Source organism: Coregonus clupeaformis, chromosome 24 (genome assembly GCF_020615455.1).
Source record: "Coregonus clupeaformis isolate EN_2021a chromosome 24, ASM2061545v1, whole genome shotgun sequence".
NCBI classification, from domain to species: Eukaryota; Metazoa; Chordata; class Actinopteri; order Salmoniformes; family Salmonidae; genus Coregonus; species Coregonus clupeaformis.
The window spans coordinates 31,325,907-31,385,104 of record NC_059215.1 but is presented as its reverse complement, the minus strand read 5'-3'; the positions used below and the strand labels follow the sequence as shown (position 1 = coordinate 31,385,104).

General features: G+C 44.3%; 1 protein-coding gene across 3 annotated transcripts; it reads right to left on the bottom strand.

The window, feature by feature from the left end:
- Positions 1–1,609: 1,609 nt before the first annotated feature.
- LOC121538306 (flocculation protein FLO11-like) lies at positions 1,610–52,237 on the bottom strand. 3 transcript variants are annotated; one of them, XM_041846184.2, is made up of 15 exons: positions 52,175–52,237; positions 21,335–21,483; positions 17,563–17,605; positions 17,383–17,478; positions 16,985–17,097; positions 16,777–16,852; positions 8,170–8,357; positions 7,990–8,042; positions 7,786–7,877; positions 6,892–7,663; positions 6,687–6,795; positions 4,058–4,116; positions 3,831–3,960; positions 3,497–3,596; positions 1,610–2,046 (listed from the first exon to the last, which is right to left on the bottom strand). In XM_041846184.2, exons 2-14 carry the CDS (start codon positions 21,399–21,401, stop codon positions 3,532–3,534), a joined length of 1,863 nt encoding a protein of 620 aa, XP_041702118.1. In that variant the 5' UTR covers positions 21,402–21,483; positions 52,175–52,237; the 3' UTR covers positions 1,610–2,046; positions 3,497–3,531. The 3 variants fall into 3 exon arrangements, with proteins under 3 accessions (XP_041702118.1, XP_041702117.1, XP_041702119.1); XM_041846183.2 differs by lacking the exon at positions 52,175–52,237 and adding an exon at positions 29,907–30,057; XM_041846185.2 differs by lacking the exons at positions 4,058–4,116; positions 52,175–52,237 and adding an exon at positions 29,907–30,057.
- Between the last annotated feature and the right edge of the window lie 6,961 nt (positions 52,238–59,198).

The following is a 59,198-nucleotide window of genomic DNA, read 5'->3' as shown; positions in this document are numbered from 1 at the left end:
AAATTGTAGACCTGCACCAGGCTGGGAAGACTGAATCTGCAATAGGTAAGCAGCTTGGTTTGAAGAAATCAACTGTGGGAGCAATTATTAGGAAATGGAAGACATACAAGACCACTGATAATCTCCCTCGATCTGGGGCTCCACGCAAGATCTCACCCCGTGGGGTCAAAATGATCACAAGAACGGTGAGCAAAAATCCCAGAACCACACAGGGGGACCTAGTGAATGACCTGCAGAGAGCTGGGACCAAAGTAACAAAGCCTACCATCAGTAGCACACTACGCCGCCAGGGACTCAAATCCTGCAGTGCAAGACGTGTCCCCCTGCTTAAGCCAGTACATGTCCAGGCCCGTCTGAAGTGCATTTGGATGATCCAGAAGAGGATTGGGAGAATGTCATATGGTCAGATGAAACCAAAATATAACTTTTTGGTAAAAACTCAACTCGTCATGTTTGGAGGACAAAGAATGCTGAGTTGCATCCAAAGAACACCATACCTACTGTGAAGCATGGGGTTGGAAACATCATGCTTTGGGGCTGTTTTTCTGCAAAGGGACCAGGACGACTAATCCGTGTAAAGGAAAGAATGAAGGGGGCCATGTATCGTGAGATTTTGAGTGAAATCCTCCTTCCATCAGCAAGGGCATTGAAGATGAAACGTGGCTGGGTCTTTCAGCATGACAATGATCCCAAACACACCGCCCGGGCAACGAAGGAGTGGCTTCGTAAGAAGCATTTCAAGGTCCTGGAGTGGCCTAGCCAGTCTCCAGATCTCAACCCCATAGAAAATCTTTGGAGGGAGTTGAAAGTCTGTGTTGCCCAGCGACAGCCCCAAAACATCACTGCTCTAGAGGAGATCTGCATGGAGGAATGGGCCAAAATACCAGCAACAGTGTGTGAAAACCTTGTGAAGACTTACAGAAAACGTTTGACCTGTGTCATTGCCAACAAAGGGTATATAACAAAGTATTGAGAAACTTTTGTTATTGACCAAATACTTATTTTCCACCATCATATGCCAATAAATTCATAAAAAATTCTACAATGTGATTTTCTGGAAAAAAAAATCTCATTTTGTCTGTCATAGTTGACGTGTACCTATGATGAAAATTACAGGCCTCTCTCATCTTTTTAAGTGGGAGAACTTGCACAATTGGTGGCTGACTAAATACTTTTTTTCCCCACTGTATTGGACTCTGATGACATTAGCAAAAAAGCAGAGATCAACGAGAGTCCATAATGGCTTCAGAACTATTGTGTTGTTCCCCCCTCCACACTCTTACCCCCCACATCATCCCACCACATTAACACAAACTTTGTTGCAGCTGCAAGTGGAAAGTTAAGACTTGAAAAATATGTGCTATCTGAAAACCAAAAAGAGGAAGAAGAACAATTTGTGACAAAAATAGCCAGGCAGAGGTGACAGTTCTGCCAGGAAGCAGACATGCATGAATATGTTACATGAGAGCACAATATTAGTGTGAGAGAGAAGTAGAGATAGGGGTTACAGAGACTGAGAGAGAGAGAGTGGGAGAGAGAGAGTGGGAGAGAGAGAGTGGGAGAGAGAGAGTGGGAGAGAGAGAGTGGGAGAGAGAGAGTGGGAGAGAGAGAGTGGGAGAGAGAGAGAGAGAGAGAGAGAGAGAGAGAGAGAGAGAGAGAGAGTGACAGAGTGAAAGAGAAATAAAGTAGGTACTGTAGTAGAGTGGCGACTCCCCCTGTTTGGCCTTCTGAGACAACAGCAATGCTGGGAAGTCAGCGTGAAAGACATTCTTTATCAGTTGGAGGATAATTCAATATTAATCACGAGGTTATTATCTAGTTAGCCATTATCAAGATTATTCCATTGAAATGCATAAAGCCCACTAGCAAGAACCCTCTACTGAAAGGACAACAGTCAGATGGAAGAAGTTCTGTTAAAGTCGTTGACACTGGCTGTCCCTCTGTTCCAATTCCAGTGAGACAGACATCTCCATTGCAGAGAGGGGTGATTAGGAGGGTGGAATACAGCTGATAGATTGATCCTTTTTTACATCGAACATCACATGGCTGAGGGAAGAGGGACAACAAAAAGAGGTTGAGGTGTAAGTGTAGTTTTTCTTTTACTCGCTTACTAAATGTAATTAAACCCATGTTTCAGGAACACAGAGCTACAGGCCAAGGGGTTTACATGAAGTCAATATACAGTGGGGAAAAAAAGTATTTAGTCAGCCACCAATTGTGCAAGTTCTCCCACTTAAAAAGATGAGAGAGGCCTGTAATTTTCATCATAGGTACACGTCAACTATGACAGACAAATTGAGAAAAAGAAATCCAGAAAATCACATTGTAGGATTTTTTATGAATTTATTTGCAAATTATGGTGGAAAATAAGTATTTGGTCACCTACAAACAAGCAAGACCTGTAACTTCTTCTTTAAGAGGCTCCTCTGTCCTCCACCCGTTACCTGTATTAATGGCACCTGTTTGAACTTGTTATCAGTATAAAAGACACCTGTCCACAACCTCAACAGTCACACTCCAAACTCCACTATGGCCAAGACCAAAGAGCTGTCAAAGGACACCAGAAACAAAATTGAAGACCTGCACCAGGCTGGGAAGACTGAATCTGCAATAGGTAAGCAGCTTGGTTTGAAGAAATCAACTGTGGGAGCAATTATTAGGAAATGGAAGACATACAAGACCACTGATAATCTCCCTCGATCTGGGGCTCCACGCAAGATCTCACCCCGTGGGGTCAAAATGATCACAAGAATGGTGAGCAAAAATCACAGAACCACACGGGGGGACCTAGTGAATGACCTGCAGAGAGCTGGGACCAAAGTAACAAAGCCTACCATCAGTAACACACGAAGGAGTGGCTTCGTAAGAAGCATTTCAAGGTCCTGGAGTGGCCTAGCCAGTCTCCAGATCTCAACCCCATAGAAAATCTTTGGAGGGAGTTGAAAGTCCGTGTTGCCCAGCGACAGCCCCAAAACATCACTGCTCTAGAGGAGTACTGCATGGAGGAATGGGCCAAAATACCAGCAACAGTGTGTGAAAACCTTGTGAAGACTTACAGAAAACGTTTGACCTGTGTCATTGCCAACAAAGGGTATATAACAAAGTATTGAGAAACTTTTGTTATTGACCAAATACTTATTTTCCACCATAATTTGCAAATAAATTCATTAAAAATCCTACAATGTGATTTTCTGATTTTTTTTCCCTAATTTTGTCTGTCATAGTTGACGTGTACCTATGATGAAAATTACAGGCCTCTCTCATCTTTTTAAGTGGGAGAACTTGCACAATTGGTGGCTGACTAAATACTTTTTTCCCCCACTGTATTTATGCACAGTTTGTCTCACCCTCATTTTACTCTCTATTCTTAGGTGAGGTACATTTCCTTCGAAAATAACACATTCCACTTACAATTATGTGTTCGCATCTCAGTTTGACATACAGGCCAACTCTCAGACATTCAGTAGGCACAGTATAGTGTGTGTGAGCTACAGACCTCAGTGTGATTTTATCCTTGACTGGTCATCTGTGTCACTTGGGCTCTTTCCCAGTTACTGTACGAAGAAGGTTGATCCTCCTCTCCTTCCGATGAGAAACTAGAGGAGAGCAAGAGAAAAGAAACCCACAGCTTGATACAAGACACACATTTGACTTCATATGTGAGCTTTCTATTTCTCTTTCTCTTTCTCTTTCACTCTCTCTCTCTCTCTCTCTCTCTCTCTCTCTCTCTCTCTCTCTCTCTCTCTCTCTCTCTCTCTCTCTCTCTCTCTCTCTCTCTCTCTCTCTCTCCCTTTTACTTCCCCTCCCTCTCTCTATCCATCCGTCCTTACCCTCTGTGTCTGTGTCTGTGTCCAGCCCAGTCCTCTTCCTTTTGGAGCTCTGGCTGCTCTCTGACCCAGACAGACTGCTCTCCACTTCCTGGTCGTCTGAGTTGCTCCCTGGAGCAGTGCTTTGGGCTGACTGTAAATATCAAACAATGACAAGACACTAACTGTAAATAACCTCAGATCAGTTTCAGTTTACAGACTGTGAACATATAGGGATTGTAGACACTTGCCTTGCCATTGGAGTAAAGTTTATTCTGCAATCCAGAATTCAGAGCCTCAAGGAGCACCACTGTAATTACAGAGATACATAAAAAAAAATATTTTTTTTTTCTCCCAGTCTTCACCCTGGTACACACCGAACTACGTACCATGAAGGCTGCCGGCCACCATCTGGAATGGCTGGATAAGAAAACAGGGCTCACAGTACATGCATATAAGGAACATTTCTCAAACTACAAAGATGCGCTCCACAAGACCAAGTCTACCCACTACTCAATCATTATCAGTAAAGGTCATAATAACCTGAGAGCTTTCATCTCCACGATCAAAAAGCTACTACAGCCACATAATGACTCCCCCCTCAATGCTTCAGCTGACCTCTGTGATCAGTAGCTGGACAAACAAAACAGACACTAAAATAGATACAGCTCAAACAAAGTCCACAGAGCGAGCCCCCTCCATAGCTCGACTCAGCAACCCTTTCCTCCCTCTCCACCTTCTCCCCTGTTGATGCTGAGTTCATCTCTGGTCTAGTCACCAAATCCAAAGCTTCAACCTGCTCACTTGACCCTATGCCCACTTCCCTAGTCAAGACATGTCTTCCTGCAATCTCTCCCCTCACGGTTGTCAATGTGTCCTTTGCTTTGGCACTGTTCCTCCTGATGTCAAACTGGCTGCTATCCCACCCATTGTGAAAAAAAACAAGGACAAAACCCAGCTAACCTCAACAACTACAAGCTAATATCCAACATTCCCTTCCTGGCATAAGTTATTGAGCATGATGTACCTTCCCAACTCAATCAGCACATGGCTTCCAATGACCTCTTTGAGCCTCTTCAATCGGGGTTTAGGGCCAATTACAGCACGGAAACGGCTCTGGTTCAAGTGGTAAATGATCTACTACTAGTAGATTACTCTGGCAATCTAAACATCCTCATCCTAATGGACTTATCAGCTGCCTTTGACACAGTTTGCCATTCCATCCTCTTTGAAAGAATGGAGCGGACCCTGGTAATTATCGGAACAGCTCTGGCCTGGTTCAGGTCCTACCTGTCGGACAGGCAGCAGTTTTTGACCCTGGGACACTTCAAATCCGCCCATTATGCTGTCCGCCAGGGAGTCCCCCAAGGCTCAGTCCTAGGGCCTCTCCTTTTCATCATCTACATCCTACCCCTTGGCCAAATCATCCGTCAATACGGTCTGCAATCCCACTGTTACGCTGATGACATGCAAATCTACGTTCACTCCAAACCCACCTCTGACCTCCCCCATCATCACTCATCAACTGTCTTCAAGAAATAAAATAATGGATGAGCTCAAACTTCCTGAAGCTCAACAGCGATAAGACAGAGGCCATGTTGGTGGCCCCCAGATCTCTCCTGAAGAAGGTGGAGGAGGTCGACCTTAACATCGACAGCTGCTCTATTCGTCCTGCCTCCGAGGTGAAGAATCTGGGGGTCGTCCTCGATTCTACGCTCTCCTTTGATGCCCACATTAAAAACACCACAAAATCTGCCTTCCATCATCTCAAGAACATCGTCAGACTCCGCCCCTTCCTTACAGACTCAGTTGCTGAAACCATTAAACAGGCATAGGATGTTCATCTGATCACCCTATTGCAGGAGAACTTTGCTGCAATGCAGGATTTTTAAAACGTTAAGTGTATTTGAGGTTTAAAAAGGCTTCTGCATTTTGTAATTTCCACTCCGAAATGTCAGACTTGATTTTCCCTTAAAAAATATATAAACCCCTACAAAAATGGCCATTAATTATCATCCACATAATAATTCATATTTCCTGTTGCTGCAGGATTATTCCCTTGCTTTAGCAAACTGGCTCAAATTAAGATCCTACATCTGTACATGCCTATTTTACCTCACACCTGGACTGTTGCAATGCTCTCCTGTATGGACCATACCAGCTCCCTCAACAAAATTCAGTACATCCAGAACTCAGCCGAGAGATTCCTCACCTGCCCCCAGTGGCAGACTGTGCAGAAGAGGCAATTGCCTCAGGCCTCACATCATTAAGGGGCCTCGTGAGCTGGGCATAAAAAATTAAAAAAGACTAGTAATACATTTTTACAAAATAATTTCTCTTCTTGAGGCCTCCCCATGCTCTACTCGAGGTCCTGATGTCAATATTAATATAATCTCATAATAGTAGAAACAAGTGATATTAATCACCAAAGGACTGGTTCATGAAAATGGACTAGTCCAACCTGAGTTCCTGCGCATTGTTTCACATGATATGATTGAAACCGTGACTTTCCATGAAATTAAGTTGCAGCAATGAGGCAGTTCCAGAGTGGGGCAGAGAAAAGAAAAAGAAAGAAGATTTCATTTTAAAAGTGTTAATAGTGTTTTTTAGAAATTCAAGGGTTTGACAATTCAATGAGTTGGTCTGATGGTGCACTCTGATGTCATTGGCCTTCCCCTTGATTGCGGCAACAATAGAGGAGCAATTGAGGACAAAAGAGGACATTTATTGGGAGCCATGTTCCTTTTTGTAATGTACTTTTGCTCTTATTAATGTAATGTCCTTATGTATCTTGAAAGGTGCAAATACAATGTATTATTATTATTATTATTATATGTACTTGTACTTCTACACATACAGCCTTGTCATGGTGTCCTGTACCTGGACACAGTGAGATGGTCAGAACAGGGTCTTTCCTGTCCTCAGAGTCCTTTCCTGTTCTTTGATCTGCTTTCCCGTCAGCTTCCTCCATCTCTGATTGCCCTTCCTCCTGTGGATGGGGTTAGACATATCACATTACTAAATCACACGCGTGTTGGTATGTCTATTTCACATGCTCATTGAGAGGAAGGCTTCAGTAAAGTACCTTGAGGTTGTGATCGCTGGGGCTTTGCCTCTGTTGGCTGGGGGGAGGTATAGAAGAGGAGGATGAGGGAGGAGCAGGTGGAGAAGAAGAGGAGGAGGAGGAAGAGGGAGGATGGGCCTGGATCTGTGAGGAGGAGTCTGTCCTCGTGGCCCTGTTAGATGTCTCTCCCTCTATGTACAAGTCCTGCAGTGTAGGGCTGGGCTTGCTGTCCTGTGGTGATTTACTGCTTTTGAACCTCCCAGGATCAGACAGGTCCAGAGGAGAGTCAGCCTCTTTCAGACCCTCCCCAAACACCCTCTCTGGCTGCACCTCCACATCCCTCCATGGGGGCCGCACCCCCCGCCTGTCCTGGTCCTGGACCCGTGCGGCTGGGGTCTTCCCAGGCTTGTGCCAGGCCTCCCCAGTGCTCTGCATCCTGCTCTGGGTGTTGCTGCTGCTCTGCTGGTGGAAGGTCTGGAGGTAGGGGATGCTTCGAAGGTTGGGGTTAGGGTCAGGGTGGACCACCAGGCCATCGCCCACAGAGGTGGCTAGAGTGACCCAGTCGGAGTGCTCGGGCAGGGGCCAGGGGACGGAGAGATGGGCACTCTTGATAGAAAATGGCCGGTAGGGGATCGGGGCATGGACCAGGTGACGGCTTTGCTTCTCATCTCCAGGTATAGAGGAGGAGGAGGATAAAGCGGAGGAAGAAGGGAGATGGTTGTTCTTCAGGACAAGACGGTGGGGGTGAATGGAGGGAGCGACAGGGTAGCGCTGCTGGACAATTGTTTCCACACTATGGACTCGAAGAGAAGGGTGGGGGGGAAGAGGAGAAATAGAGGGAAGAGAGGAAAAGGTTATAAGGTAAATGTGCTTCTGTTTTCTCTATCTTTTGCTGTTATTGCCTCACTTGCTCACCTCTTCTCTTCAGTGTTGCTTTTGGCTGTACTTTGCTCTGGCCTCAATGCTGGTGGGATGGGAGTGGACATGGAGAGAGGCTTATGGGATTTCTGTGTGAGATAAGTAGGGAGATGATGGCTGAGATGAGACATTTTGACCTGTGCTATATTGATCCATATTTTCAGCTAATGATTTGTTTTTAAGACATACAAAATCACTTACATAGGATTGTTTTCCATTCCATCCCTTCACATGTCTATGTTCAAGTATTGTCTCTATTTTAACAAAAAGCCAAAACAAGAAAATACATCCTGATGATTATACTGGTGATAATGATGAGTTATCATTAATTGACTCTAAATACTTTAGATTCATGATGAGAAGTGTATTCTTTCCTCTCACCGTCAGCTCCAAAGGAACGTCTGTGGTCCGTCTGAGTATTGACTATGGACAGCCCTGCAGTGGCGACCTCTGGTGGCTGGCTGAGAGACCTGATGGCTGTGGTGTGTGGCATAGCAGAAAATGAAAGGTCAGCAGACTGTCTGACCTCCGGGGTTGCATCCTGGGAGGAGGAATGTCCACTCTGACCTCTGAAATGACAAGAATGTTACGCTCCAACTAACAAGACAAAATCACATTCATTCACGCAAAGTCACACACAACAATAGGCTCACTTGTAATAAAACATAGGCTGAGTGTACAAAACATTAAGAAAACCTTCCTAATATTGAGATGCACCCCCCACCCCCACACCCCCGTTTGCACTCAGAATAGCCTCAATTCTTTGAGGCATGGACTATATAAGGTGTCGAAAGTGTTCCACAGGGATGCTGGCCTATGTTCAATCCAATGCTTCCCACAGTTGTGTCAAGTTGGCTGGATGTCCTTTGGGTGTTGGACCATTCTTGATACAAATGGGAAACTGTTGAGCGTGAAAAACCCAGAAGCATTGCAGCTCTTGACACAAACCGGTGCGCCTGGCACCTACTACCATACCCTGTTCAAAGGCACTTAAATATTTTATCTTGCCCATTCACCCTCTGAATGACACACATATAGGGCCTTTGAACCCCTTAACTTTTAAGTATTCACACCCCTTAACTTTTTCCACATTTTGTTGTGTTACAGCCTGAATTTAAAATGGATTAAATTGAGATTGTGTGTCACTGGTCTTTATACAATACTCCATAATATCAAAGTGGAATTATGTTTTTAGAATTTTTTACAAATTAATACAAAATGAAAAGCTGAAATGTCTTGAGTGAATAAGTATTCAACCCCTTTGTTATTGCAAGCCTAAAAAAGTTCAGGTGTACACATTTGCTGAACAAGTCACCTAATAAGTTGCATGGACTCACTCTGTGTGCAATAATAGTGATTAACATGATTTTTGAATGACTACTTTATGTATGTACCACACACATACAATTATCTGTAAGCTCTCTCAGTCAAGCAGTGAAATTCAAACACAGATTCAACCACAAAGACCAGGGAGGTTTTGCAATGCCTTGCAAAGAAGGGCACCTATTGGTAGATGGGTAAAACATTTAAAAGCAGACATCGAATATCCCTTTGAGCATAGTGATTGGAGAAAACTGAAGATGGATCAACAACATTGTAGTTACTCAACAATACTAACATAATTGACAGAGTGAAAAGAAGGAAGCCTGTACAGAATACAAATATTCCAAAACATGGATCCAGTTTGTAATAAGGCACTAAATTAATACTGCAAATAAAAAGGCAAATAAAATAACTTTATGTCCTGAACACGAAGTGTTATGTTTGTGGCAAATCCAACACCACAAATCACTGAGTACCACTCTTCATATTTTCAAGCATGATGGTGGTTGCATCATGTTATGGGTATGCTTGTCATCGGCAAGGACTAGGGAGTTTTTTAGGATAAAAATAACTGGAATAGAGCTAAGGACAGGCAAAATCCTAGAGGAAAACCTGGTTCAGTCTGCTTTCCAACAGACACTGGGAGACAAATTCACCTTTCAGCAGGACAATAGCCTAAAACACAACACCAAATATACACTGGAGTTGCTTACCAAGACAACATTGCATCTTCCTGAGTGGCTTAGTTACAGTTTTGACTTAAATCAGCTTGAAAATCTACGGCAAGACTTGAAAATGGCTGTCTAACAATGATCAACCACCAACTAGACAGAGCTTGAAGAATTAAAATAATAATAATGTGCAAATATTGTACAATCCAGGTGTGTAAAGCTCTTACAGACTTACCCAGAATAACTCACAGCTGTAATTGCTGCCAAAGGTGATTCTAACATGGGTGTGAATACGCATGTAAATGAGACATTTCTGTATTTCATTTTCAATACATGTTTTAACTTTGTCATTATGTGGTATTGTGTGTAGATGGATGAGATTTTTTATTTATTTATTTATTTTGAATTCAGGCTGTAACACAACAAAATGTGGAATAAGTCAAGGGATATTATCACGTTTCAGGAGAAGACCCAGATGCAGACAGTGTCGAAGTAACAAAAGTTTATTACAGAAACAGGGGGCAGGCAAACAACAGGTCAAGGGCAGGCAGAGGTCAATAATAGAACGGCAGGCATGATCAGGGTCAGGGCAGGCAGAATTGTCAAAACCGGGGAAAACCAGAAAACAGGAACTTGAGAAAGACAGGAGCAAGAAGAAAAACACTGGTAAGCTTGATGAAACAAAACGAACTGGCAACAGACAAACAGAGAAAACGGGTATAAATACACTGGGGATAATGGGGAAGATGGGTGACACCTGGAGGGGGGGTGGAGACAATCACCTGGTGTCTTACCTGGGCACATACAGTGGGGAAAAAAGTATTTAGTCAGCCACCAATTGTGCAAGTTCTCCCACTTAAAAAGATGAGAGAGGCCTGTAATTTTCATCATAGGTACACGTCAACTATGACAGACAAAATTAGATTTTTTTTTCTCCAGAAAATCACATTGTAGGATTTTGAATGAATTTATTTGCAAATTATGGTGGAAAATAAGTATTTGGTCAATAACAAAAGTTTCTCAATACTTTGTTATATACCCTTTGTTGGCAATGACACAGGTCAAACGTTTTCTGTAAGTCTTCACAAGGTTTTCACACACTGTTGCTGGTATTTTGGCCCATTCCTCCATGCAGATCTCCTCTAGAGCAGTGATGTTTTGGGGCTGTCGCTGGGCAACACAGACTTTCAACTCCCTCCAAAGATTTTCTATGGGGTTGAGATCTGGAGACTGGCTAGGCCACTCCAGGACCTTGAAATGCTTCTTACGAAGCCACTCCATCGTTGCCCGGGCAGTGTGTTTGGGATCATTGTCATGCTGAAAGACCCAGCCACGTTTCATCTTCAATGCCCTTGCTGATGGAAGGAGGTTTTCACTCAAAATCTCACGATACATGGCCCCCATTCATTCTTTCCTTTACACGGATCAGTCGTCCTGGTCCCTTTGCAGAAAAACAGCCCCAAAGCATGATGTTTCCACCCCCATGCTTCACAGTAGGTATGGTGTTCTTTGGATGCAACTCAGCATTCTTTGTCCTCCAAACACGACGAGTTGAGTTTTTACCAAAAAGTTATATTTTGGTTTCATCTGACCATATGACATTCTCCCAATCCTCTTCTGGATCATCCAAATGCACTCTAGCAAACTTCAGACGGGCCTGGACATGTACTGGCTTAAGCAGGGGGACACGTCTGGCACTGCAGGATTTGAGTCCCTGGCGGCGTAGTGTGTTACTGATGGTAGGCTTTGTTACTTTGGTCCCAGCTCTCTGCAGGTCATTCACTAGGTCCCCCCGTGTGGTTCTGGGATTTTTGCTCACCGTTCTTGTGATCATTTTGACCCCACAGGGTGAGATCTTGCATGGAGCCCCAGATCGAGGGAGATTATCAGTGGTCTTGTATGCCTGGAAACAGGAGACAAAGGGCTGTGAGAAATGGGTTTGATCCTAGGCACATGAAAAGTGGGATGTATACAGAGGGTACGGGGCAACAGAAGATGAACAGCAGAGGGGCTAATGATCTTGGAGATGGGGAAAGGGCCGATAAACCGGGGGTGATAGTTTGCGGGACTCCACCCGGAGGTTGCAGATCTCGGATGGACAGCCATACCTTCTGCCCGAGACGATACCAGGGAGCTGGGGTCCGGTGGCGGTCCGCTTGTCATCGATACCTGGAGGTGGTCTTGAGAAGAGCCGACCGGGCTCTCCTCCAGGTACGACGACAGCGGCAGACAAACATCTGGGCCGAAGATATGCCGACCTCTTCCTCTTGCTCCAGGAAGAGCGGGGGCTGATAACGCAGGAAACGTATTCGACCCTCACTAGTTGCTGGCTCCAGGTGGTGGGGTTGGTGGAGACCAGGCAGCGCAGAGTCGTCTCCAGGTCTTGGTTGGCTCGCTCCGACTGGCCGTTGGACTGAGGGTGGAAACCGGAGGACAGGCTGGCCGAAGACCCAATGAGTGTGCAGAATGCCTTCCAGAACTGGGACAAGAACTGAGGACCCCGGTCGGAGACCATGTCCACTGGGAGTCCATGGATCCGGAAGATGTGCTGCACCAAGAGCTGGGCCCTCTCTTTGGAGGAGGGTAGCTTGGGGAGAGGAATGAAGTGGGCAGCTTTGGAAAACCGGTTCACAACCGGGAGCCCGGGTGGCAGGCAAGCCTGGAGGAGTGGGCCCACTCCAGGACTGAGGAGCGGACAGCGTCAGGAACAAACACTGCGCCTCCCAGACCTTCTTCCCTATTCTCCAACTGAGTGCCGTCACCAAGCATGAGATGGGAAGAATGGTCTCGGATTCCGGGGGTGTAGCCGCGGGGCTATAGCGGCGTGACAGCGCATCTGGCTTGACATTCTTGGATCCCGGTCGGTATGAGAGGGAGAAGTTGAACCGGGTGAAATGTAGCTTGCCTGGAATTGAGATGCTTGGCGGTGCGGAGATATTCCAAGTTCTTGTAGTCTGTCCGCACAATGAACGGATGTTCCGCCCCCTCCAGCCAGTGCCTCCACTCCTCCAACGCCATCTTCACCGTGAGAAGCTCACGATTCCCCACATCGTATTTCCTCTCCGTGGTGTTGAGGCGATGGGAGAAGAAGGCGCAGGGATGTAACTTGAAGTCCAGGGCCGAACGCTGGGACAGGACCGCCCCCACTCTAACATCCAAAGCATCGGGACGGGTCAGGATGAACCAAGATGGGAGCAGTGGTGATCGGTGATTGAGATCCCGGAACGCCCGGTCAGCAGCTGGGGACCATGTGAACGGAACCTTGGGAGAGGTGAGTGCAGACAGGGGGGAAGCCAGGGTGCTGTAACCCCGGATAAAGCAGCGATAAAAGTTGGTGAATCCCAGGAAACGTTGTAGCTGCACTCTGGACGTAGGCTGGGGCCAATAACCACCGCGCTCACCTTCCCGGGATCCATCTGTACACTCCCTGCAGCGATGATGTATCCCAGGAAGGGAATGGTGGAGCGATGGAATTCACATTACTCCGCTTTCACAAAAAGCTGGTTCTCCAGGAGGCGTTGGAGGACCTGTCAGACGTGGAGCACTTGTTCTTGGGCGGAGCGGGAGAAGACGAGGATGTCGTCGAGGTAGACGAAGACAAACTGGTTGAACATGTCGCGGAGAACATTAACCAGGGCCTGAAACACAGCTGGAGCATTGTTAAGGCCAAATGGCATGACCAGATGCTCGTAGTGACCGCTGGCCATGTATTTCTTATATTTTTTTAATAGTTATTTAGCAGACGCTCTTATCCAGAGCGACTTACACGTAATGAGTGCATACATTTTAGATTTTTATATATTCTTTCAATATTTTTTTTCATACTGCCCCCCCCATGGGAAACAAATCCACAACCCTGGCGTTGCAAACACCATGCTCTACCAACTGAGCTACATCCCTGCCGGCCATTCCCTCCCCTACCCTGGGCCAATTGTGCGCCTGCCGACAGGGCGAGATTGTGGACTAGGAGAGAAGGCCACCAGGTTACGGGGGCCATTGGTCATTAGAGGGAAGGAGAGTGTAGAGGCACGGCGAGAGGTACTGGGGTGTGTTACCAGTCCGGTCCGGCCCGTTCCTGATCCCCGCACAAGGCCAGTGGTGTGTGTTCCCAGTACGGTCCGGCCTGTTCCTGTCCCTCGCACCAAGCCTGTGATGCGCGTCGCCAGCCCGGCCTGGCCTGTTCCTGCCCCTCGCACCAAGCCTGTGGTGCGCGTCGCCAGCCCGGCCCGGCCTGTTCCTGCCCCTCGCACCAAGGCTGTGGTGCGCGTCGCCAGCCCGGCCCGTTCCTGCCCCTCGCACCAAGCTTGGGGTGCGCGTCGCCAGCCCGGTCCGGCCTGTTCCTGCTCCCCGCACCAAGCCAGTGGTGCGCGTCGCCAGCCCGGTCCGGCCTGTTCCTGCTCCCCGCACCAAGCCAGTGGTGCGTGTCGTCAGCCCGGTCCGGCCCGTTCCTGCTCCCCGCACCAAGCCTGTGGTGCGCGTTGCCAGCCCGGTCCGGCCAGTTCCTGCTCCCCGCACCAAGCCAGTGGTGCGCGTCGTCAGCCCGGTCCGGCTCGTTCCTGCTCCCCGCACCAAGCCAGTGGTGCGCGTCGTCAGCCCGGTCCGGCCCGTTCCTGCTCCCCGCACCAAGCCTGTGGTGCGCGTCGTCAGTCCGGCACAGCCCGTGCCTGTTTCACCGGTGCCTGGTCAGGTACCGGTCAGCTGCTCCACACCGGAGCCTAAGCAATCCGCTCCACCGATGTCCAGTCCAGCTCCAGCCAGCGGGACCAGACCAGGGGCGCTACAGGTGGTTAGTTAGAGGGTGGTGGTCACGCCCGGAGCCGGATCCGCCTCCGAGGCGGAATTGCCCACCCGGCCCCTCCCCTGTTGGGTTTAGTTCCCGCACCAAGCCTGTGGTGCGCGTCGCCAGCCCGGTCCGGCCTGTTCCTGCCCCTCGCACCAAGCCTGTGGTGCGCGTCGCCTGCCCGGCCCGGCCTGTTCCTGCCCCTCGCACCAAGCCTGTGGTGCGCGTCGCCAGCCCAGCCCGGCCTGTTCCTGTCCCTCGCACCAAGCCTGTGGTGCGCGTCGCCAGCCCGGTCCGGCCTGTTCCTGCTCCCCGCACCAAGCCAATGGTGCGCGTCGCCAGCCCGGTCCGGCCTGTTCCTGCTCCCCGCACCAAGCCTGTGGTGCGCGTCGTCAGTCCGGCACAGCCCGTGCCTGTTTCACCGGTGCCTGGTCAGGTACCGGTCAGCTGCTCCACACCGGAGCCTAAGCAATCCGCTCCACCGATGTCCAGTCCAGCTCCAGCCAGCGGGGCCAGACCAGACCAGGGGCGCTACAGGGGGTTAGTTAGAGGGTGGTGGTCACGCCCGGAGCCGGATCCGCCTCCGAGGCGGAATGCCCACCCGGCCCCTCCCCTGTTGGGTTTAGTTGGCGCCGGTCGCAGTCCGCGCCTTTGAGGGGGGTAATGTCACGCCCTGGCTCTGGGGACTTTTATATGTTGAGCCAGGGTGTTAGTTTCTATGTGTTCGTTTCTGGGTGTTAGGTTCTATGTTTCGTTTTCTATGTTCTTGTTCTAGTTTATGTGTTTCTATGTTGGCCGGGGTGGTTCCCAATTAGAGACAGCTGTGGCTCGTTGTCTCTGATTGGGAACCATACTTAGGCAGCCTGTTGTGCACTTGTCTTTTGTGGGATCTTGTTCCGTGTAGGTTTGTGTTTATGACCGAGGACTTCACGTTTCGTTTTGTTGATTTGTTATTGTTATAGTACTCAATAAAAGATGTACGCTTTTCACGCTGCGCCTTGGTCCACTCATTACGACGATCGTGACAGCGCCGCCCCATGGGTCTCCCGGTCGCGGCCAGCTATGACAGAGCTTGGATTCGAACCAGGATCTCTAGTGGCACAGCTAGCACTGCGATGCAGTGCCTTAGACCACTCTTCCACTTGTCCCCCTCCCGTGTCCGCACCAGGTGGTAGGCGTTCCATAGGTCCACCTTGGAGAACACGTTGGCCCCCTGGAGCCTCTCGAAGGCCGAGGAGATGAGTGGTAGTGGGTAGCGGTTCTTCACCATGATGTCGTTGAGGCCCCTGTAGTCGATGCATGGACGAAGGGTTTTGTCCTTCTTCTCCACAAAGCGGAACCCTGCGCCGGCGGCGGAGGCAGAAGGACGGATGAACCTGGCAGCTAGGGAGTCCTCAATGTAGGTCTCAATAGCCTTGGTCTCCGGACCCAACAGCAAGTACAGTCGTCCCCGGGAGGGAGTGGTGCCTGGGAGAAGGTCGATTCCACAGTGGTAGGGTCGGTGGGGCGGAAGAGAAGTGGCCCAGGCCTTACTGAACACCTTCCGGAAGTCCTGGTAATCCGCAGGAATGGCGAAGAGGTCCGAGGCAACTTCCGAGCTCCCAGGAAGACGTCCCGGGGCAGGCTGCGCTGACTTCAGGCAATGAGCGTGGCAGAACGGGTTCCAGCCAATGATGGCACCAGTAGACCAGTCAATAAAGGGGTTGTGTCGCTGGAGCCAATAGAAACCCAATACCACGGGAACTTTGGATCATCTCGCTGTGGTTCCCTGATACTCGTAGGTTGATGGGGGTGGTATTGTGGGTGACCCGGCCTATAGAGCGCCCGTCCAGCGCTCTAACATCCATGGGAATGGAGAGGGGCTGAGTGGGGATGCCCAGCTCGGACGCCAGGGTAGCGTCCATAAAGCTCTCATCGGCCCCAGAGTCGATGAGTACCCGGAGAGATTTCGACTGGTTCCCCCACAGCAACATGCTGTGTGACAGGTATGAATAATTTCTGAAGGCAATGTACACAAACCATGTCTCAATTGTCTCAAGGCTTATAAATCCTTCTTTAACCTGTCTCATCCCCTTCATCTACACTGATTGAAGTGGATTTAACAAGTGACAACAATAATGGATCATAGCTTTCACCTGGATTCACCTGGTCAATCTATGTCATGGAAAGAGCAGGTGTTCATAATATTTTGTACACTCAGTGCATATAACTCACTCTTGTGCTCCTCTCAGATGACTGATTTCTTCTTGCAATCTCTGGTTATCCTTTTTCATTTTGTTAATCTCTCCCACTACAAAAGAAATCACAGTCCATGGCTAATGTTTAAGTACTATACTGTAGCTATAAAATAAGCATTATAGTTGGATCTTTCCGCAATGCTTGAGATGCATGTGAAGGAGACGTTGATGTGTTAGCTAGCTACCCAGGATAGAAATGTGATGGAGGCTCTGGATCTGGGAGGTCTCATACTCCTGCTGCCTGCGCTTGGCCACGTCCTGAGTGACAGTACACCTGTCACACAGCCCCGCCCTCAACCTGCAGCACAGAGGTCACCAGGGGGTCAAACACTGACACACATTCAGCTACAGATGTTGTTAAGACAGCACACACACACACACAATGTTTGTATTTCTCGTGTTTAAAAAATATATTTTCTTATTAGTTAGTATACTTTTTTGATATTGAATACAGCACTGTTGGGTAGGGCTTGCAAGTTAAGAATTTCACTGTACATGTGCATGTGACAAATATAACTTAAAACTTTAAGCTAAAAATACTAATATAGAATACCCAAACACAGAGACATACAGAGGGACCCACCTGTTTTCCAGCTGTTTTATGTTTTCTGTGAGTAACCGCTGGTGCTCTTTCAGCTGTTGGTTCTTGATAAACAGCACCTCCATTTGCTTTGTATCACTACTCAGAGTAAAACACCAAGAACTGCCATCACTACATCTCCCATATATCAACATATCACCTTTAATAAAGTGCTTTACTCACCAGCCCATTTTATTGGTCAGCTCCTGAAATGTCTCTTGCCATCCTAGAGCGAGAGAGAGAGACAGACAGAGAGAGAGAGAGAGAGAGAGAGAGAGAGAGAGAGAGAGAGAGAGAGAGAGAGAGAGAGAGAGAGAGAGAGAGCGAGCGAGAGAGAGAGAGAAAGAAAGAGCACGAGAGAGAGAGAGAGAGAAGAGAAACATGTCAAATACCTGTTTTCACATTTTGAGCTTAGATTTTACATGTGAAACCATATTTTCACATGTATTACATTTAGAGTTCACATGTTAACACCACCTTTTCACATGTGAGGAGAATCACATGTTTTCACCCCACATGTGAATTGCAGTTTCACATTTGAAAGTTGTGTTTTAACATGAAATATTTTCACATGAAATATAAAAAAATATATCCCATATACAGTATCATATACAGTACCAGTCAAGGGTTTTTATTTATTTTTTACTATTTTCTACATTGTAGAATAATAGTGAAGACATCAAAACCATGAAATAAAACATATGGAATCATCTAGTAACTAAATAATTGTTAAACAAATCAAAATATATTTTATATTGGAGATTCTTCAAAGTAGCCTTGATGACAGCTTTGCACACTCTTGGCATTCTCTCAACCAGCTTCACCTGGAACGCTTTTCCAACAGTCTTGAAGGAGTTCCCACATATGCTGAGCACTTGTTGGTTGCTTTTCTTTCACTCTGCAGTCCAACTCATCCCAAACCATCTCAAATAGGTTGAGGTCGGGTGATTGTGGAGGCCAGGTCATCTGATGCAGCACTCCATCACTCTCCTTCTTGGTCAAATAGCCCTTACGCAGCCTGGAGGTTTGTTGGGTCATTGTCCTGTTGAAAAACAAATTATAGTCCCACTAAGCGCAAACCAGATGGGATGGCGTATCGCTGCAGAATGCTGTGGTAGCCATGCTGGTTAAATGTGCCTTGAATTCTAAATAAATCACCGACAGTGTCACCAGCAAAGCACTCCCACACCATCACATCTCCTCCTCCACGCTTCACGGTGGGAACCACACATGCAAAGATAATCTGTTCACCTACTCTGCGTCTCACAAAGACAGCGGTTGGAACCAAAAATCTCAAGGACAGATTTCCACCGGTCTAATGTCCATTGCTCATGTTTCTTGGCCCAAGCAAGTCTGTTCTTCTTATTGGTGTCCTTTAGTAATTGTTTCTTTGCAGCAATTCGACCATGAAGGCCTGATTCACGCAGTCTCCTCTGAACAGTTGATGTTGAGATGTGTCTGTTACTTGAACTCTGTGAAGCATTTATTTGGGCTGCAATTTCTGAGGCTGGTAACTCTGATGAACTTATCCTCTGCAGCAGAGGTAACTCTGGGTCTTCCTTTCCTGTGGCAGTCCTCATGAGAGCCAGTTTCATCATAGCGCTTGATGGTTTTTGCGACTGCACTTGAAGAAACTTTCAGATTTTCCGTATTGACTGACCTTCATGTCTTAAATTAATGATGGGCTGTCGTTTCTCTTTGCTTATTTGAGCTGTTCTTGCCATAATATGGACTTGTTTTTTTTTATCAAATAGGGCTATCTTCTGTATACCCCCCCTACCTTGTCACAACACAACTGCCTGGCTCAAGAAGGAAAGAAATTCCACAAATTAACTTTTAACAAGGCACACCTGTTACTTTAAATGCATTCCAGGTGACTACCTCATGGAGCTGGTTGAGAGAATGCCAAAAGTGTGCAAAGCTGTCATCAAGGCAAAGGGTGGCTACTTTGAAGAATCTCAAATATAAAATATATTTTGATTTGTTTAACACTTTTTTGGTTACAACATGTGCTATTTCATAGTATTGATGTCTTCACTATTATCCTACAATGTAGAAAATAGTAAAAATAAAGAAAAACCCTTGAATGTGTAGGTGTGTCCAAACTTTTGACTGGTACTGTATATAGAAATCTCACTTTCACATGTGGAATTGCAAGTTTACATGTGAAAAACAATCACATGTAAAAATCTAATTTGCAGTTTCATTAATGAAAAACTTTCACGTGATTGTTTTTCACATGTGAACTTGCAATTCCAGATGTGAAAGTGAAGATCTAACTGAAAGTTTCACATGTAAGAAAACTCCACATTTATTCCAATGTCTGTAAACTAAGTATATGTAAACCAACACTGTATAGCCTAAAAACATGGATAAACAAGATTTTTGATATCATGGATGGTCAGTCCGTTAATCGTAGTCTATGGATTTGAGAGTAGTTGCATTTTTCCAGCCCCATCCCGTTTTACCGAAACTGTTGCGGGGAGGGCACTTTGTTAATGTTTCCACTAAGGATTGCCACTTTAAACACCTATAATAGTGTAGAGACTCCTGAGTGGCGCAGTGGTCTAAGGCACTGCATCGTAGTGCTAACTGTGCCACTAGATCCTGGTTCGAATCCAGGCTCTGTCGCGACCGGGAGACTCATGGGCGGCGCACAAGTCGTCTAGGGGAGGGAATGGCCGGCAGGGATGTAGCTCAGTTGATAGAGCATGGCGTTTGCAATGCCAGGGTTGTGGGTTCGTTTCCCACGGGGGGCCAGCATAAAAAATATATGTATTCACTAACTGTAAGTCGCTCTGGATAAGAGCGTCTGCTAAATGACTAAAATGTAATAGTGTTATTATATAGTGCAATCCTCTGGTGAATGAGTTACTTTTGTGTCATTAATATCTAGTGTTGTGGAGTAATGAACTATATGTAGTTCAACTAGTAATTTAACAACATTTCGCAGTAGCTTGTTGGTAGTTGAACTCAATTCAAATCTTGGTAGTATTTTCAGTAGGTAATAAAAAACATTTGCCATGTGGTGGTGTAGCTAACTACTGGAACTTCACACAACTTTTTTCTTTGCAAAATAATATAAAATATGGGTGAAGATGGCAAGAAAAAAAAAAATAATCACATCAGATCTGCCTAATTCTCACTTGTTTTTGTGTTTAATAGGCTAAATTACACACTCTGTTAACATCTGACTCCAGAGTGAGCAAATGACTTTTTTGCAAAAAATGCAAATGACTTTTTTGCAAAAAATGTTTTCAATGATAATGCTATTAAATTAAACGCCTCCCTCTTTCCTGCATAATTCCCTATCTTTGGTTATGTTACCTAGGCCTTTGCGTTCACTGCCTTTTTTCCAGTTGCAAGGTTTGGCTCATTCATTCTATCAACATACCACCCTGTATCCCACTGCTGTTTTGCCTCTGAAGCTAAGCAGGGTTGGTCCTGGTCGGTCCCTGGATGGGAGACCAGATGTTGCTGGAAGTGGTGAAAAATAAATGTGTGTTTTTTTTTTTTCATGTGACAAATGTACATATGAAACTTCACGTGTCAAAAAACACATCTGACTCGTGAACATTTCCGAAAACCACATGGCTATACAGTGCATTCGGAAAGTATTCAGACCCCTTGACTTTTTACACAATTTGTTATGTTACAACCTTATTCTAAAATAAATAAATAAAAAAACTAATCAAACTACACACAGAAAAACAACAACAATTTAATCAATTTTAGAATAAGGCTGTAATGTAACAAAATGTGGAAAAAGTCAAGGGGTCTGAATACTTTCTGAATGCACTGTACTTGCATGATTAAGTGCTTTGCATTCCAAAACAAAATACATTATTTGCTGTTACAAAGACATAATAAAGTTGTTAGTCCATTCACTCTTTTGTTTTGACTCATGTCTCAGAGTATCAGCAACACTGATACTGTAGGAGGATTGCTCACTCACCTTCGACCTCTCGCTCATGGGCCTCCCTCAGTTTGTGGAAGAGCTTGTTGAAACTCTCCAGAGCCATGGTAACACTAGGCTGTCACAGCTGATCTGGACACAGAACCCCTCTTTCTCTCAGCTGTCATCCACTACAGCAATGTCATCAACTGGGGAAGATATCCAACCAAAATAGGTAACTGTTTTTTTAAATGTTATTTCACCTTATTTCACTGTATGTTCAGGTCTACAGAAGAGAATGCTAGGGTGCATTCTGCACTGCAGCCCTTATGGCCTTGCCCTGCACATAACACAAACATGAGGGCAAACTTATACAGAGATATTGGAAACTATAACGTTTTTTTTATGTCTGTGCCCAAGGCCTCAATTTGTGTGTGTGTGTGTGTATGTGATAGAGAGAGAGAGGGAGAGAGGGGAGAGAGAGAGAGAGAGAGAGAGAGAGAGAGAGAGAGAGAGAGAGAGAGAGAGAGAGAGAGAGAGAGGGAAACACTTGAGTGCTGTATACTTTTAGAATCTAGACTAGTGGTCAATATATAAATCATAGAATATGAAACATTCTTGGTGAAATCTCAATGTTGCTGTAAAGTGACAATGCAATCCTGTCATGTAATATCCTTACAATTGGGCCATGAAACACAACATGTCTGAGAGAAGCAGTATTCCAAGGACATTCAGAGGGCATGAGGAGCTGTTGTTGAGATATTGAAGAGGGCAAAACTCTAAAGTGATATACATTATTATAATATCAAATATTTGTATTGACTACTGCATGTTTCCTTTTGTGTGAGGGTGTGTCTACACATTCGAAACACTCCTTTGCATTTCGATCAGAGCCGTTCTCTCGGCATGTTGGGATACGTTGACTAACTGTCCCAAACATTGCAGCAAAGCAAGAGAAGACCTGTCTGTCTTCCACAGCTGGCTGGCTCTCATGGCTTCTCTACTGTACCTCACAAGCTCTCAGTTCAATTATAACATACACACTTACAGTGAGGGAAAAAAGTATTTGATCCACTGCTGATTTTGTACGTTTGCCCACTGACAAAGACATGATCAGTCTATAATTTTAATGGTAGGTTTATTTGAACAGTGAGAGACAGAATGACAACAACAAAACAATCCAGAAAAACGCATGTCAAAAATGTTATAAATTGATTTGCATTTTAATGAGGGAAATAAGTATTTGACCCCTCTGCAAAACATGAATTAGTACTTGGTGGCAAAACCCTTGTTGGCAATCACAGAGGTCAGATGTTTCTTGTAGTTGGCCACCAGGTTTGCACACATCTCAGGAGGGATTTTGCCCCACTCCTCTTTGCAGATCTCCTCCAAGTCATTAAGATTTCGAGCCTGACGTTTGACAACTCGAACCTTCAGCTCCCTCCACAGAATTTCTATGGGATTAAGGTCTGGAGACTGGCTAGGCCACTCCAGGACCTTAATGTGCTTCTTCTTGAGCCACTCCTTTGTTGCCTTGGCTGTGTGTTTTGGGTCATTGTCATGCTGGAATACCCATCCACGACCCATTTCCAATGCCCTGGCTGAGGGAAGGAGATTCTCACCCAAGATTTGATGGTACATCGTCCCTTTGATGCGGTGAAGTTGTCCTGTCCACTTAGCAGAACAACACCCCCAAAGCATAATGTTTCCACTTCCATGTTTGACGGTGGGGATGGTGTTCTTGGGGTCATAGGCAGCATTCCTCCTCCTCCAAACACGGCGAGTTGAGTTGATGCCAAAGAGCTCGATTTTGGTCTCATCTGACCACAACACTTTCACCCAGTTCCCCTCTGAATCATTCAGATGTTCATTGGCAAACTTCAGACGGGCATGTATATGTGCTTTCTTGAGCAGGGGGACCTTGCGGGCGCAGCAGGATTTCAGTCCTTCACGGCGTAATGTGTTACCAATTGTTTTCTTGGTGACTATAGTCCCAGCTGCCTTGAGATCATTGACAAGATCCTCCCGTGTAGTTCTGGGCTGATTCCTCACCGTTCTCATGATCATTGCAACTCCACGAGGTGAGATCTTACATGGAGCCCCATGCCGAGGGAGATTGACAATATTTTGTGTTTCTTCCATTTGCGAATAATCGTCTTGTAGCCCATTCCAGTCTTGTGTATGTCTACAATCTTGTCCCTGACATCCTTGGAGAGCTCTTTGGTCTTGGCCATGGTGGAGAGTTTGGAATCTGATTGATTGATTGCTTCTGTGGACAGGTGTCTTTTATACAGGTGACAAACTGAGATTAGGAGCACTCCCTTTAAGAGTGTGCTCCTAATCTCAGCTCGTTACCTGTATAAAAGACACCTGGGAGCCAGAAATCTTATTTCCCTCATTAAAATGCAATTCCATTTCTAACATTTCTGACATGCGTTTTTCTAGATTTTTTTGTTGTTATTCTGTCTCTCACTGTTCAAATAAACCTACCATTAAAATTATAGACTGATCATTACTTTGTCAGTGGGCAAACGTACAAAATCAGCAGGGGATCAAATACTTTTTTCCCTGACTGTATACATCACTGTATCTACAAGAACATTACACACACTGTATATTACACACACCTGTATTAGGATTTTGACTAAAACCGCTTATTTGATCTAAGTAAAGGTCAATTTTCTCTTATTGATAATTCGGGGAGTTCACAGAACAATATGCCTGATTTACTCTTACCTGTATCTAATACAATGCCCTATAAATATCTATTTGTTTGCTGTAAATGGATACTGACTAGCTGTATTGCTGCATAATTGTGCACTGCATGATGGTGTTTGCACAACAAAGTAGGAATTGAAGAGCTCAAGACACTTAGAGAAGAGAATGTTAGTGTATATAAGGATACAGCGAGGTGGCTCAAGAATCTGTGACACATTAAGAAATGCAGTCTCAAAGTGTGAACGAAGCCTGAACAATCAAAGATTTAGGATGCATTTACCGAAATGAGACACACAATGACACTCACACGTAGACACATATAAATTACATGCATGCAAACACAGCAGGTGGCAGTAACAAGGCTACATTTTCTATATCAATAGAAATATAGATTCAGCTATATGGTACCTACTAGTGATCCGCGGGTTGACTCATAACCCGCAGTCCATGCAGCTATATCCGCAGGGTGGACGGGATTAGGGTCATGAAATATTATGTGGCTGAAGGGCAGGTGGGTTCATTGAATATAAAGAAACAATAAATCCATAAATGTATAATTCTTGTGCAATTTATATAGGCTACATTGAGGATTTTCTTTCATTATTTTAGGCTATCTGTTATTAGTGCATAAGCCTAAACTTTAGGGCTTAACTGTACGTGCCAAATAGCCTACATAGCCAATCGCCAAATAATGCCTTTGGGAAAGGGCAGAAAAAGCTCATGTCAAACCACAGAGGCAAAAAGGACATTGTCAAAGTTTAATTCAATAAGACAAAAGCTGCAAAAGGAGAGTTTAAAATAAAGAGAAGGGAGGGCCAGAAAAGTAATGTTTGGAAAAGTTTTGGTGAAGTGGTAAAAGAGGATGATAGCAGTGCCAGCTATGTTATGTGTGATGATTGTGAGGCGCTATACAAATTCGACAGTCACAAGACAGGACTTCAAATAGGCCTATGACATGTCAAGGGAACTGTAGCCTACTGTTTTGATGAGTTACAGTTTTTTACGATTGCTTACACACTAAAATTAAACTTTTCCCACAATTAGCAAAACCTTACACTCAAGGAGCAAAACACAAGGCTAGATTTGCACAACTGTAAGCACATTGTCAGCTTCACACTATTTGCAAAACATTACACACAGGGATTTGCAAAACACTTAACACACTTGTATACATCAGACACAGAAGTATATCATGATGTCACTTCCTTGCAATTCCAAAGCACTGACTGTCAAATTACCACACCTATGAGCAAATCTGTTAAACACAGCCATCAGGTGCACAAACACATGATTGCTAAATTGTAGACACACCAATCAGGTTTAAGCACTATAAAAATGCAGCAGGTAGGTTCACCTGCCTTCAACCAAAATGGAAGGAGTCAGAAGAAGAGTGAGGGTGAGAGGAGGAGTACACAGAGGAGGAGGAGAAGGAGGTAGAGGAAGAGGCAGAGGCCGAGCCAGAGCCAGAGGTCGAGGAAGACCTGAAGCAGGAGGAGAACGTGCACAAAGAAAAAGAGGACCAAACTTATCAAATGACATTTGTGCAACACTAGTGGACCATGTTGTGAACCACGGATTGACGCTGAGGGAGGCTGGACTGAGAGTTCAGCCAAATCTTAGCAGATATACAGTGGCATCTGTCATAAGGACTTTTCGACAGGAAAACAGGTAAAATAATATCTGTCTACAGTTACAGTAATCAGCCGCTTATTGTATGCACCATATCAGCACTTGTGATACCCCTTCCTGTGACATTGTACAGTAAGTTACATGTATTATTTTCTACATAGGATTGAGGGTCGGGAACAACAAGGAGGAAGGGGGCCCATATTCACGCAAGAACAAGAGAGAGATAATAAACATGGTTTTGGCCAATAATGCTATCAGGCTCAGAGAACTACAAGCCAACATTATCGGTGACCATGCCATTTTCAATAATGTCCATCAGGTCTCTCAGTCAACACTGGCACGCATCCTGAAAAGACATCAGGTTCAAATGAAACAACTTTATCGAGTGCCTTTTGAGCGGAATTCAGAGAGGGTCAAAAGGCTGCGGCACGAGTATGTGGAGGTTTGTATTGTTCACTTTAGCACTGTGATGTTGCATACTGCACACATTACTTTTTTACATTGACTGTATACTAGACCTATCCTGAACTACACAATCTTGTCTTTCACTGTATTTCAGAGAGTTTTGCAGATGGATGCTGAGGAAATCCTGCATGAATTCATATATATTGATGAGGCAGGGTTCAACCTCACAAAAGCAAGAAGGAGAGGCAGAAATATCATTGGCCACAGGGCTATAATCAATGTCCCAGGGCAACGTGGGGGTAACATCACCCTTTGCGCTGCCATTTCACAGCATGGGGTTCTCCTCCGTCTTGCCAAAATGGGCCCTTACAACACACCTCAAATTCTCGCATTTTTTAACCGATTGCACCACATCGTCACAGCAGGTAATGAAATGCACCAGATGCAATACACTGTCATCTGGGACAATGTGTCATTGTGTCTGCTTGTGTCTGCTTTGGTCCAGAACTGGTTTCAACACCATCCACAGTTGACAGTACTATACCTTCCACCATACTCTCCATTTCTAAACCCTATCGAATAGTTTTTCTCTGCATGGCGGTGGAAGATTTACGATCTCCAGCCCCAGGCTCAGGTACCCCTCATTCAGGCCATGGAGGATGCCTGTGACCAAGTCGACACCACAGCTGTGCAAGGATGGATTCGACATTCAAGACGGTTCTTCCCGCGTTGTCTTGCTAATGAGGATATTGCTTGTGATGTTGATGAAATTCTCTGGCCAGATCCAGCTAGGCGAAGAGGTAATGTATAGTATGTTTACTGTAGTATTTTCTGTACAATATTGTCAGTTTTTTTCAGATTATTTTTTATGTTTGTTGTTGTTGTTATTTACTGTAATTGTAACCTGTACTGGATACAGTATTTTACGTTTGTCTGTTGTTTGCTGAGCTAACAGTGTTATGCACACTACTGTAGTAGCATGAAAACTGGGACATGTTTTGTTGTGATTCTCCATGTTGACTGATTTGGGTATATGGAGAGAAATAAATGATATTTTCCTCAGTCTGCAGCATTGGTCTTGTGTAGTGTTTGTATAGTTGCACTTTCTCTGTGTACTTCATTTACAGTACTCTAATCACTGAGAATTAGACTTGCTAAAAGTGTTTTAGGTTAGCAACAGCAGTGTGTAAGTAGTTCAAAAAGATTGAAGTCATATGAAATGTGTGTGTTTCGTATGGTAATAAAATATTGTTTTTATGAAGACGTGTATAGTTTTGACAAAAGTGTTCCATTTTGCAAATGATCTGAAGTGTTGTGCTACTTTGGTGTAGTGTTGTGCTAATTGTGTGTAGTGTTTTGACAAACCGGGCCCTGTTTTCAAAATTGTGCTTAAACAATTGAAAAAAACTGTAAATGGAAACTGAAATCTGGACACTGACTGACTGTAGGTCTATAACCTCTCACATAGCCTTAATAATAACTCAGAATTAAGGATTTCTTGCAGTAAAATAATAATAATAATAATAATAATATGCCATTTAGAAGACGCTTTTATCCAAAGCGACTTACAGTCATGTACGCATACATTTTTACGTATGGGTGGTCCCGGGGATCAAACCCACCAACCTGGCGTTACAAGCGCCATGCTCTACCAATTGAGCTACAGAGGACCACATTGAGCTACAGAGGACCACCAAATGTAGGCAAAATGTGGACTTGGGAACAGGAGTGGAGAAATACTGTATGATTTATTTCTTTCTGCATCTTGAGGGAATGCAATGCTTAGTTAGATACCATCTGTAGAGGTGCTGTCTTCATCATAAAAGCTGATAGTATTTAAACCACATAGGCTTAAAATATGCATCCAAGCTGAACTGAAATCTTATCAGAAACACATTGGGTCGTTTTAACAGGTTTCTTTTTCCTCCCAGCCTGTCAAACTGATGTAATTTGGACATTTTGCACAGAAAATTGTTCCTTTTTTTTTTCCCGCTATTGTATTTTCTCGCCAGTCCCTAAACCTCTTTGCTCCATGACAGAGAAACTTTACAGATGTCAACGAGATTGAAGCATTCATTCTATCGATCTAAAAACGGTAACCCCCCCATTTGTATTGGTAAACAGCTGGGGATGGGGACAGAGAAATGTGATCACTCCTATTTACATTTACGTCATTTAGCAGACACTCTTATCCAGAGCGACTTACAAATTGGTCAACAGACTATGGATGCAAGGACTGATCATCCATAACATTAAAATGATAGTTAACCAAGTTTTAACCAGTCCAGAAATGTATGAACCGATCCCGGTTAGTGCAATCATGTACAACACAGTGTTGGGAAACAGACATAGTCACAACAGTAGGTTATGTTCACACCATGTTAATATCTGTGCTCTAGGGTGGCAGGTAGCCTAGCGATTCTGTTGGGCCAGTAACTGAAAGGTCGCTGGTTTGAATACCCAAGCAGACAAGGTAAAATATCTGTCGATGTGCCTTTGAGCAAGGCACTTAATCCTGATTTGCTCCAGGGGTGCCATACTACTATGGCTGACCCTGTAAAACAACACATTTTACTGCACGTATCCAGTGTATGTTGCCTTCATGCTCTGTCGCCTACTCTGCCCCAATCAACACACGGATCACTAGCGCACTGTCAATCCACAAACCATTATTCCATCACCTGACAAATTCAATGTGAACCTGGCACACTTCACTACACTGTGTTTTATTCATTAAAACACATATTGTGTTTTCATACAAGATGCAATTAGAGAGAAGTGTATTTTAACCATGAATATACAGTACTAGCATTTTGTCCTGTAAATAATGTAATTTAATATGGAGAACATCTTCCTCTCCTTCATCTTACAGATAATTCCTCTTTTACACCTTCTTTGTCTATTTATTATATTTTTCTATTTCTAATGAGAATTCAATGAGGGCATGTAAGGAAACAGTTATTTCCTGCACAGTAAAATCGCAAGAGTTAATTCAACTCATATGGAGTCAATTGTAACACTATTTTGGGGTTTATATAGTCCACCCCCATTTTGTGTTAAAACTACTCTGGTCACGGTGTTGATATTTTTGGAGTTAAAATGACACTAAAAGGAGTAAGTATCCAACTCTCAGAGAGTTGCTTAAATTTAACTCCAAATGCCACTTACTTTTTTCCTTTGAGTTAAAAGGGTGTTATGCCTTATTTGATTATTTATGGTGGTTTGCAATGTGATATCCAATCTCTGTTGGAAGCCAACTTCCAAGGAGATATCCAGCACTTATACATCACTCACAACTTGCATTTAGAATGCCTGTCAGAGTAGGGAAGAACATACAATACATGAAGACTACCTACACCATGTAATCTGGAACAACTATCTCACTAACGGTTGCTATGAATCTAACTACTTACAGATTGGATTAGTTTAGAAAAATGTATGTTTCTTATCTTTCAGTAGCATAAAATCAATGTACATGCGAAAACACAGATATTGAAACAAAAAATGTTAAACTCAACCTGCAACAGAGAATGCTGACTATGAGGCCCCTCCTATATCTGTGGATAATGCTATAGATTTAAGTCCCTGTCTCTGGTTACTCTTAATGGAGTTGAAAGTACTCCGTCCCAATGAACTACAGTTATCAACACTAACTTCAGGGAGCATATCACTCTCTTGAGGGTTAAGATAAATCCCAGTAGAGTCAATTTAACCCTAATTTATTTAACACTGTGATTTCAAACATCCTTGATTTACTGTGTGTATGCTAATGAATGGACTCTCCTGCCCAGCCTTACTTCTGCCAACTGCCAACCTGCCAACCCGCCCCAACCTTACAGGCCCCTGCTCCCCACCACACACTGTCAGCAGGCACACTCACCTCCTCCCAGTACCATCAACAACCCGTCTGTCCCTTCTGCTCCAATCAGAATCCCTCTCCTCCTTAGCCCTGGAGAGTTGGTTGATCAGTGCCAGAGATGGACAGAGCAACAGAGAGAGAAAGCAAAAGAGGAAAAAGAGGCAAGGAGAGCGTCGTCGTCCACCCCCCCCCCCCCCACCCCCCATCTCCACCCCAGGAACAGGACGGACCAGTCCTCCTCTAGAGTACACAAACACAAACACACGGGCCACTTCTCCCTGGATATTCCGGTTCTGCAGAAATCCCAAAAAACTGGCCCAACCGGATTTATGAACCTTGAGAGGCAATAGAGAAACTCAAACACACAACAGAGAAACGCAAACACACAATGCCATGCAATAAACGTTTCATTCTTACTATTCTGAAGTAAGAGAGGAGATCTTGAAAAAAATACATACATCTTGGTCTATAAACATTGAGTTATGATTGAGTGAATAGAGAATAGTGAATACATATTACTACTGAATAAACAATTATTTTGCTTACTTTTTCTACTTGAGTGGAGTACCCGTATCAAGTAATCTAAAAAGTTAAGAGTGACTTTAAGAGACACTTGCTCAAATTGTGCAAACTGTCTTTTGAGGTTTTAGATAGGAACATTCAACTCTCAGGTATTACTTGTATATTTACAAATGGGGTGGACACAATTGTCATGTTGCCCTTCTACCTCTATATCCAGCCTGGTCTCATAGACTAGACGTAACATAGTAAATGTAAATCCGGGTCATTCAAATTATTATGATACAGTATGTTACTTAAGGCAAAAACAAAAAGAGGGTGGTTGGTCAGGGTGGATGGGTAGGTGTATAAAGCAAATGTCTAGCAACCCAAAGGTTGGGTTTTTGTATCTCATTACGAACAACTTTAGAATTTTAGCTGATTAGTAACTTCTCACCTATTTACTACTTTTTAGCTACTTAGCAACTACTTAGCATGTTAGCTAACCCTTCCCCTAACTCTAACCTTAACCTTAAACCTTTTAGCTAACCCTTCCCCTAACCCTAACCTTAACCCTTTAACCTAGCTCCTAACCTTAACCCTAACCTTAACCCTAACCCCAAACCCTAACCCCACAGCCTAGCTAACGTTAGCCAGCTAGCTAACGTAAACGTTAACCACCTAGCTACCTAGCTAACATTAGCCACAACACATTTAGCAAATGCGTAACATATTGTTTGTTTTTTATAATACGAATTGTAATTCGTAACATACACTACATTACCAAAAGTATATGGACACCTGCTCGTCGAACATCTCATTCCAAAATCAGGGGCATTATTATGGAGTTGGTCTGCCATTTGCTGCTGTAACAGCCTCCACTCTTCTGAGAAGGCTTTCCACTAGGTTGGAACATAGCTGCGGGGACTCGCTTCCAATCAGCCACAAGAGCATTAGTGAGGTCTGGCACTGATGTTGGGTGATTAGGCCTGGCTCGCAGTCGGCATTCCAATTCATCCCAAAGGTGTTTGATGGGGTTGAGGTCAAAGCTCTGCACAGGCCAGTCAAGTTCTTCCACACCGATCTCGACAAAACATTTCTGTATGGACCTCGCTTTGTGCACGGGGACATTGTATGAAAATGTATGCACTCACTAACTGTAAGTCGCTCTGGATAAGAGTGTCTGCTAAATGACTAAAATGTAAAATGTAAATTGTCATGCTGAAATAGGAATGGGCCTTCCCCAAACTGTTGCCACAAAATTGGAAGAACAGAATCGTCTAGAATGTCATTGTATGCTGATTTATCTTCACTGGAACTAAGGGGCCTAGCCCAAACCATGAAAAACAGCCCCAGACCATTATTCCTCCTCCACCAAACTTTACAGTTGGCACTGTGCATTGGGGCAGGTAGCGTTCTCCTGGCATCCAACAAACCCATGATTCGTTGGTCGGACTGCTAGATGGTGAAGCGTGATTCATCACTCCAGAGAACACGTTTCCACTGCTCTAGAGTCCAAAGGCGGCGAGCTTTACACCACTCCAGCCAACGCTTGGCATTGCGCATGGTGATCTTAGGCTTGTGTGCAGCTGCTTGGCCATGAAAACCCATTTCATGAAGCTCCCCGACAAACAGTTATTGTGCTGACATTGCTTCCAGAGGCAGTTTGGAACTCGGTAGTGAGTGTTGCAACCGCTTCATCACTCCGCGGTCCCGTTCTGTGAGCTTGTGTGGCCTACCACACAGTTGTTGCTCCTATATGTTTCCACTTCACAATAACAGCACTTACAGTTGCCTGGAGCAGCTCTAGCAGGTTGTACTGTAGGACAGCAGCAGCAGCTATGGTTATGACGTAAATATGATAGCTAACACAATGACATGACTGTCACCTAACCCAACAATGCTGCTGGGCCACAAAACCTAGAGAGTTTCCTGAACACTGGACAGACCGGGTTGAACAACAACAAAAAACTTCAGTCGGTATGTCTCCACCCTGATGGACGCTGCAGACACACAGAAATGCAATGAGAGAATGATAGGAATGATTAAAATGCTGAATGTTGTCAGTGCATAATGTACTCCTCCTCTTACAAAGGAGAAAAAGAAGCCTTAAGGCTTTATTGTGCTTTTTTCCTCAATAATTGTTTATGTATTTTTTCCTCTGGCTGGAGCAGCCTATCTACTACTTTTAATTATCCAATAAATTATATCAATCACCCGAGAGTATGTAGGTCCTCATATCTACTTGAATGTGCACTGAGAATTAGTTATTGATAATTCATCTGTTAATTGGTTATTGATGCCTTGATCATAAAGAAAAGGAACCTGATCTCAGATTTGCAGCTAATCTCTGATAATGGACACAATGCTGTCAGAGTCCATTCTAGTAACAATTGATGCAAAATAAGTGAGGCACTTCAACTCTTCACTAGAGGTCCCTGTCTGGCCTCTTTACACAGATGAGAGAGAGAGAGAGAGAGAGAGAGAGAGAGAGAGAGAGAGAGAGAGAGAGAGAGAGAGGAGAGAAAGAATACAGGAGAGAGAGAGAGAGAGAGAGAGAGAGAGAATGAATACAGGAGAGAGAGAGAGAGAGAGAGAGAGAGAGAGAGAGAGAGAGAGAGAGAGAGAGAGAGAGAGAGAGAGAGATAGAGAATGAATACAGGAGAGAGAGAGAGAGAGAGAGAGAGAGAGAGATAGAGAATGAATACAGGAGAGAGAGAGAGAGAGAGAGAGAGAGAGAGAGAGAGAGAGAGAGAGAGAGAGAGAGAGAGAGAGAGAGAGAGAGAGAGAGAGAGAGAGAGAGAGAGAGAGAGAGAGAGAGAGAGAGAATGAATACAGGAGAGAGAGAGAGAGAGAGAGAGAGAGAGAGAGAGAGAGAGAGAGAGAGAGAGAGAGAGAGAGAGAGAGAGAGAGAGAGAGAGAGAATGGGCCTACTCTTTTGACCAGGACTAGAACAACAACCCAGTTTCCTCTTGTCCTGCTCAGGCTAATCCAAACGCCATAGGAAAAGCATGCAATCTACTGCTGCCTCTCTCTTTCTTTCTGGGCTCGTTTGAGTGGTAAGGCGAAAGCAACTGACTCAAGATGAAAGTCAAGGATTGAAGTCGAGGGAGGTGCAACTGCGACAGCCGAAAGTCAGACACTGATGTGGTTTTCCAACAGCAAGTCTCAGTGCAACATGGCAGTGCTGCAATTGTTTATAAAAGTTGTTCTTTATAATGTCGAAATAAACATGTCTCCATCCCCCATATCACACACTCACAAACTGGAAATATATGTGTGTACATTGTACAAGCAACTGGTGAGAGAGAGACTCAAATATCACATTCATTTGTAAATATCCACTATATACATGAATTGCGGCAAAGTTGGTTCCTGTTTCAGTCTCGTCTTTGGTCAAGTTTGCGTGGGTCAAACAAAACCACCCTAATGATTGGTTGACAATAGAGCCTCCCACAATACAGGCGATGGCTGCAGGAGGAAGTTGGTGAAGAGCAACTGCCGAAACTTGCAGTTGACTGCAGTCAAAACTTCATGACCTTTGAACACATGATTTTTGTAAAGTTTATGCAGTCGACATGTAGGCACAAGTCATAAAAAGGCGGTGACAATAGACTTGATAAAAGTGATCCGCTCGAATGTGCCTCTCTATTTTCTCTCTGAAACTTCCCCTCTCTAGCGCACACATCCAACTGTGAGATTTTTCTAAATGTATATGAGGTTCTGATAACGTTCTTCCTCATGATAATACACAGAATATGATATGCATAGTATGGAGAATATGAAATGGCTCTCCAAATGAAGTGCCTTGGGTATTGCATTGATACCGTTAACTTGACAGAATATTTTCCTATTATTTATAGTAATAGGGATGTGGATTCAATGAGGGATATGAGTAACATGACTAAACAGAGAGGTACAACGTCTTCACAATCATATCAGAATAAGTGTGCTTTATAGGGTGAGTCTGTCTCAAGGACTTCTTATTCTAAAACAACAAAGAGCAGAAACTTAAGCCTACCTTTCAGTAACTGCCATGTAGCACTCTGTCTGCCTCCCTTTGTCTGAATCAGGTCTTAGAATCAATTTCCTCCGATTTTGAGAAGAGTTACAACATTTGTGACCTCTAGGAATTTTAAAACCCATGCGGTCTTCAAAATCTGTTATGATGTTAAGCTAAAATGAATGTCCTCTCCCTCACACATTATTTATGATCATTACCTTGACCTACGTATGTGTCAATAAAACATTCACACAACTGTCTCTTTTACAAGGTGTTCACATCGTAATAAAGCCAGGACCAGATCTCAGATCAGTTGGTTTAGACATACAGTACACAGAGCAGTAAAAAGGGAAGTGAGGGAGTAACATTAATCATATGGGCGTGGTCATTTTCACTTATCTAACTCCTTAGTGAGATTCAAGAGAATTTAAAGATGATACAGCCTAACAACAGTCTCTCACATGAAAAGACATAACTTTTCCATAACTCTTCTATCTGCAGGTTGGCTGGTGATTCAGACACAAACCCTGGTTTGTTCTCTTCAGGCCGGGGTACAAATCACAGTGCTAAGTATGCCCAGTCTGACAGCCACCCCCGGAGACCAGCTCACCTCTGGAGCCTAAATCACTGGTAGTAGTGACACCACTCCATACACTCCTCTCTCCTCTACCCACTCACCTCTGAGCTGCAGCTATGGCTACAGCAGTGGACAGAGTGATGGTCTTTTACAATGTCCATTATTATCCTTTTCATGCAACATTAGTGTGCTTGAAGATACACAGGGTAAGGGCTGCACTTCTCAAATGATCTATGCTGTAAAGATGACGTAATATTTTCCACCCTGGACAGGTTAGAGCGCACACGAACGCTCGTACACATGCATGCATGGACGCACACATGAACGAACACATGAATATATGCATGAACACACACACACACACACAATCCAGAGTCTCCTGGCAAAGATAAGACATCAAAGAAGCAGGCAGATTTACAAGACACCACAGACGGCCTGTAAAAAATACTGCTGTTTAAATGTTTATGGAACATCATCTATGTCAGACACAAGGCGGGGAAAATATGGCCTCTCAGTGTAGAGCTGGACACTCTGGAGATTAATTGATACCTATGAATCTATGAGACCTCTAGAAGAACTTTCATGGGGAAGCATGTTTAAATCAGTTCTGGTTAGTCTGTCTCTGAGTTGCCAGGTGCACTTTGGAAATCCTAAGCATTCAACTCCACTGAGGCTTACACTGACACTGTAAGTCATTCAAAGGTGATTTCAACCCGGAACTGAACACCCTATTTAGAACAATGTTAGTAAACAAATCTGATCGGCCAATATAGACAAAAGGGGTGGGATGTAGGGACACAGCCTGTACAGTATGAACAACATAAACCAGATATTCCCCAGACTCTAGTTCCCCAGTACCCCAGTGGGTATTTTGACCTTTCTGATTGGGGTGAATGGAGCCTGCCTTCCACCCAGAGTGAAAGATCTCCTCTCCTCTGAGAGTGTGTTGATCTACTGATAAGGTGGTTGGACACAGACATGACATGGGTGTGAAACACAAAGGAGAGAGAAGGCGGTGCTCTGATACTGTACTCTGTCTGTCTGTCTGTCTGTCTGTCTGTCTGTCTGTCTGTCTGTCTGTCTGTCTGTCTGTCTGTCTGTCTGTCTGTCTGTCTGTCTGTCGGACTTGTGCCCATGTGTACCCACAGAGAGTAGCCCAGGAATCCACTGCCTTTTACTGTACCTTTCACCTCCTATTCTACCTCCTATTCTACCTCCTATTCTACCTCCTATTCTACCTCCTATTCTACCTCCTATTCTACCTCCTATTCTACCTCCTATGCTACCTCCTATTCTACCTCCTATTCTACCTCCTATTCTCTCTTACATGTTGGCAATTCCTTGAAACAACCACAGAGGGGTGCTGGAGAATACTAGAACAATTGCTATTACTACAAACCTTTCACATGACATCAGCAAAAAAGGTATAATGCCAAAACCAACAACTCACTATCATTATATGCATTTACTAGCACATATTTTCATTTGCAAGATACTGCTAAGCAATGTGTAAGATACTGGTGTCACAGAAGAGACCATAGATATAGAACCTCATATATTGTCTGTGGGAGGGACCCACCAGCCTGTGTCTGTAGTATGTTACCCCACTGTACTGATCCAGGTCACGGCAGTGTGAACACAGCTCCTCTCCTCAGCTGAGCCTGAAAACACCATGACAAAGCTGAGCTCCACGTCCCGTCCAAGGCCACCCAGCACGATGAATAAACCTGGGACGTCAAACAACCAGAGAGCCTGGATTTATCCCCCCTAACACAGCACAGAGAGGGAGAGAGAGAGAGACAGAGAGAAAGAGCAAGAGAGAGAGAGAGAGAGAGAGAGAGAGAGAGAGAGAGAGAGAGAGGGAGGGAGAGAGAGAGACAGAGAGCGAGAGAGAGAGAGAGAGAGAACGTCCAATGCCCAGGAAAGTCCCGGCGATTTGGAAACTATTGTCACATTATTAGCAGTCCTTTGAGTTGTTCCTGTCTGGCCTTTCCACTAAGTAGCTGTATAGCTGTACTTGTGTAGGAGCTTCAGATATCTCCTTGAGGCGTGATCGTAGTGTTTACCTATGCCGAAGCGGGCTAGTCACACTCTCATCTCCGGTACCATTAACACACTGGAGTGGCCTCTGTTAACCAGGAAAGACACGCCCTACAGTACAGATACACTCACACGGACAAGCACGTATAGACTCACGTACACACAAGCATATGCATGTCCATGCACACACTCATTAACACATATACACACACACACAAATATACACGCACACAAACACACTGTACTGGGGAGATAGATTCAAGGGTTTTGTCAAGGTCATGCTAGCAGCAGTGAGAAACAACAATGCTAGTGGCTTTATATAATGTAGATGCACTTTTGAGTTCTGCATCCAAGATCACATCATGTGAACCCTATGCTGCAATGGTTAAGAGGTGCAGCTTGGCATATTCCTATGCCTGTTGAGTTGTTTAGTTTGTTTGTCTGATGCTGACGGTTAGTGTATTCAGGGGACTTCCTGCCAGTGCCATGCTGTTTCCTGTGTCTTCTCCTTGCCCCAACAGGACGCCCTGGCTTCCCCTCGGAGTGAGGCTGTGCCTGAACTGATAAAAGGTGCACTGGCTCTCTCTCTCTCTCTCTCTCTCTCTCTCTCTCTCTCTCTCTCTCTCTCTCTCTCTCTCTCTCTCTCTCTCTCACTCTCTCTCTCGCTCTCTCTCTCTCTCTCTCTCTCTCTCTCTCGCTCTCTCTTTCTCTGTGTGTGTGTGTGTGTGTGTGTGTGTGTGTGTGTGTTTTGTGTGTGTGTGCGTGCATGTGTGTGTGGGGAAAAAACAGATATCTGTCCATCCTATATCATGAGGTTACTATACAGTGGGGAAAAAAAGTATTTAGTCAGCCACCAATTGTGCAAGTTCTCCCACTTAAAAAGATGAGAGAGGCCTGTAATTTTCATCATAGGTACACGTCAACTATGACAGACAAATTGAGAAAAGAAATTCCAGAAAACAACATTGTAGGATTTTTAATGAATTTATTTGCAAATTATGGTGGAAAATAAGTATTTGGTCACCTACAAACAAGCAAGATTTCTGGCTCTCACAGACCTGTAACTTCTTCTTTAAGAGGCTCCTCTGTCCTCCACTCGTTACCTGTATTAATGGCACCTGTTTGAACTTGTTATCAGTATAAAAGACACCTGTCCACAACCTCAAACAGTCACACTCCAAACTCCACTATGGCCAAGACCAAAGAGCTGTCAAAGGACACCAGAAACAAAATTGTAGACCTGCACCAGGCTGGGAAGACTGAATCTGCAATAGGTAAGCAGCTTGGTTTGAAGAAATCAACTGTGGGAGCAATTATTAGGAAATGGAAGACATACAAAACCACTGATAATCTCCCTCGATCTGGGGCTCCACGCAAGATCTCACCCTGTGGGGTCAAAATGATCACAAGAACGGTGAGCAAAAATCCCAGAACCACACGGGGGGACCTAGTGAATGACCTGCAGAGAGCTGGGACCAAAGTAACAAAGCCTACCATCAGTAACACACTACGCCGCCAGGGACTCAAATCCTGCAGTGAAAGACGTGTCCCCCCTGCTTAAGCCAGTACATGTCCAGGCCCGTCTGAAGTTTGCTAGAGTGCATTTGGATGATCCAGAAGAGGATTGGGAGAATGTCATATGGTCAGATGAAACCAAAATATAACTTTTTGGTAAAAACTCAACTCGTCGTGTTTGGAGGACAAAGAATGCTGAGTTGCATCCAAAGAACACCATACCTACTGTGAAGCATGGGGGTGGAAACATCATGCTTTGGGGCTGTTTTTCTGCAAAGGGACCAGGACGACTGATCCGTGTAAAGGAAAGAATGAATGGGGCCATGTATCGTGAGATTTTGAGTGAAAACCTCCTTCCATCAGCAAGGGCATTGAAGATGAAACGTGGCTGGGTCTTTCAGCATGACAATGATCCCAAACACACCGCCCGGGCAACGAAGGAGTGGCTTCGTAAGAAGCATTTCAAGGTCCTGGAGTGGCCTAGCCAGTCTCCAGATCTCAACCCCATAGAAAATATTTGGAGGGAGTTGAAAGTCCGTGTTGCCCAGCAACAGCCCCAAAACATCACTGCTCTAGAGGAGATCTGCATGGAGGAATGGGCCAAAATACCAGCAACAGTGTGTGAAAACCTTGTGAAGAGTTACAGAAAACGTTTGACCTGTGTCATTGCCAACAAAGGGTATATAACAAAGTATTGAGAAACTTTTGTTATTGACCAAATACTTATTTTCCACCATAATTTGCAAATAAATTCATTAAAAATCCTATAATGTGATTTTCTGGATTTTTTTTCTCATTTTGTCTGTCATAGTTCATGTGTACCTATGATGAAAATTACAGGCCTCTCTCATCTTTTTAAGTGGGAGAACTTGCACAATTAGTGGCTGACTAAATACTTTTTTTCCCCACTGTATATGAGAAAGCCACTCAGCAGAAACACACATTATCAGTTGAGATACAAGAACATCCACTCCAGTGACCATAATCACATTTCTGTGACTGACAAGCAGGCTGAAGTCACACATTATGATAATAACCATCAGATAAACAGCTGAGAAGTGGGTTATCAGTAACAGCTACCAGTGAGCCTCTAACTGCACTGGAAAGATTAATTGATAACAGCCAGGCTGATCATAAATCAGTCAGGGATTGGTCAGGCTGGCTGACTCAGGGTATGAGTATGGATTTATGATTGAATGGTTCTGCCTAGTGGAGTAAAAATGACCTCCTCTTCCCCCCACGTACCCCCTTGTTTCTCAATAAATAATGCGCCCCCTCCCCTCCCCTCCCACCCACACACACACCCACACACACACACACCCACACACACACACACCCACACAAAGGCGGGGCTAAATAAATTACCAGTGAACATGTGCAATGACCAAATACATCTTCATTGCCAGTAATAGAGATAGAGTGAGGTGGTCTGGGGGTTTAGAGCATGACTCAGGTTTGCATCCATCACATGGGTTTTTAGGTATAACTTATAAGCTGAGGAGAGACAGAGGGCAGAGAGTAAAGAGTAAAGGATGGCTTGGAGGAGGCCACTATTTAACAGTTGTGAAAAAAAACTGTCCAAACATAGAAATTACATTATAGCAGCTATCTGACATCATTAGACTGCTAAAATATAGGATATGGATTTAAAATAATGTCTCGTCAAAACTGCCCTCATAACTAGGGCCTGTACTTTTTCTCTTTCTTTCCATCTCTCTGTGACTTTATGTAAATCAATACTAGAGGAATTTCCAAAGAAATAATTACACCTATCTTCTCTCTGCCTCCTGTTCAACTTTTTCTTCCTCAAACACTCTCTCATCATAGTGTTGCAACAGTGTATACAGATAGTCTTGGTCTAAGGAGGAGGAGAGGAGTGAGGCAGCATGGTATATCCCTCCTTCAGACCATGTGCTCACACTGAGAGAGATTTGCCTGATTTACATCCTGTTTGAAGGCCAAGGCCCCTATCACATTTTAGTCATTTAGCAGACCCTCTTATCCAGAGCAACATACAGTTAGTGAGTGCATACGTTTTTCATACTGGCCCCCGTGGGAATCGAACCCACAACCCTGCCGTTGCAAGCGCCATGCTCTACCAACTGAGCTACAGGAGGCCTATCTCCCCTTCCATGATTCCTGCCTGGATGGGCACAGGATAACACACACACCCTCTTACTTTAGTCTCTGACTCTCTTTCATACGCATTCCAAACCTAGAGTAGAGATATGTACAGAATGCACTGGTATCACACTCTTGTCATCAGTGTTTTAAACCTTCATAACTGAAAAGATAACTTCCATCAGATCCTCCTCTCCACCCATCAGATCCTCCTCTCCACCCTCTCAGGGCTGGGTGTCTCAGGCTCTGCACACTCTTGGATTGCATCCTACCTGGCAGGCCGCTTATACCAAGTGATGTGGAGAGGATCTGTGTCTGCACCACGTACTCCCACTACTGGTGTACCCCAGGGCTCAGTTGTAGGCCCTCTCCTCTTCTCTCTATGCACCAAGTCACTCGGCTCCGTCATATCCTCCCATGGTCTCTCCTGTCATTGCTATGCGGATGATGCTCAACTACTTTTCTCCTTCCCCCTTCTGACACCCATGTGGCGACATGCATCTCTGCATGCCCTGGCAGATATCTCAGCTTGGATGTCGACCCACCACCTAAAGCTCAAACTTGACAAGACGGAGCTGCTCTTCCTCCCGGGAAAGGCCTGCCCACTCCAAGACTTCTCCATCACAGTTGACAACTCCACGGTGTCTCCCTCACAGAGTGCAAAGGAATTGGCGCAACCCTGGACAACACCCTGTCGTTCTCTGCAAACGTTCGGGCTAGGCCCCTTTCAAGCTTCCCAAATTCTCCCATGTCACACCACTTCTCTGCACACTCCACTGGCTTCCAGTCAAAGCTTGCATCCACTACAAGACCATGGTACATGCCTATGGAGCAGCAATAGGAACTGCCCCTTCCTACCTTCAGGCTCTGCTCAAACAACACACCCCAACCCGAGTACTCCGTTCTGCCACCTCTCCCGCTCAGCCTAGTCCAAGCTCTTCTCTGTCCTGGTACCCCTATGGTGCAACGAGACAAGGTTAGTTATCAAACAGCCTGGCCTCAGAGCCATACTAAACATACTTTATGAATTTCTGAGCACCTCTAAGATGTACAATCTTAGAAAAAAAGGGTTCTTTGGGGTTCTATATTGAAACTTTTGGTTCTTTGGACGAGATTAAATAACCCTTTTATCACGTTTCAGGAGAAGACCCAGATGCAGACAGTGTCGAAGTAACAAAAGTTTATACAAAAACAGTGGGCAGGCAAAGGTCAAGGGCAGGCTGAGGTCAGAAAATCCAGATCAGAGTCCAAAAGGTAAAGAACGGCAGGCAGTCTCAGGGTCAGGGCAGGCAGAGGTTAATAATCCAGGGTGGTGTGACAAGGTACAGAATGTCCGGCAGGCTCAGGGTCAGGGTAGGCAGAATAGTCAAAACCGGGAAAACTAGAAAACAGGAACTTGAGAAAGACAGGAGCAAGAGGAAAACTGCTGGTAGGCTTGACGAAACAAAATGAACTGGCAACAGACAAACAGAGAACACAGGGATAAACACACTGGGATAATGGGGAAGATGGGCGACACCTGGAGGGGGGTGGAGACAATCACAAAGACAGGTGAAACAGATTAGGGTGTGACACCTTCACTACATATATATATATATATATATATAGTGTCTTCGGAAAGTATTCAGACCCATTGACTTTTTCACATTTTGTTACGTTACATCCTTATTCTAAAATTCATTAAATACATTTAAATCCTCAGCAATCTACTCACAATACCCCTTAATGACAAAGTGAAAACAGGTTTTCAGAATGTTTGCAAATTTATAAAAAATTAAAAACAGAAAGAGCTTATTTACATAAGTATTCATACCCTTTGCTATGAGACTCGAAATTGAGCTCAGGTCCATCCTGTTTCCATTGATCATCCTTGAGATTTTTTTACAACTTGATTGGAGTCCATCTGTGCGAAATTCAATTGATTGGACATGATTTGGAAAGGCACACACCTGTCTATATAAGGTCCCACAGTTGGCAGTGCAAGTCAGAGCAAAAACCAAGCCATGAGGTCGAAGGAATTGTCCGTAGAGCTCAGAGACAGGATTGTGTCGAGGCACAGATCTGGGGAAGGGTACCAAAAAATGTCTGCAGCTTTGAAGGTCCCCAAGAATACAGTGGCCTCCATCATTCTTAAATGGAAGAAGTTTGGAACCACCAAGACACTTCCTGGATATGGCCAAAAGGCACCTAAAGACTCTCTGACCATGAGAAACAAGATTCTCTGGTCTGATGAAACCAAGATTGAACTCTTTGGCCTGAATGTCAAGCATCACTTCTGGAGGAAACCTGGCACCATCCCTACGGTGAAGCATGGTGCTGGCAGCATCATGCTGTGGGGATGTTTTTCAGCGGCAGGGACTGGGAGACTAGTCAGGATAGAGGCAAAGATGAACGGAGCAAAGAACAGAGAGATCCTTCATGAAAACCTGCTCCCGAGCGCTCAGGACCTCAGACTGAGGCGAAGGTTCACCTTCCAACAGGACACTAAGCACACAGCCAAGACAACGCAGGAGTGGCTTCGGGACAAGTCCCTGAATGTCCTTGAGTGGCCCAGCCAGAGCCCGGACTTGATCCCGATCGAACATCTCTAGAGAGACCTGAAAATAGCTGTGCAGCGTCGCTCCCCATCCAACCTGACAGAGCTTGAGAGGATCTGCAGAGAAGAATGGGAGAAACTCTCCAAATACAGGTGTGCCAAGCTTGTAGCGTCATACCCAAGAAGACTCAAGCCTGTAATCGCTGCCAAAGGTGCTTCAACAAAGTACTGAGTAAAGGGTCTGAATACTTATGTAAATTATATTTCAGTTTATCTTTAATAAATTAGCAAACATTTCTAAAATCCTGTTTTTGCTTTGTCATAATGAAGGATTTGTGTGTAGATTGATGAGAAAAACAACAGCATTTTAATCCATTTTAGAATAAGGCTGAAACATAACAAAATGTGAAAAAAGTAAATGGGTCTGAATACTTTCCAAAGGCACTGTATACAGTATATATATGTATATAATTATAAACTGGGTGGTTCGAGCCCTGAATGCTGATTGGCCGACAGCCGTGGTATATCAGACCATAAACCACGGATATGACAAAACATGTATTTTTGCTGCTCTAATTACGTTGGTAACCAGTTGATAATAACAATAAGGCACCTCAGGGGTTTGTGGTATATGGCCAATATACCATGGCTAAGGGCTGTATCAAGGCACTCCGTATTGCATTGTGCGTAAGAACAGCCCTTAGCCGTGGTATATTGGCATTATACCACACCCCCTCGTGCCTTATTGCTTAAATATACACTGAGTGCACAAAACTTTAGGAACACCTTCCTAAAATTGAGTTGCACCCGCTTTTGCCCTCAGAACAGCCTCAATTCGTCAGGGCATGGACTCTACAAGGTGTCGAAAGCATTCAACAGTTGTGTCAAGTTGGCTGGATGTCCTTTGGGTGGTGGACCATTCTTGATACACACGTGAAACTGTTGAGCAAGAAAACCCAGCAGCGTTGCAGTTCTTGACACACTCAAACCAGTGTCCCTGGCACTTACTACCATACCCCGTTTAAAGGCACTTAAATATTTTGTCTTGCCCATTCACCCTCTGAATGGCACACATACACAATCCTTGTATCAATTGTCTCAATGTGTAAAAAATCCTTCTTTAACCTGTCTCCTCCCCTTCGTCTACACTGATTGAAGTGGATTTAACAAGTGACATCAATAAGGGATCATAGCTTTCACCTGGTCAGTCTATGTCATGTTCTGTACACTCAGGGTGTGTTCGTAAATTTACTCTGGAGTGCCAGAGAGTGCTCAGAATGTGCTCTGGGCGTTCGTAAATTCAGAGCGTTGTCAGATTGTCCGTTCGTAAATTCAGAGCGTACACTGGATGCTCTGGCCAAGGAGTAGGGTTGATCCAAGCGTTCTGACCTCACAACGGCAGTCAAGCACCCAAGCTAACTGGCTAAAGTGGTTCAGCTGTTTTCATGTTATCCAGAGCGTTGGTGACTGTAACTGTGCTGCCAGCAACAATTTCATTACGCTTTTTTGCAGACACCGGCAATTTTTTTAACCTTTATTTAACTAGGCAAGTCAGTTAAGAACAAATTCTTATTTACAATGACGGCCTACACTGGCCAAAACCGGACGACGCTGGGCCAATTGTGTGCCGCCCTATGGGACTCCCAATCACGGCCGGTTGTGATACAGCCTGGAATCGAACCACGGGGTCTGTAGTGACGACTCAAGCACTGAGATGCAGTGCTTTAGACCGCTGCGCCACTTGGGAGCCCATATTCAACGGGTGTTAAGTGTTTGTAAATTCATCAGTTATTCTGCACTCCGGCACACTCGGACGAGAGTGCTCTGAAATCGGAGTAGATAGCCAGAGTGAATTTACGAATGCACCCTCAGTGTATATATCCAGTGAAGGCAAAGAACCTTGAGGGTTTTGCATTGACATTTATATCCATATTAATTATGCTGCTGCATGATTTTGCCTGGTCAGAAAAATGGCTGGCTGACGTCCGACACCGTTAGCTCTCTGTGGAAGGGGAAAGGTCTAATTCATATTTTGCAACATTGTTGCAGAGGTCTCAGTGGCAAACAGCAAGGTTCATACAAACCTGTTCTGTTACAAACCTCAATGCTAGCTAGAAGCAAGCATACTGTGTTTAATATAAGCATACTCTCTTAGATAAAAAAAGGGTTATTTTTCATTATTTTTCAATGTATTAAGGTAAGCAAAGTTGACTATTTAATTCAAATATATGAAGCCAAAGTAATATGATAAACTATAGGCTAGATAAATAAAGTTGAAACGTTATTAGAATTTGAGCAGGTTTGTAAGCTAGCTAGCTATCTTAGCTAGCTAAACAGAAAAAGCTAGCTAGGCTACTTTAATTTGCCATTTTCCAAGCTAGCCAGCTAACTCTTTCAAATAAACATTATTTTATTATGGGATATGCCAAATAGAGCTACAGACCCAGCCTGACTGTTTCTTATATTTCAGTATTTCAGTGCGGAGTCAATTGAAGGGACTATGTTTCTTGAAGCCATTAGGAGACTGTTGCTGACTGAGAGGAGGTATGTATAAATTATTTATAATAAATTATGTATAATACGTTTTGGTGATGCAATAGCCTAGTTAATCATTATATGACTTTTAACACACTATCTATGTTTTGTTCAGTCTGTCAGTAACCCAGAACTATCAGAGGCAGAGAATCTCTCTTTCCGCTGCTGCTGACAACAACTGCATGTAAGTTGTTCTTCTACATCATAATAATTATATGTATGCATAGCATGTCTTAATTTTGGCAGATTAATTTATGCTTATTTCTGAAGATTAACTCATGTTTTTGCTCCTTTTTTCTTCTTCTCTGGAACCAGTCAGGCAACAACCCATACTGTACTGGCAGTAGATAGCCCTGTGGCCGAAAGCTGGCCAGTTCGAATCCTGGGCTGGGCGCTGGATTTTTTGTTGTTGACAGAATTGATCTGACAACTGGAAGGCTGCTGGGTTCACATCCTCAAAACATTACCCTACTGTTGAGCCCTTGGGCAAGGCCCTTAAATACTGCAGTGGGCTAAATCAGGGTCACACAGAGTGTTATTTGGGAGAAAAAAAAACATGTATTTTTTTAAATTATGAAAAATATGAATGACATTCCACCCATGGGGCCATTAGAGGGCATTTGGTCATTTGACTGCAGGAAAGGGGTACCCAGCTTGAACCTGTGCTCGTCTCAACTGTATGTGTCTGCTGTTTGGGGGAGGGGCGGGGCGGGGGGTGGGGTTTGAGAACGGAGCAGAAGACAAGTTTTTATTGTTCGCTGTAACTAATGGACAAAGTTATATTGCATTGTATTGTATTGTAAAGAAGTCAGCCAGAGTTGACGTGGCCATCATTCAAACAAAGAGATGCCTCCCTGGCCACCAGTGCATATTTCCAAACTATGTTTGCATATAATGACAATACATTCGAAAAGCTATGCTGGTATTCTTTTGTCCATTATTTAATTGTTTATTAAATTATATTCTTAGCAAACTACATTACTATGTAATAATAGTAGCCATAATTTATAAATGGCACCATGCAGGGTTCTATATGGAACCATTTTGGTTCAGTGAAGAAGAACCTCTAGGGTTCTGATCAAAGAACCCTATAAAAGGGTTTCAAGCAGACCACCATAGTCCCCGTGCCCAAGGACTCTAAGATAACCTGCCTAAATGACTACCGACCCGTAGCACTGACGTCTGTAGCCATGAAGTGCTTTGAAAGGCTGGTCATGGCTCACATCAACACCATTATCCCAGAAACCCTAGACCCACTCCAATTTGCATACCGCCCCAACAGATCCACAGATGATGCAATCTCTATTGCACTCCACACTGCCCTTTCCCACCTGGACAAGAGGAACACCTACGTGAGAATGCTATTCATTGACTACAGCTCAGCATTCAACACCATAGTGCCCTCTAAGCTCATCACTAAGCTAAGGATCCTGGGACTAAACACCTCCCTCTGCAATTGGATCCTGGACTTCCTGATGGGCCGCCCCCAGGTGGTAAGGGTAGGTAACAACACATCTGCCACACTGATCCTCAACACGGGGGCCCCTCAGGGGTGCGTGCTCAGTCCCCTCCTGTACTCCCTGTTCACCCATGACTGCATGGCCAGGCACGACTCCAACACCATCATTAAGTTTGCCGACGACACAACAGTGGTAGGCCTGATCACCGACAACAATGAGACAGCCTATAGGGAGGAGGTCAGAGACCTGGCCGTGTGGTGCCAGGATAACAACCTCCCTCAACGTGGCAAAAAACAAAGGAGATGATTGTGGACTACAGGAACAAAAAGAGGACTGAGCACGCCCCCATTCTCATTGACGGGGCTGTAGTGGAACAGGTTGAGAGCTTCAAGTTCCTTGGTGTCCACATCACCAACAAACTATCATGGTCCAAACACACCAAGACAGTCGTGAAGAGGGCACGACAAAGCCTATTCCCCCTCAGGAGACTGAAAAGATTTGGCATGGGTCCTCAGATCCTCAAAAAATTCTACAGCTGCACCATCGAGAGCATCCTGACTGGTTGCATCACCGCCTGGTATGGCAACTGCTTGGCCTCCGACCGCAAGGCACTACAGAGGGTAGTGCGTACGGCCCAATACATCACTTGGGGCCAAGCTTCCTGCCATCCAGGACCTCTATACCAGGCGGTGTCAGAGGAAGGCCCTCAAAATTGTCAAAGACTCCAGCCACCCTAGTCATAGACTGTTCTCTCTGCTACCGCACGGCAAGCAGTACCGGAGTGCCAAGTCTAGGTCCAAAAGACTTCTCAACAGCTTCTACCCCCAAGCCATAAGACTCCTGAACAGCTAATCATGGCTACCCGGACTATTTGCACTGCCCCCCACCCCATCTTTTTACACTGCTGCTACTCTGTTAATTATTTATGCATAGTCACTTTAACTCTACCCACATGTACATATTACTTCAACTACCTCAACTAGCCGGTGCCCCCGCACATTGACTCTGCACCGGTACCCCCCTGTATATATAGCCTCCCTACTGTTATTTTATTTTACTTCTGCTCTTTTTTCTCAACACTTGTTTGTTGTTTTATTCTACTTTTTTATTAAAAATAAATGCACTGTTGGTTAAGGGCTGTAAGTAAGCATTTCACTGTAATGTCTGCACCTGTTGTATTTGGCGCATGTGGCCAATAAAATTTGATTTGATTTTATTTTATTTTATTTTAGGGGTTCCATATATGAAGGAAGTGATAGAACCCTTGTTGGTTAATAACTAACCTTTTTTTCTAGGAGTGTATGATACCTACTAATGGTATAGTTACTTTAGAAATAAACTAAAGTAGAAGGTTGGTTGGGGAGGATGGCTGGGCATAATCCACGCCCTTCTAGCAATCCAAAGGTTAGCTGTTCGAGTTGCGTCGGGGACAACTGTAGCATTTTAGCTATTCCTTTCCCTAAACCTTATTCTGAACTTAACCCAATTCACGTAACCTGCTACGTAAATGTACCTTACCTTAGTCGTTTTAGTTCTCCTAACCTTTTACGTAAATTATGCTAGCCTTTGTCGTTAGTTCCCCTAACCGGCAACATAAATGATCCCCTTAATTCTCCTTTGTTGTTACTGTGCAACAAGCAACCTTGTCTCAGAGAAATATGTATAATTCTAGGCTATACATCGTCCAAGACGTATGATGAGTAACGTCATCCAATTCGCTATTCCATTCATAATGTAACCTAATGTAACATAATATATCATACTATAGTAAATGGAGTGTCACAGATTTAAGTACAGAGTAATGCAAATTCCCCTGAGACCACGTTGCAAACAAGGCTACAACTTAGTGGATTACCTCTTTCAAGTAGACCCACAAATAGATATGGAGAGATCAAGTGAGAGATCATAAAAGTTCATTAATACAGAGAAATGTGGTTGACTGTCTGCCTCTCAGCAGTCAGCAGCTCACCCCGTTATGGCCCCATCGGCTGTCAGCAAGGTCATTCATCCTGAGAGGAGCCAATGAGCGATAGCCCCAGCTCTGAGCCTAGACAATCACAGAGCTTGGAGAGTGACATTGAGGGAGATGCTCCAAATAGCTCTGTAGTGTTTATGGGCTCCTGTCTGGCTGATAGAAAGCAGAACCCCCGATAGGAAAAAAAGCAATTAGGCAATTACACCATGCAGGCCTATTAGGAGGGCTGGATCACAGTGTTTTCTTAGCCTCTTTATGGGCCGATAAGGTACAGCGCTGAAAAATTATAAAATGGAGAGTGCAGATCACTTCCAGAGGAGTCTGAGAAGAGGAATGGGGATGTGGGAGATTCTGGGAAGAGGGTTAGGGCCGTGGAGGGGCTTTTTAAAGGAGGGTCTCTTAAGAGGAGGAGTGATGCTCTGACAACTTTGTTCAACTTTGAACTCAATCCAGGAAAATTAAATGATTGGAAATGAAATATTGCCACACTAATAGCTTTAAAGGTCCAATGCAGCCATTTTTATGTCAATATTAAATCATTTCTGGGTAACAATTAAGTACCTTAATAACCACGTTTCCATCCACAGTTTTTATGCGAGTAAAGTCATACGGTATAAAAAATATACCTCTCTTATCCATAATAATCTCATCATGTGGACTAGCCTACCTGCACATCCCAGCCAGGTCACCTGTGATACAAGTCAGTATTCGACATCCATGGAAAGCCGAAACTCCGCCCTTGCAAACCTGCTGATTTGAAGGTCCTGTGTAGATTGTATTTTCAATCAGCAACTATCTGGAAATAACACTAATAAAAAAATCTAACTTTTTCCATTTTAGTGTCATCAGCTGTTGTACAAGATGATATTAAACACAGGAGAAACAGAATTGCACTGGGCCTTTATGTTTAAAACCATACCTGATGCCATTCAAAAGCAGATGTCACCTAGACCATCCCTCTTTCTCAATATCGTCTTATATAGCATGAGAAATTACACACAACTCACTCACCATATCACTTCATACCAAACCATCCATCTTAAACAAACTCTGAGATTGAAGCTGGTCAAGCTGCCCACTTGAAAATCTATGAGGTTAGCCTTCCTAAGCCTATAACCTTATAGCAACATTCAACCACTGGATTTTTGATTTGATTATGTATCTTTAGTGACGTAGGCCAGTTAGCTGCTTACCATAGGCCCATATTTTTTCATGTGTTATGTCCTGTTTTTGTCCTACAAGGACCACATTAGAAACAAGTGTTTTTACGCTGTCATGTGTCATCCCCTGGGTTTCTTTGTACTTTGAAAACTGTTTTTAAACTGTACAAAATTTCACCCAAAATCAAATCAATCAATCAATTCCAAAAAGAATCATCCTAGTTGTTAGTCCTGGTGGTGGTTTCATGGTAGGGTTTTAGTTCATAGTAGATTTCTCTGGTCTGGTCTGGTCTGCTGAGTCAGAGGATCAAAGTTCTAGGGCTATGAAGACTTGTCTCTCAGAAGACCAGTGGACCCGCCACCTACCATAAATCTAAGCAGAATGAGGAGCTGGACACCTGGGTGGTCTCTCTCTCGCTCTCTTCTCTCCCTTGCCTTTTCCCCTCTCCCATTCCTTTCACATCACCATACCATACCTCTCCACAAAGCATACTCTATTATACAAACCCTGATAAAAAGCCATAAACAGTATTCTGTCTCTCTCTCTTTAGCACACTAGTTTTCTGCCTCTCCTTCCTTTTCGGGGCCAGTTCTCCCCTCCCTTCTATTGAGACTCTGAGGTCCTCTAAATCCATTTCAAAACTAATAAACAATTGTCAAGTGAGAGGGAAAGCAGAGAGAGCATTGGCCACTTTAAAAGCACATCAAAGACCAGGGAGAAGAGCCATGAGGATGGGAAACATGGACGTCTAGCACACACACACACTGACACACACACACACACACACACACACACACACACACACACACACACACACACACACACACACACACACACGCAACAACAACAACATGATCACATACAAGTCACTGTGTGTAATTATCATTATAGTTTTTTTAATCGATTTGGTACTATTTTCACAAGTAAGTGGTGAATTTTCTTAGTACAAAACTCCAAACTGGTAACACTTGTAATGCAGCCAGTCTTATTTCAAAACCTTTCATTGTGCATTCATTTTGTTTGTAGACATCTTTCACCACACAACCATTTTTCAAAAAATACAAATATAATAAGTACATTGGTTTAATCACCAAAACAGAACATAATGATATCTTCTCAATTTAGTTATTTTAACAACCAGTTAATCCAATAGCAAAAAAAAGTAAATAATGTTTCAAAATTGCCCTTTGAATGTAGTATGCTACAGTACTGTAAATTACAGCACATTACACTGTTTTCACATTAGGCAATACACTTGCACTACCCATTCAATTGATTGAACATCAAATTTGTGATCAAAGGTGTGATCATTAAAGACATCTTTCACAATGTAATCAAATTAAATAAATTTAAAAAACAATGTTTAGCAGGCACTAGTTTGCATCAAGCCTGTGTTGAACATTTGGCCATAGGTTCCCATCGACATCGCAGTAAATATCCTAATTGTTCATGCACCTGGGGAAAAATATTTTACATGGCGAATCCAAACCTGACATAGGTCTGGATTGAAATCATTGCATGCCTCATCCATGTCCTGAAGGAGGGTGGTACGCTCATGCTGATGGCAATCATACATCTTCCACCTGTATTGTAATTGTGTATTGTATTTTACAGTATTATATTCTACTTATGTATTGTAGTGGTCCTGCACGTGGCTCAGTTCATAAGAGCATGCCACTAGCAACACCAGAGTTGTGGGTTCGATTCCCACTGGGGTCACATACCAGAATGTGTGGACTGTTGTCACTTTGGATAAAAGTGTCTGCTAAGTAAATGGCATATATTACAGTACTGTATTGGCCAATTACATTTTAGTAAAGCAGTGTGATTGCACCAAAGCGATAACAAAAAACTGTATGAATATTTACCTTCTCTGTCAGTTGAAGGGCAATGTAGACAATGAGAGACAGAAAGATGCCACTCTGTCGCTGCTTTAAAACCTCCCTCCCTCCCTCCCTCTAACTCCCTTCCGACCTCCCTCCCTCCCTCTCCGTCCGTCACTGCCACAGTCTGGATGCTGTGTAGGAGCCAGGCTGGCTGAGACTGGGAGAACCAGCCCTCCGTGGGGGCGGGGGGAGATAAGTTTACTTCACAGTCCATGACATAAATCACATCAAGACATGACGCTGGGACACTGAGCAGAACCACTGATAAAACTAGCAGGGGAGAGAGAGAGAGAGAGAGAGAGAGAGAGAGAGAGAGAGAGAGAGAGAGAGAGAGAGAGAGAGAGAGAGAGAGAGAGAGAGAGAGAGAGAGAGAGAGAGAGAGAGAGAAAAGAGAGAGAAAAAGAGAGAGAGAAGAGAGAGAAAAAGAGAGAGAAAAAGAGAGAGAACGAGATAGAGACCTTTCAGATTGCTTTTACTTCCAAAGCCCAACACCAAAAACGTTACATTGTGCAGCAAAGGCCCTAATGAGTCTATAGGACTACAGGGAGAGGGGAATATCCAGAGACTGAGTAGGTGTCTTTGTTTAAAGCAGCTGTCTGCTTCTGTTTCTCTCTATTGTAGAAAAGAGGGATGTGATGATCTTGTTATTGTAGAACAAACTTGATGACCTCATATTCTTTAAGACAAATTGTAAGTCTATGTGGTGCTGCCTGTAGGCCCCTATAGGTTTTAATTCATAATCATTTAGACAACTTTGATTAGCCTTCTATTACTTTTGATAACTGCCCCATTAATTATAAGGGGTGAAAACATTGTGACAAAGTCATATGTCAGTTATCATCAAAATCTTTTGAATGATTCATTTATCATACACTACCAAGAGTGTGCAAAGCTGTCATCAAGGCAAACGGTGGCTATTTGAAGAATCTCAAATATAAAATATATTTTGATTTGTTGAACACTTTTTTGGTTACTACATGATTCCATATGTGTTATTTAATAGTTGTGATGTCTTCATTACTTTTCTATAATGTAGAAAATAGTAAAAATATAGAAAAACCCTTGAATGAGTAGGTGTTCTAAAACTTTTGACCGGTAGTGTATATGTTGGCACAGAAATAAGCCTCCTCTGCCTTGTAGAAGTTTTACGATATGATGATTTTCCCTTACCTGGTAGGCTTGGTTACTACATCGACGCAGTAAAAGAATGGGCGCTTGTAAATTGTTTGACGGCATTACATTTCTGCTGCTGTCTTAAATTAACTGTTTACCCAAGCGGCTAATTCGTTACAAAAACGAAACGTCCATTTGTATACAGAAATGCCCACAGCCTGTATATACAGTACATCGCCAAGACACGCTAACATAACACCTCACCAAGAGTGCCATGGGTTGTGGGCCCATTATTTAGGTGTTGAGAAAGGTCAAGAGAGGGAGCGGCAAGAGTGGTAAGTAGAGAATCATTCAAGGGAATAACGACATGCAGGTGGAAATAGAACCAGTCTCACACAGAATGTGTGCACACATGTACACACACACACACACACACACACACACACACACACAGTCTTACATTGGTACACAGTCCCTCCTCAGTCTTATCGGTGAGCAGTGAGATTGAGCTTGTTCTCAGTATGGAAAAACTTGCAGCGGACATTAAACCAAATAGGAATGAGTTTGCTTTCCTGGCCAGACTTTCAGTCTTTGCTGCTGGAGATAGCAGCTCCAGCAACCCTCCCACCTCTTTCACAAACATGCCTGCAATAGCTGGCTGGCATACAGGCGCACCCGTATGCACATAGGCCTACACACATGTGCATGCTTACAGTCATCATAAACTAAGGTACACAGAGTCAGAAAGAGAGAGAGAGAGAGAGAGAGAGAGAGAGAGAGAGAGAGAGAGAGAGAGAGAGAGAGAGAGAGAGAGAGAGAGAGAGAGAGAGAGAGAGAGAGAGAGAGAGAGAGAGAGGGAGATATGGGGGGGCTGAATTAATAGCCCTCACTGTGTGATGTGTTTGAGTCTGGTTCTCTCTGGTCAGTGGAGCCTGCTGCCTGTCAACTGTGAGTGGTCTTATCTTCCCCAAACATTGACTTAACCCTTTGTCTTACAGGACCTGGGACAATGAGACAGGCTCGAGGAATCCCAGCAGAGAGCCGCAGAGACAGGCTGCTTGTTTTCTGATACCCTACTCCCTTCCCTTCTCTGGCCTGGTCTGCCTGACTCCACCCTGCCTCTGCCTCACACGTCACACACACCCAGGCTGCATGGAGCTACTGGTGACTAGCCTCTCCTTCTCTCCTCTCTCTGCATTTCTCAATCATCATCTCTCCTCTCCCTCACTCACTCACTCACCCTCTCCTTTCCCCTCCCTTAATCTCTCCTCCCCAAAATGTCATTTGTTTAAACTTTAAGGTATACAGTATATTTCCTTGTCTTGATTTATTTGATTCCCTCATCTCTTGTTCTGGCCCAGCTTGCTCGAAGTATTTATGTCTTCTTTCTAATTCAAGCAGTCATCTCATACAGAGTATGCCGTAAATACCACTGGTTATCTATGTGCGTTTAGAAGTTCCTTGTCAGAAGAATGCTGCAATCAACCTTTGTCTTTGTGTCCACTTAGGGGTCGAGGGTTGGGGTTGGGGGGGCTGATGGGGGCTGGGGGGGTAGAGGCTTCATCAAGCGGAACAGTACTGGCCCTCTGAGAGGAGAGGATGGTTCTGATCTCACCAGAAAATCAAACGCTTCTCTTTTGTGCTCTATTTATGATCCAATCAGTGGCCAGAAGTTGAACAGCCATTTTTTCTCCATCCGTCCGTCCCTGGCAGGCAGGGAGCTGAGTAAAGCACTTCTGTGAACTCTTGATCCCAAATGGAAGAGGACTGCACTGAGGAAAGGAAGGGGGGAAAAGAATGAGAAAAGTGACATAAAATACTTCCAGCTCTCCTCCGCACACTCCCATGTATAATCAAACAAATCATGATTAAAAATATTTCAAAATAGGAGGATCTGGATCTGGAGTTGCATCTATAAATCTGTGAGGCTGTCTCTCTCTCTTTTTCCCCCTGGTGTAACCCCTCAGCAAACCCTGCTGGATTTAACCCACTGGATGAGAGGTATTTCTTCCTTTCTCTCTTTGGTCTCTCTCTGGTCTCTGCATTCTTACTGTAAAATAAATAGGGTGCATCTTTGTGCAGGAATCAGAGGAGAGGCATTGCTCCGGATTATCCAAAGTGCATGTTCAGAAGCACAGACTCACAGAAAACAGGGAGCGAGATGAAGCAAGAGAGAGAGAGAGAGAGAGAGAGAGAGAGAGAGAGAGAGAGAGAGAGAGAGAGAGAGCGCAGTACAGAAATAGGGGGAGAGAGAAGTCTGGATGTGAGAAGTAGGAACAAACACTTGTTTAGATCTGAACAGAGGGATAGTCTGACAGGAGACAGTGGAGAGAAAGAAAGAGGGGAGAGATGGAAGAGAATGAAAGAGAATTCCACATGTAGTCTTTACGATGGCCATAATGATCATTATTTAGTGCTGTGCTTAGGGTACAGGGTGGAATTACTGGGTATGACATCACCTCTGGAGCTTCATCAGAAGATCAAACATACATGGCTGGCTGTTGGACCATGCGCACGGCATCGTTCATGTTTTAGACTTCAAGGAAGAGACGTGAGCGTTGTCCATATTTTAACAACACGCTCTCATGGAATTGAAAACATGATGGAATTTCTGCATGCCATATACTATACATTTAAGTTGAAGTAAATTAACCATTTCATGTAGGTTTTTGCTGAGATTGGTAATGAACCTGGTGTCAGTGTGTGTGTGTGTGTGTGTGTGTGTGTGTGTGTGTGTGTGTGTGTGTGTGTGTGTGTGTGTGTGTGTGTGTGTGTGTGTGTGTGTGTGTGTGTGTGTGTGTGTGTGTGTGTGTGTGTGTGTGTGTGTGTGTGTGCGTGCGTGTGTGGGTGTGTGTGTGTGTGCGTGCATCCGTGTTTGTGCGTGTGTGTCTCTCTCTGGGGGTTTCTCTCTGAGAGCAGTGGAAGACAGCATTCCTGATGAGTCAGTGACCTAGGGGCTAAAGAGGGGTGATGGTGAGGCTGAGCTTGAGTCATCGGTAGCTGATGGTCATAGGGGTGTCTGGTGATAGCTAATGAACAATCGGACGGAAAGGGAAAGATAGTGGACACGGATAGGGGTGGGTATGGATTGGGGTAGAGTAGAGGGGTTTGAAGGAAGGTGGGAGGTAGGGGACTTGGGGGATACTGGCCGTCCTGTCTCCTCCTGTCCATTGCCTGGATGGGGGTCTGAAGTAAAAATAACACAGCCATGGAGCCTCCACATAGCCTGACGCTGACGCCTGAGCTGACACTGAGGTGGCGCAGTGGGAACCAGGGAGCCGCCCTCTCCTGGGGCCAGTACCTGGTACCCATCACTCCACACCTCCATCCCCAACCCCACTCCCACCCTCCATCTCCTCCCATCCCTCTCTCAGACCACCAGAGATGTTTCTCCTCTGAGGCTCCAACTCAGCAGATACAGTGGCTTGCGAAAGTATTCACCCCCCTTGGCATTTTTCCTATTTTGTTGCCTTACAACCTGGAATTAAAATTGATTTTTTGGGGGGTTTGTATCATTTGATTTACGCAACATGCCTACCACATTGAAGATGCAAACTATTTTTTATAGTGAAACAAACAAGAAATAAGACAAACAAACAGAAAACTTTGTAGAGCCACCTTTTGCAGCAATTACAGTTGCAAGTCTCTTGGGGTATGTCTCTATAAGCTTGGCACATCTAGCCACTGGGATTTTTGCCCATTCTTCAAGGCAAAACTGCTCCAGCTCCTTCAAGTTGGAAGGGTTCCGCTGGTTTAAGTCATACACAGATTCTCAATTGGATTGAGGTCTGGGCTTTGACTAGGCCATTCCAAGACATTTCAATGTTTCCCCTTAAACCACTCGAGTGTTGCTTTGGCAGTATGCTTAGGGTCATTGTCCTGCTGGAAGGTGAACCTCCGTCCCAGTCTCAAATCTCTGGAAGACTGAAACAGGTTTCCCTCAAGAATTTCCCTATATTTAGCGCCATCCATTCTTGCTTCAATTCTGACCAGTTTCCCAGTCCCTTCCGATGAAAAACATCCCCACAGCATGATGCTGCCAGCACCATGCTTCACTGTGGGGATGGTGTTCTCAGGGTGATGAGAGGTGTTGGGTTTGCACCAGACATAGCGTTTTCCTTGATGGACAAAAAGCTAAATTTTTGTCTCATCTGACCAGAGTACCTTCTTCCATATGTTTGGGGAGTCTCCCACATGCCTTTTGGCGAACACCAAACGTGTTTGCTTATTTTTTTCTTTAAGCAATGGCTTTTTTCTGGCCACTCCATAAAGCCCAGCTCTGTGGAGTGTACGGCTTAAAGTGGTCCTATGGACAGATACTCCAATCTCCGCTGTGGAGCTTTGCAGCTCCTTCAGGGTTATCTTTGGTATTTTTGTTGCCTCTCTGATTAATGCCCTCCTTGCCTGGTCCGTGAGTTTTGGTGGGTGGCCCTCTCTTGGCAGGTTTGTTGTGGTGCCATATTCTTTCAATTTTTTAATAATGGATTTAATGGTGTTCCGTGGGATGTTCAAAGTTTCTGATATTTTTTTAAGAACCCAACCCTGATCTGTACTTATAATAATAATAATAATATGCCATTTAGCAGACGCTTTTATCCAAAGCGACTTACAGTCATTCTCCACAACTTTGTCCCTGACCTGTTTGGAGAGCTCCTTGGTCTTCATGGTTCCACTTGCTTGGTGGTGCCCCTTGCTTAGTGGTGTTGCAGACTCTGGGGCCTTTCAGAACAGGTGTATATATACTGAGATCATGTGACAGATCATGTGACACTTAGATTCCACACAGGTGGACTTTATTTAACTAATTATGTGACTTCTGAAGGTAATTCATTTCACCAGATCTTATTTAGGGGCTTCATAGCAAAGGGGGTGAATACATATGCACGCACCACTTTTCCGTTATTTATTTTTTATAATTTTTTGAAACATGTAATTTTTTTTATTTCACTTCACAATTTGGACTATTTTGTGTATGTCCATTACATGAAATCCAAATAAAAATCAATTTAAAATACAGGTTGTAATGCAAAAAAAATGGAAAAACGCCAAGGGGGATGAATAATTTTGCAAGGTACTGTAAGACTACACCCTACTTCAGTCTACCATATTAGCCCCCCTATCCATCCACAAGACCCACTATAATACAATCTCTCACCATCCCCTGTAATTCAGACTGTAATATACTGTATACTTACTGTAATGAGCAGATGTAACCTTCTGATACTGCCAGTCCATGGGCTATTCCAATGACATGATGAAGCAGGGGTTTGTGAGATAGCATTGTTCTTCTTTGTAAGCAGGAGTGTAAGCAAACATGTTCCTCTCTGATTTACTAGCACAGAAAGTAAATTCACCCCCCCCACACAGACCAGGGCCATGAGAGGTGGGGACAGAACATATTTGGTACACTGAGGTCAGGAAGGGACATTATTTGAGCTACACTATATACACAAAAGTATGTGGACACCCCTTCAAATTAGTTGATTCGGCGAATTCAGCCACACCCATTGCTGACAGGTGTATAAAATGGAACACACAGCCATGCAATCTCCATAGACAAACATTGGCAATAGAATGGCCTTACTGAAGAGCTCAGAAGACTTTCAAAGTGGCACCGTCATAGGATGACAAGTTTCCAACAAGTCAGTTCGTCAAATGTATTTCCTGCTAAAGCTGCCCCGTCAACTGTAAGTTCTGTTATTGTGAAGTGGAAATGTCTAGGAGCAGCAACGGCTCAGCCGCGAAATTGTAAACCACACAAGCTCACAGAACGGGACCGCCGAGTGCTGGAGTGCGTAGCGCATAAAAATGGTCTGTCCTCACTTGCAACGCTCACTACTGAGTTCCAAACTGCCCCTGGAACTAACATCAGCACAATAACTGTTAGTCGGGA

Bases quoted from the DNA above. Each gene is read 5' to 3' on its own strand.
- LOC121538306 (XM_041846184.2), bottom strand. From the start codon at position 21,401: ATGGCTCTGGAGAGTTTCAACAAGCTCTTCCACAAACTGAGGGAGGCC. The intron at 17,606-21,334 runs GTGAGTGAGCAA...CTCTCGCTCTAG, and splicing joins CCATGAGCGAGAGGTCGAAG to GATGGCAAGAGACATTTCAG. The intron at 6,796-6,891 runs GTACTTTACTGA...CCCCATCCACAG, and splicing joins CCAGCGATCACAACCTCAAG to GAGGAAGGGCAATCAGAGAT.